Below are 67,662 nucleotides of genomic sequence, written 5' to 3'. Positions count from 1 at the left end.
ACACCATTCTGGTGTAATGCCTTTCGCCATGACTTGTCACAAGTGTATGATCAGGTAGTGGGGAGCAAACAAGGAGGAAAACATAGAAACATATAAACATAGAAAAGAGGTGCAGGAGTAGGCCATTCGGCCCTTCTAGCCTGCACCGCCATTCAATATGATCATGGCTGATCATCCAACTCAGTATCCTGTACCTGCCTTCTCTCCATACCCCCTGATCCCTTTAGCCACAAGGGCACATCTCTTAAATATAGCCAATGAACTGGCCTCAACTACCTTCTGTGGCAGAGAAATCCCCAGATTCACCACTCTCCGTGTAAAAAATGATTTTCTCATCTCGGTCCTAAAAGACTTCCCCCTTATCCTTAAACTGTGACCCCGTGTTATGGGCTTCCCCAACATCGGGAACAATCTTCCTGCATCTAGCCTGTCCAACCCCTTAAGAATGTTATAAGTTTCTATAAGATCCCCCCTCAATCTTCTAAATTCTAGCGAGTACAAGTCGAGTCCATCCAGTCGTTCTTCATATGAAAGTCCTGCCATCCCAAGAATCAGTCTGGTGAACCTTCTCTGTACTCCCTCTATGGCAAGAATATCTTTTCTCAGATTAGGAGGAAAGGTTACCCGGGAGCCGAGCAGCTGAAAGCTGGTGTGTAAGGGGCCAAAGTGCGAGGATGTGAGGAATGAAACCATTGGTATGGTTGTGCTTGACAGTTTTCCTCTAGGTTTAACTTATTCAAAGGCAAATAAATGTTTTACATACATAGCAGCATAGAAACATAGACAATAGGTGCAGGAGGAGGCCATTCTCCAGCACCGCCATTCATTGTGATCATGGCTGATCGTCCCCAATCAATAACCCGTGCCTGCCTTCTGCCCATATCCCTTGATTCCACTCGCCCCGAGAGCTCCGCCTAACTCTCTCTGTGGAATTCTGTGGAATTCTCTGCCACAGAAGGTAGTTGAGGCCAGTTCATTGGCTATATTTAAGAGGGGGTTAGATGTGACCCTTGTGGCTAAAGGGGTCAGGGCGTATGGAGGGAAGGCAGGTACGGGATACTGATTTGGATGATCAGCCATGATCATATTGAATGGCGGTGCAGGCTCGAAGGGCCCAATGGCCTACTCCTGCACCTATTTTCTATGTTGCTCTTAAATCCATTCAGTGATTTGCCCTCTGTAGCAGGGAATTCCACAAATTCACAACTCTCTGGGTAAAAAGGTTTTTTCTCACCTCAGTCTTAAATGACCTCCCCTTTATTCTAAGACTGTGCCCCCAGGTTTTGGACTCGCGTTTTTCCTGCATCCAGCTTGTCCAGTCCTTTTATAATTTTATATGTTTCTATCAGAATCCCCCTCATCCTTCTAAACTCGTGAATACAAGCCTAGTCTTTTCAATCTTTCCTCATTTGACAGTCCCGCTATCCCTGAGATCAATCTCGTGAATCTACGCTGCACTGCCTCAATCACAAGGATGTCCTTCCTCAAAACTGTACACAATACTCCAGATGTGGTCTTACCAGAGCCCTATACAACTGCAGAAGAATCTCTCTTGTCCTATACTGAAATCCTCTTGTTATGAAGGCCAACATTCCATTAGCTTTCTTCACTGCCTGCTGTTCCTGCACGCCAACTTTCAGTGACTGGTGTACAAGGACACCCAGGTCTCGCGGCACCTCCCCCTTACCCAACCTAACCACACTGAGATAATAATCTGCCCCTTGTTTTTGCCGCCAAAGTGGATAACCTCACATTTATCTATATTAAACTGCATCTGCCACGTATCTGCCATCTTTCTCACGCCTCGGGTTTCGTATCGCGTTACATCCGTCAATCTGCCCGTTTCATTCGGGATTTGACAAGGTTCTTCCTTGGCTAAGTTATTTCAACTCGGTACACCGGTCCCCTCCGACAAACCAGGATGGCCGAGTGGTTAAGGCGTTGGACTTAAGATCCAATGAACGTAAGTTCACGTGGGTTCGAACCCCACTCCTGGTAGCTGTCATTTCATCTTCGCTTTCATTTTTCTGAGGCAACTCGTCAAACAATGCGGCGAAGAATATGAATGCCCGGGTGCAAGAGGGAACCATTTCCAGGGGCTGAGCGATCACCTCTTTTCTTAAAGATTGTGGGTCAGAGAGGATGGCACCGCAAGTTCAAATCCACCGTGTATCTCGTCCACCTATAGACCACGGAAAGTTCAACCTGACGAAATGTCCCAACCAAAAACGTCTCCTGCCCATTCATTCCTCACATGCTCCCTGCCCCGATGAGCTACTCCAAGTACATTGTGTTTTGCTCAAGATTTCACCAGCAACCTTGCCTAGCGTGGGTCATGGGGAGATGATGATTCATCTGACATTCTGTCAATGTTCTGTGCTTACCATCAATTATTTTGTAACAGAGTTTTTGAAAGCCTTGAGCGTGGTCGGCTACGGTGTAAAGGATCAGGTGGAACTCAGCAGGATGGGCAGCATTTATAGACCCAGAAGGTATATGTCGACGTTTTGGGTTGAGGTCCAGAAATAGGATCGGAAAGCAAGGAGAGGGTGGGCAGTAAGAGGGAAGAGAGGTTCAGGTGAAGGTGGATGATAGGGGGAAAACTAGATGGAAATTTGCATGGATGAAGAACAGCGGGGTGTGCTGGCTTGAAATTGGCACATGTAATGTTAATTCCAATGTGTTGTATGCTGCAGAACACGGAATGTGAAATGTTGCTCTTCCAATTAGCGCTTGCCCTCTCTGTAGCAACGCAGAACGCCGAGGACAGGCCGGTCGCCGTATAACATTCAACCGAAAGATAGAGTCGGCCGCAGCGGTTGGCGCAAACTCTCCATAAAACGGTCGCTCAGTCTCTGCTCGCCTACTTGGGGGAGGGAGGGGGGAAGAAGAGAAAAGGATCAGAGATAGAGAGAGAAATAGAGCATAAGAACCTAAGACAAGAGAGAGAGAGATAGAGGGGAGGGAGTGGACGTAGCGCGAAGCAAAAGAGAGGGAGAGAGATCCGCGCGATCCGTGCCGCGCCGCGCGCCGCGGGAGCGCTGGCAGCGCGCGCGAGGCTGCGCGCGAGTCGCGGCCGCGGCCAATCGCGCGCGCGCTCGCGCTCGCGCGCGTGCGCGAGCGCGCGCGCGCGAGCGGCGGCGGCTGGTGCGGCGTCGGCACGCCCGCGCCGCGGCGATCGAGCGAGGCGAGGGAGCGGGGAGCGAGGGATCTAGGGGAGCGAGCGAGCGAGCGAGCGAGCGAGCGGAGCGAGCGAGCGAGCGAGCGAGCGAGTAGCGAGCGCGCGAGCTGTCGTCGCTAGCTAGCTAGCGCTCTCGCGCTGTATCGATCGAGCGAGCGATCGATAGAGCGAGCTATCTATCTAGCGAGCTCTGAGCGCGCGAGCGCGAGTCTATCTAGCTATCTTATCTATCTATCTATCGATCTAGCTATCTCTCTATCTCTCTCTATAGATCTAGCTCGTCCCTCTCTCTATCTATCTATCTATCTATCTATCTATCTATCTATCTATCTATCTATCTATCTATCTATCTATCTATCTATCTATCATCTATCTATATATCTATCTATCTATCTATCTATCTGACGGCGGTCCAGACTTTGACACGTCAACCTTGGGGAAATGTGTTTTGACATTCTACCCTATCTGCGCGCGCTATAATGTGGCAAACTTCCATCTTATCAGAGTCTAGGTGCACAAACGCAGACTTACTCGGCGGGACCAACGTTATTACGAGCAAAGAACACGTAGACCACATGGCAAACAGAGAAGAGTTAGTTGTTTTCAAGATCTCGCCGCCCGGCATCTGATATCGGACGCCAGATGCTGATGTCTTTAGGAGGCAATGTGACGTGCATGTGACGCCGGATTGGATGGGTTGTCATAACCCACGCAATGTGAGCCGGTTTACTTAAGACCAGCCCACCACGAGGTGGGGGGAGGGGGAGGGGGGTTGCAGTGACACTCTTCAGATAATGTAAAGTTTCTACTGACTGTTCAACACCATTCTGTGGGTTTTGAACATCGTTGAATGATTTTCACCGAGTACTGGTGTAATGCCTTTCGCCATGACTTGTCACAAGTGTATGATTTTCCTCTCAAAAGCACTTGAAAAGGTAATTTTAAGTCAACCTTCACCAAAATAGTATCTAGCAAACGTTCCAATCAGGTTTCAGTGCCCACCACAGCAGAGAGTCTGCCTTGTTGAAGGTACATAATGACCGACTGTTCACCGTTGACTTCAGCGACTGTGCAATCCTGCTCCTTCTCGACCTCAGTACAGCGTTTGATACCGTCGACCACACCATCCTAATTGACCGTCTCCGGCACGGAGTTGGTTTTGAAGGCACTGTTCCATCCATGGCCCCATTCTCTTCTCCCTGTATGTGCTCCGCTTAGGCCAAGTCATTCAAAGGCACGGTATTTCCTTCCATTGCTACGCAGACGATACACAACTCTATCTCCCCCTGAAACCCAACAACCGATCAAATCTACTTAACCTTGCCCGCTGCCTCGAGGATATAAAGTGTTGGATGGCCCAGAACTTCCTCCAACCAAACGAGAGTAAGTCTGAGGTCATTCTTCTCGGCCCCTCTGACTTAATCAAGACGATAACAGGCAGCCTTGGAAGCCTTACCCCACTACTCAAACCTCACGTCAAAAACCTTGGCGTGATATTTGACTCAGCATTGAAATTTGACAAACAAGTCAATGCCGTGGTAAAAGCTAGCTTCTTCCAGCTTCGGACAATAGCTAAAATAAAACAATTCCTCCAGTTTGATGACCTCGAAAAGATCATCCACGCATTTGCCTGCTCCCGCCTCGACAAGTCGACAAGTAGGAATAAAACCAAATAAACAAAATGTGACGTAAGTTGGAAGATGAATCTCTGCGCTTCGTGTTTGAGGGTCAGAGTCTAATTTGGGGTGAAGTGTTTTTGGAAGATGGAAGAGAGCGCCCTCTGGTGAAGGTTCGAGTGAAATGACGGGAGAGGGTTTTTGTTCGGATCAGCCGCTTCTATGCCGCAGCGTGGGCCTCATGGCGCAGAGATACACGGCGGAATCGGAGACAAGGACGCCGGAGATACTTAAAGGTATCGAGCGATTCCCTTTGTGGTAAGCAGCAGAAATCCTCTCTGGCAAATCACGAGCCTGATCTCCGAAGTCGGCATTAAATTTTTTCAGTAGATATTTCGGCGTTTGTCCACCGTTCTGAATGTACCAGAAAGCGGCCTGATTATCGTAAGATTTGGGGTAATTGCAATTAAGTATTACGGCCTGTCCTTCAACAACAGTGAGTTCAGGCGGATATTGAGAAATGGACTCTTCCCCGTAGCCTCCTGTATTAAAACAAAAGAAACAAACGATGAAGCTGAAAGCCCACAACAAATAACCAACAAATAACATCGATCTGTACAGCACAGGAACAGACCTCCTTTCACAATATCCGTGCCGAGTATAATGCTAAAATAAACTAATCTCACTTGCTTCAACATAATACCTATCCCTCCATTCCCTGTTTATCCATATTCTTGTTATTGAGGGAGTGCAGCGTAGGTTTACAAGGTTAATTCCCGGAATGGCGGGACTGTTATATGCTGAGAGAATGGAGCGGCTGGGCTTGTACACTCTGGAATTTAGAAGGATGAGAGGCAGTCTTATTGAAACATATAAGATTATGAAGGGTTTGGACACGATGGAGGCAGGAATCATGTTTCCGATGTTGGGGCAGTCCAGAACCAGGAGCCACCGTTTAAGAATAAGGGGTAAGATGTTTAGAATGGAGATGAGGAAACATTTTTATAACACAGGGAGTTGTGAGTCTGTGGCATTCCCTGCTTACTCCTGTTACTTTCAAAAGCGAGCTAGACATGGCTCTTAAAAATAGCGGAGTGGGGGAGAAGGCAGGAACGGGGTACTGATTGTGGATGATCAGCCATGGTCACATTGAACGGCGGTGCTGTCTTGAAGGGTCGAATGGCCTAATGCTGCACCTATTGTCCATTGTCTATTGTCATATGTCTACCTAATAAACTAGTAAACACCACTTTCGTCTATGCCTGCATTGGCACGCCCTTGCAGTGTGTGCCAGGCACCCGTTACCACTTTGCCCCGAACGTCTCCTTTAAACATTGCCACTTTCACCTTAAAGCTGCGCCCTCCAAACTTTGACACGTCAACCTTGGGGAAATGTGTTTTGACATTCTACCCTATCTGTGCGCGCTATAATGTGGCAAACTTCCATCTTAGCAGAGTCTAGGTGCACATACTGAGCGTTTAAACGCAGACTTACTCGGCAGGACGAACGTTATTACGAGCAAAGAACATGTAGACCACATGGCAAACGGAGAAGAGTTAGTTGTTTTCAAGATCTCACCGCCCCGCATCTGATTTCGGACGCCAGATGCTGATGTCTTTAGGAGGCAATGTGACGTGCATCTGACGCCGGATTGGATGGGTTGTCATAATCCACGCAATGTGAGCCCGTTTACTTAAGACCCGCCCACCACGAGGTAGGGGGGTGGGGGGAGGGGAGAGGGGCGTGCAGCGACACTCTTCAGATAATGTAACGTTTCTACCGACTGTTCAACACCATTCTGGTGTAATGCCTTTCGCCATTTGACTTGTCACAAGTGTATGATCCGGTGGTGGGGAGCAAACAAGGAGGAAAACATAGAAACATAGAAACATAGAAAAGAGGTGCAGGAGTAGGCCATTCGGCCCTTCGAGCCTGCACCGCCATTCAATATGATCATGGCTGATCATCCAACTCAGTATCCTGTACCTGCCTTCTCTCCATACCCCCTGATCCCTTTAGCCACAAGGGCACATCTCTTACATATAGCCAATGAACTGGCCTCAACTACATTCTGTGGCAGAGAATACCACAGATTCACCGGTCCCTTCCGACAAACCAGGATGGCCGAGCGGTTAAGGCGTTGGACTTAAGATCCAATGAACGTGAGTTCACGTGGGTTCGAACCCCACTCCTGGTAGCTGTCATTTCATCTTCGTTTCCATTTTTCTGAGGCAACTCGTCAAACAATGCGGCGAAGAATATGAATGCCCGGGTGCAAGAGGGAACCATCTCCAGGGGCTGACCGATCACCTCTTTTCTGAAAGATTGTGGGTCAGCGAGGATGGCACCGCAAGTTCAAATCCACCGTGTATCTCGTCCACCTATAGACCACGGAAAGGTCAATCCGAAGAAATGTCCCAACCAAAAACGTCTCCTGTCCATTCCCTCCTCACATGCGCCCTGCCCCGAAGAGCTACTCCAAGTACATTGTGTTTTGCTCAAGATTTCACCAGCAGCCTTGACTAGCGTAGGTCATGGGGAGATGATGATTCATCTGACATTCTGTCTATGTTCTGTGAATATTATCAATTATTTTGTAACAGAGTTTTTGAAATCCTTGAGCGTGGTCGGCTACGGTGTAAAGGATCAGGTGGAACTCAGCAGGATGGGCAGCATTTATAGACCCAGAAGGTATATGTCGACGTTTTGGGTTGAGGTCCAGAAACAGGATCGGAAAGCAAGGAGAGGGTGGGCAGTAAGAGGGAAGAGAGGTTCAGGTGAATGTGGATAATAGGGGGGGAAATAGATGGAAATTTGCATGGATGAAGAACAGCGGGGTGTGCTGGCTTGAAATTGGCACATTTAATGTCAATTCCAATGTGTTGTATGCTGCAGAACACGGAATGTGAAAAGTTGCTCTTCCAATTAGCGCTTGCCCTCTCTGTAGCAGCGCAGAACGCCGAGGACAGGGCGGTCGCCGTTAACATTTAACGGTAAGATAGAATCGGCCGCCACGGTTGGCGCAAACTCTCCATAAAACGGTCGCTCAGTCTCTGCTCGCCTTCTTGGGGGAGTTATTTTGTCAGCATTTGAATTTTGAAATAATTTAATTGCCACACAACCAAGGTCGGTGGTATTTGGGTTGCCAGCAGCGGTACAATAATAAAGAACACAACCACAATAAAAATTTTACACAAACATCCACCACAGCATTCATCACTGTGGTGGAAGGCACAGAGCTTGGCCAGTCCTCCTCCATTTTCCCCGTGGTCGAGACCACCACCCTCCACAGCCGTTGCTGCGGGCGTCCAGATGGTAAGGGACAAAGTCAAAGTCAAGGTGAGTCCAGGATCGGCTCTTCCCAACCAGAGACCGCGGCTTCAGGCTGGTGTAGGCCGCAGGCCGGCGGTCAAAGTTTTAAAGTACCTGCCGTGCCGCAGCCGGAAGCACCGCAGTCTGCAGGGCCGGCGGTCGAAGCTCCCCTCCTGGGGTGATGTTAAGTCCATGCCGCACCCGCGGTAGAAGACGGCCGCGGGCCGGCGGTGGAAGCTTCTTCCCCCGGGTCCTCCACGTGAGATCCCAGGCTGTAGACGCCGCACCAGCTGGAGTTCTGTAGACCGCTGCTTCAGGCTGCCGGCTGCCGCGGGCCAGCTTAACGCAACAAGCCAGAATGGAAGGCGCGCAGGTTATCCACCCTCCCTGGAAGCGCTATTTAGGTGGATTGTCGGCCTTCCTGCCTGCCTCTCTCTCTATCTCCATCTCATCCTCTCTCACTAGCTCTCTCGCTCTGTCTGTCTGTCTGTCTGTCTGTCTGTCTGTCTGTCTGTCTGTCTGTCTGTCTGTCTGTCTCTCTCTCTCTCTCTCTCTCTCTCTCTCTCTCTCTCTCTCTCCCTCTCTCTCCCCCTCTCTCTCTATCTCTCTCTCTCCCTCTCTCTCTCACTCTCTCTCTTCTTCTTCTTCTTCTTCTCTCTCTCTCTCTCTCTGTTTATTACCTGTCTGATTACCTAGTCTATCTACCTAATCTATCTATATATTATCTAGCGTCGATCTATCTATCTATCTATCTATCTATCTATCTATCTATCTATCTATCTATCTATCTATCTATCTATCTATCTATCTATCTATCTATCTATCTATCTATCTATCTATCTATCTATCTATCTATCTATCTATCTATCTATCTGTGAGTAATAGATAGATAGAACGTTTTTCACACAGAGAGTGGTGAATCTCTGGAACTCCCTGCCACAGAGGGTAGTCGAGGCCAGTTCATTGGCTATATTTAAGAGGGAGTTAGATGTGGCCCTTGTGGCTAAGGGGATCAGAGGGTATGGAGAGAAGGCAGATACGGGATACTGAGTTGGATGATCAGCCATGATCATATTGAATGGCGGTGCAGGCTCGAAGGGCCGAATGGCCTACTCCTGCACCTAATTTCTATGTTTCTATGTTTCTATGTCTATCAAGCAATCCATCTATCATCGATCAGATCTATTATGCTATCTATCGATCTAGCTATCGATTATCGATCTATCTACTATGAGCTAGCTATCTCTCTAGCTATCTATCTAGCATAGCATCTATCTACTATCTAATTATCTATCTATCTATCTATCTATCTATCTATCTATCTATCTATCTATCTATCTATCTATCTATCTATCTATCTATCTATCTATCTATCTATCTCTCTCTCTCTCTCTATCTCTCTCTATCTATCTATCTATCTATCTATCCATCGATCTATCTATCTATCTATCTATCTATCTATCATCTATCTATATATCTATCTATCCGTCTATCCATCTGGTGGCGGCGGGACAGTGTTGCAGCGGCCCCTACAGCCTGTCTGTCTTTTTTTTTTTTTCTGTCTAGTTAAATGTAGTTGTTTGTGTTTTTTTAATAGTGTTATTAACTGTGTATATGTGGGGGGGGGGAGGGAAACTTTTTAAAATCTCTTCCCTGTACGTGAGACCCGACCTTTTCCTTGTCGGGTCTCCGATGTCGTTGGGGCGAAGCACCGTGGAGCGGCCTCCAGCCTGAACGAACTGGGGGGCTCCAGTCACGGAGCCTGCGGAGCTGCGGACTAACCATCGTTCGGCTGGCCGGCATCGGGGCGGCCCGACCACGTAGCTCGGAGGCTCCAGCTGCAGCCGCAGGTCCGGTGGACTGGGACATCGGGAGCTCGCGGGTCCGGGTGGACAGACAGCTTTCCGGAGCTCCCGCAACGCGACTTCTCTAGCCCGTGTCGCGGGGTTGAAACGACCCGGAGCGGGGACGTACATCGCCCGGCGCGGTTTCATGGCCGTGGGACATTCCAGCGCCCGCCGGGGGCTCCAACATTGTGACATTTAGACCGGGAGCGGGGCCGTACATCGCCTGGCGCGGCCTAAAATGACCGTGGGACTCACCATCGCCCGCCTGGGGCTTCGACATCGGGAGAGAAATGGAGAACAGGGGAGAGAAAAAGACTTTGACTTCCATCACAGTGGGTTCACTGTGATGGATGTCTTTGTAAATTGAATTGTGTGTATGTCTGTAGGAAATTGTCTGTTTGTATGGCTGTGGAAACGGAGTTTCGTTTGGGCCTCACTGAGGTTCAAATGACATGTAATAAATATTGGTTGATTGATCTATCTATCTATCTATCTATCTATCTATCTATCTATCTATCTATCTATCTATCTATCTATCTATCTATCTAGCGAGCTAGCTAGCGATCGATCTATCTATCTATCTATCTATCTAGCTATCTATCTATCTATCTACCTATCTATCTATCTATCTATCTATCTATCTATCTATCTATCTATCTATCTATCTATCTATCTATCTATCTATCTATCTATCTATCTATCTATCTATCTATCTATCTATCTATCTGTCGGTTCCTGTGCTGCACTGCTTTATGTTCTGTTTAGCTAGTGATAAAATAAATTTAGATTGCACTGAAATGAATGGCAATGTTCCTTACCAGTTGCAGTCATTGCCAATTCGTCCGACCCAGGATCACCATTTGCTGCTGCCTGGGCCCATTTTAAAGGGACCACTTCATTCTCACTGGTGTGCCAGACGCTTCCGCCGCTAAATGCGCCCTCTAGTGGTCACTTTATGACAGCGCTGGGATAGGTGTTGTGTTTTTGTGCGGATCCACCATCCAACAGCAACAGTGTGGGGATCATGGCACACAGATACACGGCGGAATCCGACACAGGAGCCTGGGAAATAGTGAAACGAGCCAACTTGTTGCTTTTCTGCACAGCAGCCGTAAACCTGTCCGGACAATCGTCGGACGGATCTACTGTGCCGCTGGCATATATTTTCAGCAGGTATTTAGGACTTTCCTCGCCGTGTTGGCTGTACCAAACGATTGTTTCACCAGCTCTTGAATAGGTACAGTTCATAACTATGACTTGTCCTTCCTCGGCCGTTAATTCCGGCGGATCCTGAGTTACCCATTCTTCCCCGCTCGTTCCTGAAACAGAAAAACGGAATGTATGAACGGCCCAAAGGTGCATTCAACACACGGGAAACGTGCTGGCTGTTTGCTTCAAACGGAGACTCACCCGGAAGCCAGGCCAATATAATCAGGCTGAGGCAACAAGAAGTCATCGCGCCAGCTTTATAGTTCGGAACTTGAAGGCGTTCTGTTTTCGAGATGTTACATGAGGTGAATGATATGAGGAAGAAAAGTGTGATCCACTGTAGTCTGAAACTAAGGGGCGAACTGTCGCGACAGGATTGGCTGGGGCACGTAGAACGCCAATCAGAATGTGTCTCAGTTTCTATCCCTCCTCTAGATGTTGTACGACCGCTCTCTCTCTCTCTTTCTCTCTTTCATATTTCTCTCTCTCACGCTCGCTCTCTCTCTCTCGCTCTTACCCCCTCGCGCGCGCCCGCGCGCGCCCGCGCGCGCGCGCGCCAGCGATCCAGCGCGAGCGCGAGCGAGCGAGCGAGCGAGCGAGCGAGCGAGCGAGCGAGCGAGCGAGCGAGCGAGCGAGCGAGCGAGCGAGCGAGCGAGCGAGCGAGCGAGCGAGCGAGCGAGCGAGCGAGCGAGCGAGCGAGCGAGCGAGCGAGCGAGCGAGCGAGCGAGCGGGCGAGCGGGCGGGCGAGCGAGAGAGCGAGCAAGCGAGCGAGCGAGCGAGCGAGCGAGCGAGCGAGCGAGCGAGCGAGCGAGCGAGCGAGCGAGCGAGCGAGCGAGCGAGCGAGCGAGCGAGCGAGCGAGACAGCGAGCTAGCGAGCGAGCGAGCGAGCGAGCGAGCGAGCGAGCCAGCGAGCGAGCGAGCGAGCGAGCGAGCGAGCGAGCGAGCGAGCGAGCGAGCGAGCGAGCGAGCGAGCAAGCTAGCGAGCGATCGAGCCAGCGAGCGAGCGAGCGAGCGAGCGCGCGAGCCAGCGAGCGAGCGAGCTACCGAGCGAGCGAGCGAGCGAGCTAGCGAGCGAGCGAGCGAGCGAGCTAGCGATCTAGCGATCTAGCTAGCGAGCTATCTAGCTATGATCTATCGAGCTATCTATCGCGCTCGCTCTCTATCTATCTATCTATCTATCTATCGATCTATCTATCTATCTATCTATCTATCTATCTATCTATCTATCTATCTATCTATCTATCTATCTATCTATCTATCTATCTATCTATCTATCTATCTATCTATCTCTATCTGTCTGTCTGTCTATCTATCTATCTATCTATCTATCTATCTATCATCTATCTATCTATCTATCTATCTATCTATCTATCTATCTATCTATCTATCTATCTATCTATCTATCTATCTATCTATCTATCTATCATCTATCTATATATCTATCTATCTATCTATCTATCTATCTATCTGGTGGCGGCGCGATTCACTGTTGCAGCGGCCCCTACAGCCTGTCTGTCTTTTTTTTATTTTTAGTCTAGTTAAATGTAGTTGTTTGTGTTTTTTTTAACAGTGCTTTTTACTGTGTATATGTGGGCGGGGGTGGGGAGGGGGAAACTTTTTAAAAATCTCTTCCCTGAAGGGGACATGGTTTTACTCTTTTATTTAGCGTCTTCTAACGTTCTTAATGCGACCTGATCACGTAATATTAATATAAGGATTTGTTGATTCCTCGGGCATGCATCCCGATATCGCGAAGTCGCTCAAACATTCTTCCAAAGCGCTGCAATTTTTCTGTGTTTTCAAAAAGGTTTAATTCAGTTTAGAGACACAGCGCGGAAAAAACAGGCCCTTCTGCCCATCCAGTCCATGCAGACTATCGATCATGCGTTCGCACTCGCGAACGTTATCCCGCTTTGTCTTCCACTCCCCTCACACCAGGTGCAATGTATAGAGCCCAATAAACTAACAAACCCGCACTTCCTTGGGTTATGCGAGGAAACCGGAGCACCCGGCGGAAACTCACGCGATCACAGGGAGAACCTGCAAACTCCACGCAGACGATACAGCAGGTCAGAATCGAAACCGGGTCCCTGGCGCAGTGAGGCTGCAGCACTTCCAACTGCGCCACTGTGCCGCCCTGTTTTGTTGGCTGATTGTATTCCTACTGAGTTCAGAGGATTTCGAACCCTCCTTTCCAGAATCACTTGTTAAACGCATGTCGCGGAGTGATGAGGTGGGAACAGGAGCCTTGCGGAGCATTATGGGGAAAATCACGTCAGGGACTGCGAGGATAAAACATGGAATTTAGATGGAGAATGCAAAAAAAAAAGAAGTCTAGTCGACAAGTAGGAATAAAAACAAAAACAAAATGTAAAGTATGTTGGAAGATGAGGTTCTGCGCTTCGTGTTTGAGGATAATATTCTACTAGAAACATAGAAACATAGAAAATAGGTGCAGGAGGAGGCCATTCGGCCCTTCGAGCCAGCACCGCCATTCATTGTGATCATGGTTGATCGTCCCCTATCAATAACCCGTGCCTGCTTTCTCCCCAAATCCCTTGACTCCACTAGCCCCTAGAGCGCGATCTAACTCTCTCTTAAATCCATCCAGTGACTTGGCCTCCACTGCCCTCTGTGGCAGGGAATTCCATAAATTCACAACTATCTGGGTGAAAACTTTTTTTCCTCACCTCAGTCTTGAATGACCTCCCCTTTATTCTAAGGGGTGGAGTGATTTGGAAGATGGAAGAGAGCGCCCTCTGGTGGAGGTTTGAGTGAAATGACGGGAGAGAGTTTTTGTTCGGATCAGCCGCTTCTATGCCGCAGCGTGGGACTCATGGCGCAGAGATACACGGCGGAATCGGAGACAAGGACGCCGGAGATACTTAAAGGTATCGAGAGATTCCCTTTGTGGTAAGCAGCAGAAAACCTCTCTGGCAAATCGCGAGCCGGATCCCAGGAGTTTGTACTAAATAGTTTTAGTAGATATTTCGGCGCTTGCCCACCTTTCTGAATGTACCAGAAAGCGACCTGGTTACCGTAAGATTTGGGGTAATTGCAATTAAGTATTACGGCCTGTCCTTCAACAACAGTGAGTTCAGGCGGATATTGAGACATGGACTCTTCCCCGTAGCTTCCTGTAATAAAGCGAAAAACAAACATGCGATGAAGCTGAAAGCCCACAGCAAATAACCAACAAATAACATCGATCTCTACAACACAGGAACAGACCTACATTCATAATATCCGTTCCGAGTATAATGCTAAAATAAACTAATCTCAGTTGCTTGAACATAATACCTATCCCTCCATTCCCTGTTTATCCATATTCTTGCTATTGAGGGAGTGCAGCGTAGGTTTACGAGGTTAATTCCCGGAATGGCGGGACTGTCATATGCTGAGAGAATGGAGCGGCTGGGCTTGTACACTCAGGAATTTAGAAAGATGAGAGGCAGTCTTATTGAAACATATAAGATTATGAAGGGTTTGGACACGATAGAGGCAGGAAACATGTTTCCGATGTTGGGGCAGTCCAGAACCAGGAGCCACCGTTGAAGAATAAGGGGTAAGATATTTAGAACGGAGTTGAGGAAACACTTTTTCCACACAGGGAGTTGTGAGTTTGTGGAATTCTCTGCCTCAGAAGGGCGGTGGAGGCCAAGTCACTGGATGGATTTAAGAGAGAGTTAGATAGAGCGCTAGGGGCTAGTGGAGTCAAGGGATATGGGGAGAAAGCATGCACGGGTTATTGGTAGGGGCCGATCAAGGGGCTTGATCCCTTTCAAGAGAGAGCTAGATAGGGCTCTTGAAGATAGCGGAGTCAGGGTATATGGGGAGAAGGCAGGAACGGGGTACTGATTCTGGATGATCAGCCATGATCATATTGAATGGCAGTGCTGGCTTGAAGGGGCGAATGGCCTAATCTTGCCCATATTGTCTATTGTCATATGCCTACCTAATAATCTGGTAAACACCACTTTCATCTATGCCTGCATTGGCACGCCCTTGCAGTGTGTGCCAGGCACCCGTTACCACTTTGCCCAGAACGTCTCCTTTAAACATTGCCACTTTCACCTTAAAGCTGCGCCCTCCAGACTTTGACATATCAACCTTGGGGAAATGTGTTATAACATTCTACCCTATCCGTGCGTGCTATATTGTTGCAGACTTCTACCTTATCAGAGTCTAGGTGCACATACTGAACGTTTAAACGCAGACTTACTCGGCAGGACGAAGGTTATTACGAGCAAAGAACATGTAGACCACATGGCAAACGGAGAAGAGTTAGTTGTTTTCAAGATCTCGCCGCCCCGCATCTCATATCGGACGCTAGATGCTGATGTCTTTAGGGGGCAATGTGACGTGCATCTGACGCCGGATTGGATGGGTTGTCATAATCCACGCAATGTGAGCCCGTTTACTTAAGACCCGCCCACCACGAGGTAGGGGGGAGGGGGGGGGCGGGTACAGCGACACCCTTCAGATAATGTAAAGTTTAAGCCACCAGAGGGAGCACGAATATTCAACTTGCGCCGATAGAAGATATTTATGCCCCTGTCCCACATAGGAAACCTGAACGGAAACCGCTGGAGACTTTGCGCCCCACTCAAGGTTTCCGTGCGGTTCCCGGAGGTTGCAGGTGGTTGGCGGAGGTTGCAGGTAGTGGAAGCAAGTAGTGAGACTGACAAAAACCAGCTAGAACCTCCGGGAACTGCACGGAAACCTTGGGTGGGGCGCAAAGTCTCCAGAGGTTTCCGTTCAGGTTCCCTAAGTGGGACAGGGAGCATTAAGCATCAGACAAGGATGTCACTTCCTGTGATCGGGATCTACACATCTAATCAGCACATGTTGACTGTATTTTGTATTGTTAATGGTTTATTATAGTCGTCTGTACCGAGATACGATGGGAAACTTGATTTCGCGTCCTCCGCTGAACAAATGATACCGTATATTATACAACTATACTTAGTTTAGTGTAATTTCATGTCACGTGTCCCTAGCTGCAGTGGCGAGTGTTCTGCCTTGTTATCCAGTCAGCGGAAAGAATGTACATGATTACAATCGAGCTGGCAATGTACAGTGTACAGATGCAGGGTGAAGGATATAACGTGTAATGCAATGTAAACCCCAGCAAAAGTCCGATCAAAGATAATTTGAGGGGCTCTAGCGAGGTAAATGGCACAACTGGCCACATCTTCCCATCGCCACCCCTTTCTGCTTTCCTCAGAGACCGTTCCCTCCGCAACTCCTTGGTCAACTCGCCCCATCCCACCCAACCCACCCCTTTCCCAGGTACTTTCCCCTGCAACCACAGGAGATGCAACGCCTGTCCCTTTCTCTCTCTCTCCCCTCGGCTGCATCCAAGGACCCCGACAGTCCTTGCAGATGCGGCAGGGGTTCACTTCCACCTCCGACAACCACATCTGCTGTATCCGCTATTCCTGGTGTTAATCAGCGAGACCATGCGCAGGCTTTGCCATCGTTTCGCTGAACGCCTTCGCTCAGTCCGCCTCAACCTACCTGATCACCCGCTTGCTCGGCTCTTTCATTCCCCCGCCCATTCCCAATCTGACCTTTCTGTCCTGGGCCTCCTCCATTGTCGGAGTGAGGTCCAGCGCAAATTCAAGGAACACCACCTCATATTTCGCTTGGGTAGCTTACACCCCAGCGATATGAACATTGCCTTCTCTAACTCCAAATAGCCCTTGCTTTCACTCTGTCTCTATCCCCCCCCCCCCCCTCCTTCCCAGTTCTCCCACCAGTCTTACAGTCTCCGACTGCATTCTACCCCTGTCCCGCCCACTCCCCTGAAACGAAACGTCACCCATTCCTCCTCTCCAGAGATGCAGCCTAACCCGCTAAGTTACTCCAGCATTTTGCGTCTACCTTCGAGGTTAATGGCAACTCAGGACCGGTCTCTAGTTGGTGATATAGAATAGAATAGAATGCTATTTATTGTCATTCAAACCTAGGTTTGAACGAAATGTCATTTCTACAGTTTTTTTACATTACAAAACAATCCAAGACCCACACTTAACACAGTTTACATAAACATCCATCACAGTGAGTCTCCAACATCTCCTCACTGTGATGGAAGGCAAAGTCTTTATCTCTTCCCTTTGTTCCTTCTCCCGTGGTTCAGCAGTCCAACTGCAGTGTCGAGGCGAACTGGGGCTCCGATGTTAAAGCCCCCGGCGGGCGATGGTAAGTCCTGAGGCCGTTTGAGCCACGCCGGGCGATGTTAGGCCCCGGCTCCATGTCCTTTAAACCCCGCGGTTCCAGCGGTAGAAGTTCAGTTGCGTGTAGTTGAAAAAGGCAAAGGGAACAGGGTGAAGAATATAGTGTGAAACGCAGAGAGCAATGAAAGAGCCGAACGAGGTAGGTCGGAAGAACGAAAATATATCCTTGCCAAGTGAGAGAGGTATATTAATGAAATTTATAGCAGCGAAGAAGGTACTATTCTTGAAACTGGTGATGTCTGCTTTGAGCTTTTCTTTCTTCCGCCCGACGGGATAAGGGCGAAGAGGAAATGACCGGCGTGTAAATACATTTTGATTAGGTTATCTGTTTTCCCCCAGACAATGTGGAGTGCAGATTTAGACGATGGGAGTGGTAGAATCGTTGGGAGTCAATGGAAATGCGTGGAGCTGGAATAGACACCGACAGGACAAAGGTCAAAGGTGTCTTTCATAATCGGCGCACTTGTTCTCGCTAGAATTTAGAAGATTGAGGGGGGATCTTATAGAAACGTACACAATTCTTAAGGGGTTGGACAGGCTAGATGCAGGAAGATTGTTCCAGATGTTGGGGAAGTCCAGGACAAGGGGTCACAGTTTAAGGATAAAGGGAAGATCTTTTAAGACCGAGAGGAGAAAAAAAAATTCACACAGAGAGTGGTGAATCTCTGGAACTCTCTGCCACAGAAGGTAGTTGAGGCCAGTTCATTGGCTATATTTAAGAGGGAGTTAGATGTGGCCCTTCTGGCTAAAGGGTTCGGGGGTATAGAGAGAAGGCAGGGACGTGATACTGAGTTGGATGATCAGCCATGATCATATTGAGTGGCGGTGCAGGCTCGAAGGGCCGAATGGCCTACTCCTGCACCTATTGTCCATGTTTCTATGTTCGTAGAATCGTGGTTCCACTCGTACAGGAAGGTTTAAATCACGACTTCTATGGATGCCGGGAAACTGATATATCTGCTTACTTCCACATGACCAGCGAGAGCGCCCTCTGGTGATATCTCGTCGCATGTCCTCGGCAGGTTTTTGTCCGGGTCCGGTGCTTCTCTGAGTCAGTGTGGGCTCCATGGCACAGAGATACACGGCAGAATCTGAGAGGAGAGCCCCCGCGATGTTCAAAGTCACCGTCCTACTCTCTTTGAAAAAAGCGGCAGAAAACCTGTCTGTGAAATCTGGAGATCGTTGGTCGAACGTGTTTGATTTCGTCAGTATATATCTCGGCGCTTCCCCTGGATGCTGGACATACCAGAAGGCAGTTCTGCTATCGTAAGCTGCGGTAAACGTGCAATTCAGCTCGACGGCCTGCCCTTCGACTGCCGCCAGTTTCGCCGGTTTCTGGGACACGTCATCGCCCCCGCGGGCTCCTGTAAAAAAAAAGGCACAAAGTGAGCATTCGGGAGGTAAATCAAATCCTCGGCACGCAACGAAGATGCTTTTTTTTGGCGAGACCTACCGGAAAACACGAGAATCAGTATCAGCAGGACACACGTGGCGTTGTTCTGGAGGTGGGTGTTGAAGGTTGGTGGTAGACAGAAAATGCTGGAGAAACTCAGCGGGTGCAGCAGCAACTATTGAGCGAAGGAGATAGGCAACGTTTCGGGCCGAAACCCTTCTTCAGACTGATAGGGGGTTGGGGAGGCGGGGAGAAGAAAGGCAAAAGGAGGAGGAGGAGCCCGAGGGCTGAGGTATGAAGGGGAGGAGACAACACGGGTTAACAGAATTGTGAGAATTCAATGTTCATGCCCCCAGGATGCAGACTCCCCAAGCGGAATATGAGGAGCTGTTCCTCCAATTTGTGGTGGTGCTCGCTCTGGCTGTCTCTCCATTTTCTGGCTTTCGGTGACGCCCGCCTGCTTCCGAGTGAGACCATACACGGGTAAAGGGCGTTTTGCAGATGCAGCGATACATAGATACATAGATACATAGACTATAGCCTCCCGAGGAAATAAAAAAGTTTGCTCAATTATATCATTTCCTTATCCGGTGTGCGGTGTCCTCTTGATGTCATTGTGTGAAATATATTCCAATTAATAATCTCAGACCACAGGATTTATACATGCCCCAACAGAACAATAACATCTGCTTGAGGCGCGTAGAAAGAAGAAAGGGGCAATATTGGCCTTGGGTCTTCACCGAATCGTTGACCTCTTGCCTCAGGTGTTGCTGGATCCGCTGAGTTCTTCAGGCCGTTTAATATGTTTGTCCTCCAGATTCCAGACTCGACTTGAAACACGGGGGCCTGAGCCAGAGGAAGAGGATGTGCAGCCTGTGATTTTATACCTTGGAGGGCAGGAAGCCGGGGAGTGATCTTACAATGGTTTATAACACAATGAGGGGTATAGATGGGTTGATGCAGAGAGTCTTCAGTCCCAATGTAGGAGCAAAAATTACAAAAGGGGATTATGGTTATACTCTTTTATTTAACGTCTTCTAACGTTCTTAATGCGACCTGATCACGTAACGATCTAATATTAATATAAGGATTTGATGATTCCTCGGGCATGCATCCCGATAACGTGAAGTCGCTCAAACATTCTTCCAAAACTCAGCAGTTTTCATTGTTTTGAATAAGTTTTAATTTAGATTAGAGACACACCGCGGAAACAACAGGCCCTTCTGCCCATCGAGTCCATGCAGACCATCGATCACACGTTCGCACTAGCGAACGTTATCCCACTTTGTCTACCACTCCCCGCACACCAGGGGTAATGTATAGATCGCAATAAACTTACAAATCCGCGCGTCCTTGGGTCATGCGAGAAAACCTGAGCACCCGGCGGAAACCCACGCGATCACAGGGAGAACCAGCAAACACCACGCAGACGATACAGCAGCTCAGAATCGAAACGGGGTCCCGGGCGCAGTGAGGCTGCAGCACTAGCAGCTGCGCCACTGTGCCGCCCTGTTTTGTTGGTTGATTGTATTCCTACCGAGTTCAGAGGATTTCCAACCCTCCTTTCCAGAATCACTTGTTAAACGCATGTCGCGGAGGGATGAGGTGGCAACAGCAGCCTTGCGGATTATTATGGGGAGAAATCATGTCAGGGACTGCGAGGATAAAAGATGGAATTTAGAGGGGGAATGCAAAAACAAAAGGCCAGTCGACAAGTAGGAATAAAAACAAACAAATAAATGTAACGTGTATTGGAAGATGAAGCTCTGCGCTTCGTGTTTGAGGGTCAGATTCTATTAGAAACGTAGAAACATAGAAAATAGTTGCAGGAGGAGGCCATTCGGCCCTTCAAGCCAGCACCACCATTCATTGTGATCATGGCTGATCGTTCCCTATCAATAACCCGTGCCTCCCTTCTCCCCTTATCCTTTGACTCCACTAGCCCCTAGAGCTCTATCTAACTCTCTCTTAAATCCATCCAGTGACTTGTCCTCCACTGCCCCCTGTGGCAGGGAATTCCATAAATTCACAACTCTCTAGGTGAAAAAGTGTTTTCTCACCTCAGTCTTAAATGACCTCCCCTTTATTCTAAGGGGTGGAGTGTTTTTGGAAAATGGAAGAGAGCGCCCTCTGGTGAAGATTCGAGTGAAATGACGGGAGAGAGTTTTTGTTCGGATCAGCCGCTTCTATGCCGCAGCGTGGGCCTCATGGCGCAGAGATACACGGCGGAATCGGAGACAAGGACGCCGGAGATACTTAAAGGTATCGAGCGATTCCCTTTGTGGTAAGCAGCAGAAAACCTCTCTGGCAAATCGAGAGCCTCATCACCGGAGTCGGCATTAAATTTTTTCAGTAGATATTTCGGCGCTTGCCCACCGTTCTGAATGTACCAGAAAGCGACCCGATTATCGTAAGATTTGGGATAGTTGCAATTAAATATTACGGCCTGTCCTTCAACAACAGTGAGTTCAGGCGGATATTGAGACATGGACTCTTCCCCGTAGCTTCCTGTAATAAAGCAAAAAAGAAACATGCGATGAAGCTGAAAGCCCACAACAAATAACCAACAAATAACATCGATCTGTACAGCACAGGAACAGACCTCCTTTCACAATATCCGTGCCGAGTATAATGCTAAAATAAACTAATCTCACTTGCTTGAACATAATACCTATCCCTCCATTCCCTGTTTATCCATATTCTTGCTATTGAGGGAGTGCAGCGTAGGTTTACAATGTTAATTCCCGGAATGGCGGGACTGTTATATGCTGAGAGAATGGAGCGGCTGGGCATTTAGAAGGATGAGAGGCAGTCTTATTGAAACATATAAGATTATGAAGGGTTTGGACACGATGGAGGCAGGAAACATGTTTCCGATGTTGGGGGAGTCCAGAACCAGGAGCCACCGTTTAAGAATAAGGGGTAAGATATTTAGAACGGAGATGAGGAAACATTTTTATCACACAGGGAGTTGTGAGTCTGTGGCATTCCCTGCTTACTCCGGTTACTTTCAAAAGCGAGCTAGACATGGCTCTTAAAGATAGCGGAGTGGGGGAGAAGGCAGGCACGGGGTACTGATTGTGGATGATCAGCCATGGTCACATTGAACGGCGGTGCTGTCTTAAAGGGGCGAATGGCCTAATGCTGCACCTATTGTCTATTGTCTATTGTCATATGTCTACCTAATAATCTAGTAAACACCACTTTAGTCTATGCCTGCATTGGCACGCCCTTGCAGTGTGTGCCAGGCACCCGTCACCACTGTGCCCAGAACGTCTCCTTTAAACATTGCCACTTTCACCTTAAAGCTGCGCCCTCCAGACTTTGACACGTCAACCTTGGGAAAATGTGTTTTGACAATCTATCCTATCTGTGCGTGCTATAATGTGGCAAACTTCCATCTTATCTGAGTCTAGTTGCACATACTGAGCGTTTAAACGCAGACTTACTCGGCAGGACGAAGGTTATTACGAGCAAAGAACATGTAGACCACATGGCAAACGGAGAAGAGTTAGTTGTTTTCAAGATCTCGCCGCCCCGCATCTCATATCGGACGCTAGATGCTGATGCCTTTAGGAGGCAATGTGACCTGCATCTGACGCCGGATTGGATGGGTTGTCATAATCCACGCAATGTGAGCCCGTTTCCTTAAGACCCGCCCACCATGAGGTAGGGGGGTGGGGGGAGGGGAGAGGGGGGTGCAGCGACACTCTTCAGATAATGTAACGTTTCTACCGACTGTTCAACACCATTCTGGTGTAATGCCTTTCGCCATGACTTGTCACAAGTGTATGATCAGGTGGTGGGGAGCAAACAAGGAGGAAAACATAGAAACATAGAAACATAGAAAATAGGTGCAGGAGTAGGCCATTCGGCCCTTCGAGCCTGCACCGCCATTCAATATGATCATGGCTGATCATCCAACTCAGTATCCTGTACCTGCCTTCTCTCCATACTCCCTGATCCCTTTAGCCACAAGGGCACATCTCTTAAATATAGCCAATGAACTGGCCTCAACTACCTTCTGTGGCAGAGAATTCCCCAGATTCACCACTCCCCATGTAAAAAATGATTTTCTCATCTCGGTCCTAAAAGACTTCCCCCTTATCCTTAAACTGTGACCCCATGTTATGGACTTCCCCAACATCGGGAACAATCTTCCTGCATCTAGCCTGTCCAACCTCTTAAGAATGTTATAAGTTTCTATAAGATCCCTCCTCAATCTTCTAAATTCTAGCGAGTACAAGTCGAGTCTATCCAGTCGTTCTTCATATGAAAGTCCTGCCATCCCAAGCATCAGTCTGGTGAACCCTCTCTGCACTCCCTCTATGGCAAGAATGTATATCTCAGATTAGGAGGAAAAGTTACCCGGGAGCCTAGCAGCTGAAAGCTGGTGTGTAAGGGGCCAAAGTGCGAGGATGTCAGGAATGAAACCATTGGTATGGTTGTGCTTGACAGTTTTCCTCTAGGTTTAACTTATTCAAAGGCAAATCAATGTTTTAAATACATAGCAGCATAGAAACATAGACAATAGGTGCAAGAGGAGGGCATTCTCCAGCACCGCCATTCATTGTGATCATGGCTGATCGTCCCCAATCAATACCCCGTGCCTGCCTTCTGCCCATATCCCTTGATTCCACTCGCCCCGAGAGCTCCGCCTAACTCTCTCTGTGGAATTCTGTGGAATTTTCTGCCACAGAAGGTAGTTGAGGCCAGTTCATTGGCTATATTTAACAGGGAGTTAGATGTGACCATTGTGGCTAAAGGGGTCAGGGCGTATGGAGGGAAGGCAGGTACGGGATACTGAGTTGGATGATGAGCCATGATCATATTGAATGGCGGTGCAGGCTCGAATGGCCCAATGGCCTACTCCTGCACCTATTTTCTATGTTTCTCTTAAATCCATTCAGTGATTTGCCCTCTGTGGCAGGGAATTCCACAAATTCACAACTCTCTGGGTGAAAAGGCTTTTTCTCACCTCAGTCTTAAATGACCTCCCCTTTATTCTAAGACTGTGGCCCCAGGTTCTGGACTCGCATTTTTCCTGCATCCAGCTTGTCCAGTCCTTTTATAATTTTATATGTTTCTATCAGATACCCCCTCATCCTTCTAAACTCGTGAATACAAGCCTAGTCTTTTCAATCTTTCCTCATTTGACAGCCCCGCTATCCCAGGGATCAATCTCGTGAATCTACGCTGCACTGCCTCAATCACAAGGATGTCCTTCCTCAAAACTGTACACAATACTCCAGATGTGGTCTTACCAGAGCCCTATACAACTGCAGAAGAATCTCTCTTGTCCTATACTGAAATCCTCTTGTTATGAAGGCCAACATTCCATTAGCTTTCTTCACTGCCTGCTGTACCTGCACGCCAACTTTCAGTGACTGGTGTACAAGGACACCCAGGTCTCGCGGCACCTCCCCCTTACCCAACCTAACCACACTGAGATAATAATCTGCCCCTTGTTTTTGCCGCCAAAGTGGATAACCTCACATGTATCTATATTATACTGCATCTGCCACGCATCTGCCATCTTTCTCACGCCTCGGATTTCGTATCGCGTTACATCCGTCAATCTGCCCGTTTCATTCGGGATTTGACAAGATTCTTCCTTGGCTAAGTTATTTCAACTCGGTACACCGATCCCCTCCGACAAACCAGGATGGCCGAGCGGTTAAGGCGTTGGACTTAAGATCCAATGAACGTAAGTTCACGTGGGTTCGAACCCCACTCCTGGTAGCTATCATTTCATCTTCGCTTCCATTTTTCTGAGGCAACTCGTCAAACAATGCGGCGAAGAATATGAATGCCCGGGTGCAAGAGGGAACCATCTCCAGGGGCTGAGCGATCACCTCTTTTTTTAAAGATTATGGGTCAGCGAGGATGGCACCGCAAGTTCAAATCCACCGTGTATCTCGTCCACCTATAGACCACGGAAAGTTCAACCTGAAGAAATGTCCCAACCAAAAACGTCTCCTGTCCATTCCCCCCTCACATGCTCCCTGCCCCGATGAGCTACTCCAAGTACATTGTGTTTTGCTCAAGATTTCACCAGCGGCCTTGCCTAGCGTGGGTCATGGGGAGATGATGATTTATCTGACATTCTGTCAATGTTCTGTGCATATTATCAATTATTTTGTAACAGACTTTTTGAAAGCCTTGAGCGTGGTCGGCTACGGTGTAAAGGATCAGGTGGAATTCAGCAGGATGGGCAGCATTTATAGAACCAGGAGGTATATGTCGACGTTTTGGGTTGAGGTCCAGAAACAGGATCGGAAAGCAATGAGAGGGTGGGCAGTAAGAGGGAAGAGAGGTTCAGGTGAAGGTGGATGATAGGGGGAAAACTAGATGGAAATTTGCATGGATGAAGAACAGCGGGGTGTGCTGGCTTGAAATTGGCACATTTAATGTCAATTCCAATTTGTTGTATGCTGCAGAACACGGAATGTGAAAAGTTGCTCTTCCAATTAGCGCTTGCCCTCTCTGTAGCAACGCAGAACGCCGAGGACAAGCCGGTCGCCGTATAACATTTAACGGTAAAATAGAGTCGGCCGCAGCGGTTGGCGCCAACTCCCCATAAAACGGTCGCTCAGTCTCTACTCGCCTTCTTGGGGGAGTTATTTTGTCAGCATCTAATGCAACAAGCCAGAATGGAAGGCGCGCAGGTTATCCTCCCTCCCTGGAAGCGCTATTTAGGTGGATTGTCGGCCTACCTGCCTGCCTCTCTCTCTATCTCCATCACATCCTCTCTCACTAGTTCTCTCGCTCTTTCTGTCTGACTGTCTGTCTGTCTGTCTCTCTCTCTCTCTCTCTCTCTCTCTCTCTCTCTCTCATCTTCTCTCTCTCTCTCTCTCTCCTTCCGCGCGCGCTCCGCGCGCGCGCGCGCGGCCGCTCGCGCCCTGCGCGCGCGCGCGCCTCGGCGCGGCGTGCTCGCGCTCGGCGCGGGGACGAGCGGTTAGCGACAGCGAGCGAGCGAGCGAGCGAACGAGCGAGCGAGCGATGCAGCGAGGAGCGAGCGAGCGAGCGAGCGAGCGCGAGCGAGCGAGCGAGCGAGGACGAGCGAGACGAGCGAGCGAGCGAGCGAGCCAGCGAGCGGCGAGCGAGCGAGCGAGCTAGGACTACCTATCTGGAAGAGGCGAGCGAGCGAGCAGGATCGATGCAACGAGCGATGAGCGAGCTATCGAGGAGCTAGCAGGAGCTAGCTATACGAGCGGTGAGCGAGCGATCTATCGAGCGATCTATCGAGCTAGCGAATCGATCTATCTATCTAAGAGCTATATATAGATATATATATATCTAGATCTATCGATCTCGCTATCTATCTATCTATCTATCTATCTATCTATCTATCTATCTATCTATCTATCTATCTATCTATCTATCTATCTATCTATCTATCTATCTATCTATCTATCTATCTGTTCCTGTGCTGCACTGCTTTATGTTCTGTTTAGCTAGTGATAAAATAAATTTAGATTGCACTGAAATGAATGGCAATGTTCCTTACCAGTTGCAGTCATTGCCAATTCGTCCGACCCAGGATCACCATTTGCTGCTGCCTGAACCCATTTTAAAGGGACCACTTCATTCTCACTGGTGTGCCAGACGCTTCCGCTTCCGCCGCTAAATGCGCCCTCTAGTGGTCACTTTATGACAGCGCTGGGATGGGTGTTGTGTTTTTGTGCGGATCCACCATCCAACAGCAACAGTGTGGGGATCATGGCACACAGGTACACGGCGGAATCCGACACAGGAGCCTGGGAAATAGTGAAACGAGCCAACTTGTTGCTTTTCTGCACAGCAGCCGTAAACCTGCCCGGACAATCGTCGGACGGACCTACTTTGCCGCTGGCATATATTTTCAGCAGGTATTTAGGACTTTCCTCGCCGTGTTGGCTGTACCAAACTATGGTGTCACCAGCTCTTGAGTAGGTACAGTTCATAACTATGACTTGTCCTTCCTCGGCCGTTAATTCAGGCGGATCCTGAGTTACCCATTCTTCCCCGCTCGTTCCTGAAACAGAAACACGGAATGTATGAACGGCCCAAAGGTGCATTCAACTCACGGGAAACGTGCTGGCTGTTTGCTTCAAACGGAAACTCACCCGGAAGCCAGGCCAATATAATCAGGCTGAGGCAATAAGAAATCATCGCGCCAGCTTTATAGTTCGGAAGTTGAATGCGTTCTGTTTTCGAGATGTTACATGAGGTGAATGATATGAGGAAGAAAAGGGTGATCCACCGTAGTCTGAAACTAAGGGGCGAACCGCCGCGACAGGATTGGCTGGGGCACGTAGAAAGCCAATCAGAATGTGTCACAGTTTATATCCCTCCTCTAGGGGTTGTACGTCCGCTCTCTCTCTCTCTTTCTCTCATTTATATTTATCTCTCTCACGCTCGCTCTCTCTCGCTCTTTCCCCCTCTCTCTCTCCCTCTCTCTCCCTCTCGCTCTCTCTCCATCTATCCATCTCTATCTATTTATCTATCTATCTATCTATCTATCTATCTATCTATCTATCTATCTATCTATCTATCTATCTATCTATCTATCTATCTATCTATCTATCTATCTATCTATCTATCTATCTGTCTGTCTGTCTATCTATCTATCTATCTATCTATCTATCTATCTATCTATCTATCTATCTATCTATCTATCTATCTATCTATCTATCTATCTATCTATCTATCTATCTATCTATCTATCTATCTATCTCTCTCTGTCTATCTATCTATCTATCTATCTATCTATCTATCTATCTATCTATCTATCTATCTATCTATCTATCTATCTATCTATCTATCTATCTATCTATCTATCTATCTATCTATCTATCTATCTATCTATCTATCTATCTATCTATCTATCTATCTATCTATCTATCTATCTACCTGTCTGTCTGTCTGTCTGTCTGTCTGTCTGTCTGTCTGTCTGTCTGTCTGTCTGTCTGTCTGTCTGTCTGTCTATCTATCTATCTATCTATCTATCTATCTATCTATCTATCTATCTATCTATCTATCTATCTATCATCTATCTATATATCTATCTATCTAGTGGTGGCGCGATTCACTGTTAGAGCGGCCCCTACAGCCTGTCTGCCTTTTTTTTATTTTTAGTCTAGTTAAATGTAGTTGTTTGTGTTTTTTTAACAGTGCTTTTAACTGTGTATATGTGGGCGGGGGGGGGGAGGGGGAAACTTTTTTAAATCTCTTCCCTGAAGGGGACATGGTTTTACTATTTTATTTAACGTCTTCTAACGTTCTCAATGCGACACGATCACGTAACGATCTAATATTAATATAAGGATTTGATGATTCCTCGGGCATGCATCCCGATATCGCGAGGTCTCTCAAACATTCTTCCAAAGCGCTGCAATTTTTCTGTGTTTTGAAAAAGGTTTAATTCAGTTTAGAGACACAGCGCGGAAAAAACAGGCCCTTCTGCCCATCGAGTCTATGCAGACCATCGACCATGCGTTCGCACTCGCGAACGTTATCCCACTTTGTCTTCCACTCCCCACACACCAGGTGCAATGTATAGAGCCCAATAAACTTACAAACCCGCACGTCCTTGGGTTATGCGAGGAAACCGGAGCACCCGGCGGAAATCCACGCGATCACAGGGAGAACCTGCAAACTCCACACAGACGATACAGCAGGTCAGAATCGAAACCGGGTCCTTGGCGCAGTGAGGCTGCAGCACTAGCAGCTGCGCCACTGTGCCGCCCTGTTTTGTTGGTTGATTGTATTCCTACTGAGTTCAGAGGATTTCGAACCCTCCTTTCCAGAATCACTTGTTAAACGCAAGTCGCGGAGCGATGAGGTGGGAACAGGAGCCTTGCGGAGCATTATGGGGGGAAATCACGTCAGGGGCTGCGAGGATAAAAGATGGAATTTAGATGGAGAATGCAAAAAAAGAAGTCTAGTCGACAAGTAGGAATAAAAACAAAAACAATAAAATGTAAAGTATGTTGGAAGATGAGGTTCTGCGCTTCGTGTTTGAGGATAATATTCTACTAGAAACATAGAAACATAGACAATAGTTGCAGGAGGAGGCCATTCGGCCCTTCGAGCCAGCACCGCCATTCATTGTGATCATGGCTGATCGTCCCCTACCAATAACCCGTGCCTGTTTTACTCCCCATATCCCTTGACTCCACTAGCCCCTAGCGCTCTATCTAACTCTCTCTTAAATCCATCCAGTGACTTGGCCTCCACTGCCCTCTGTGGCAGGGAATTCCATAAATTCACAACTCTCTGGGTGAAAACGATTTTTTCTCACCTCAGTCTTGAATGACCACCCGTTTATTCTAAGTGGTGGAGTGATTTGGAAGATGGAAGAGAGCCCCCTCTGGTGGAGGTTTGAGTGAAATGACGGGAGAGGGTTTTTGTTCGGATCAGCCGCTTCTGTGCCGCAGCGTGGGCCTCATGGCGCAGAGATACACGGCGGAATCGGAGACAAGGACCTCGGAGATACCTAAAGGTATCGAGAGATTCCCTTTGTGGTAAGCAGCAGAAAACCTCTCTGGCAAATCACGAGCCGGATCCCAGGAGTTTGTACTAAATAGTTTTAGTAGATATTTCGGCGCTTGCCCACCGTTCTGAATGTACCAGAAAGCGACCTGATTACCGTAAGATTTGGGGTAATTGCAATTAAGTATTACGGCCTTTCCTTCAAAAACAGTGAGTTCAGGTGGATATTGAGACATGGACTCTTCCCCGTAGCTTCCTGTAATAAAGCGAAAAACAAACATGCGATGAAGCTGAAAGCCCACAACAAATAACCAACAAATAACATCGATCTGTACAGCACAGGAACAGACATTCCTTCACAATATCCGTTCCGAGTATAATGCTAAAATAAACTAATCTCACTTGCTTGAACATAATACCTATCCCTCCATTCCCTGTTTATCCATATTCTTGCTATTGAGGCAGTGCAGCGTAGGTTTACGAGGTTAATTCCCGGAATGGCGGGACTGTCATATGCTGAGAGAATGGAGCGTCTGGGCTTGTACACTCAGGAATTTAGAAGGATGAGAGGCAGTCTTATTGAAACATATAAGATTATGAAGGGTTTGGACACGATAGAGGCAGGAAACATGTTTCCGATGTTGGGGCAGTCCAGAACCAGGGGCCACCGTTGAAGAATAAGGGGTAAGATATTTAGAACGGAGGTGAGGAAACACTTTTTCCACACAGGGAGTTGTGAGTTTGTGGAATTCTCTGCCTCAGAGGGCGGTGGAGGCCAAGTCACTGGATGGATTTAAGAGAGAGTTAGATAGAGCGCTAGGGGCTAGTGGAGTCAAGGGATATGGGGTGAAAGCAGGCACGGGTTATTGGTAGGGGCCGATCAAGGGGCTTGATTCCTTTCAAGAGAGAGCTAGATAGGGCTCTTGAAGATAGCGGAGTCAGGGGATATGGGGAGAAGGCAGGAACGGGGTACTGATTCTGGATGATCAGCCATAATCACATTGAACGGCGGTGCTGTCTTGAAGGGGCGCATGGCCTAATGCTGCACCTATTGTCTATTGTCTATTGTCATATGCCCACCTAATAATCTGGTAAACACCACCTTCATCTATGCCTGCATTGGCACGCCCGTGCAGTGCGTGCCAGGCGCCCGTTACCACTTTGCCCCGAACGTCTCCTTTAAACATTGCCACTTTCACCTTAAAGCTGCGCCCTCCAGACATTCTACCCTATCTGTGCTTGCTATAATGTTGCAGACTTCTATCTTCTATCTTATCAGAGTCTAGGTGCACAAACTGAGCGTTTAAACGCAGACTTACTCGGCAGGAAGAACGTTATTACAAGCAAAGAACATGTAGACCACATGGCAAACGGAGAAGAGTTAGTTGTTTTCAAGATCTCGCCGCCCCACATCCGATATCGGACGCCAGATGCTGATGTCTTTAGGAGGCAATGTGACGTGCATCTGACGCCGGATTGGATAGGTTGTCATAATCCACGCAATGTGAGCCCGTTTACTTAAGACCCGCCCACCACGAGGAGGGGGGAGGGGGGTCGGGGTGCAGCGACACTCTACAGATAATGTAAAGGTCACGCCACCAGAGGGAGCACGAGTATTCCCCCTGCGCCGATAGAAGAAAGTTATGCCCCTTTCCTTTTAGGAAACCTGAACTGAAACCTCTGGAGACTTTGTGCCCCACCCAAGGTTTCCGTGCGGTTCCGTGAGGTTGCAGGTGGTTGCCGGAGGTTGCAGGTAGTGGAAGCAGGTAGAGAGACTGACAAAAACCTCCGGGAACCGCACGGAAACCTTGGGTGGGGCGCAAAGTCTCCAGAGGTTTCCGTTCAGGTTCCCTAAGTGGGACAGCGAGCATTAAGCATCGGCCAAGGAAGTCCCTTTCTGTGATCGGGATCTACACCTCTAATCAGCACATGTTGACTGCATTTTGTATTGTTAATGGTTTATTATAGTCGTCTGTACCGAGATACGATGGGAAACTTCATTTCGCGTTCTCCGCTGAACAAATGATACCGTATATTATACAACTATACTTAGTTTAGTGTAATTTCATGTCACGTGACCCTAGCTGCAGCGGCGAGTGTTCTGCCTTGTTATCCAGTCAGCGGAAAGAATGTACATGATTACAATTGAGCTGGCAATGTACAGTGTACAGATGCAGGGTGAAGGATATAACGTGTAATGCAATGTAAACCCCAGCAAAAGTCCGATCAAAGATAATTTGAGGGGCTCTAGCGAGGTAAATGGCACAACTGGCCACATCTTCCCATCGCCACCCCTTTCTGCTTTCCTCAGAGACAGTTCCCTCCGCAACTCCCTAGTCAACTCGCCCCAACCCACCCCTTCCCCAGGTACTTTCCCCTGCAACCACAGGAGATCCAACGCCTGTCCCTTTCTCTCTCTCCCCTCGACTGCATCCAAGGACCCCGACAGTCCTTGCAGATGCGGCAGGAGTTCACTTCCACCTCCGACAACCACTTCTGTCGTATCCGCTATTACTGGTGTTAATCGGCGAGATCATGCGCAGGCTTTGCCATCGTTTCGCTGAACACCTTCGCTCAGTCCGCCTCAACCTACCTGATCTCCCGCTTGCTCGGCACTTTCATTCCCCCGCCCATTCCCAATCTGACCTTTCTGTCCTGGGCCTCCTCCATTGTCAGAGTGAGGTCCAGCGCAAATTGAAGGAACAGCACCTCATATTTCGCTTGGGTAGTTTACGCCCCAGCGATACGAAAAGTGACTTCTCTTACTCCAAATAGACCTTGCTTTCACTCTGTCTCTATCCCCCCCCCCCCCTTCCAAGTTCTCCCACCAGTCTGAAAGTCTCCGTCTACATTCTATCCCTGTCCCGCCCACTCCCCTGACATCAGCCTGAAGAAGGGACTCGACCCAAAACGTCACCCATTCCTTCTCTCCAGAGATGCAGCCTAACGCGCTATGTTACTCCAGCATTTTGCGTCTATCTTCGAGGTTAATGGCAGCTCAGGACCGCTCTCTAGTTGGTGATATCATAGCTCAGTTGCGTGTAGTTGAAAAAGGCTAAGGAAACAGAGTGAAGAATATACGGTGAAACGCAGAGAGAGATGAAAGGGCCGAATGAGGTAGTTTGGAAGATCGAAAATAAATCCTTGCCAAGTGAGGGAGGTATATTAATGAAATTTATAGCAGCTAAGAAGAAACTATTCTTGAAACTCACCAGTTTCTACTTTGAGGTTTTGTTTCTTCCGCCTGGCGGGTGAAGGGCGAAGAGAAAATGACCGGCGTGTAAATACATTTTGATTAGGTTATCTGTTTTCCCCCAGACAATGTGGAGTGCAGATATAGTGGATGGGAGTGGTAGAATCGTTGGGAGTCAATGGAAATGCGTGGAGCTGGAATAGACAGCGACAGGACAAAGGTCAAAGGTGTCTTTCATAATCGGCGCACTTGTTCTCGCTAGAATTTAGAAGATTGAGGGGGGATCTTATAGAAACGGACAAAATTCTTAAGGGGTTGGACAGGCTAGATGCAGGAAGATTGTTCCCGATGTTGGGGAAGTCCAGGACAAGGGGTCACAGTTTAAGGATAATGGGGAAATACTTTAAGACCGAGATGAGAAAAACATTTTGTACACAGAGAGTGGTGAATCTCTGGAATTCTCTGCCACAGAAGGTAGTTGAGGCCACAGTTCATTGGCTATATTTAAGAGGGAGTTAGATGTGGCCCTTGTGGCTAAAGGGATCAGGGGGTATGGAGAGAAGGCAGGTACAGGATACTGAGTTGGATGATCAGCCATGATCACATTGAATGGCGGTGCAGGCTCGAAGGGCCGAATGGCCTACTCCTGCACCTATTTTCTATGTTTCTATGTTTCAATCACAACTTCTTTGGATGCCGGGAAACTGGTATATCTGCTTACTTCCACATGACCAGCGAGAGCGCCCTCTGGTGACATCTCGTCGGGATGTCATCGGCAGGTTTTTGACCGGGTCCGCTGCTTCTCTGAGTCAGTGTGGGCTCCATGGCACAGAGATACACGGCAGAATCTGAGAGGAGAGCCCCCGCGATTTTCAAGGTCACCGTCCTACTGTCTTTGAAAAAAACGGCAGAAAACCTGTCTGGGAAATCAGGAGATCGTTGGTCGAACGTGTTTAATATCTTCAGTATATATCTCGGTGCTTCCCCTGGACGCTGGACGTACCAGAAGGCAGTTCTGCTATCGTAAGCTGCGGTAAACGTGCAATTCAGCTCGACGGTCTGCCCTTCGTCTGTCGCAAGTTTCGGCGGTTTCTGGGACACGTCATCGCCCCCGCGGGCTCCTGTAAAAAAAAGCACAAAGTTGTGAGCATTCGGGAGGTAAATCAAATCCTCGGCAGCAACGAAGATGCTTTTTTTTGGCTCGACCCACCGGAAAAAACAAGAATCAGTATCAGCAGGACACACATGGCGTTGTTCTGGAGGCGGATGTTGAAGGTTGGTGGTAGACAGAAAATGCTGCTGAAACTCAGCGGGTGCAGCAGCAACTATTGAGCGAAGGAGATAGGCAACGTTTCGGGCCGAAACACTTCTTCAGACTGATAGGGGGTTGGGGAGGCGGGGAGAAGAAAGGCAAAAGGAGGAGGAGGAGCCCGAGGGCTGAGGTATGAAGGGGTGGAGACAACACGGGTTAACAGAATTGTGAGAATTCAATGTTCATGCCCTCAGGATGCAGACTCCCCAAGCGGGATATGAGGAGCTGTTCCTCCAATTTGCGGTGGTGCTCGCTCTGGCTGTCTCTCCATTTTCTGGCTTTCGGTGACGCCGCCTGCTTCCGAGCGAGACCATACACGGGTAAAGGGCGTTTTGCAGATGCAGCGACACATAGATACATAAATACATAGACTATAGCCTCCCGAGGAAATACAGAGTTGGCTCAGTTATATCATTTCCTTTTCCGGTGTGCGGTGTCCTCTTGATGTCATTGTGTGAAATATATTCCAATTAATAATCTCAGACCACAGGGTTTATACTTGCCCCAACAGAACAATAACATCTGCTTCAGGCGCGTAGAAAGAAGAAAGGGGCAATATTGGCCTTGGGTCTTCACCGAATCGTTTACCTCTTGCCTCAGGTGTTGCTGGACCCGCTGGGTTCTTCAGGCCGTTTAATATGTTTGTCCTCCAGATTCCAGACTCGACTTCAAACACGTGGGCCTGAGCAGCCTGTGATTTTATACCTTAGAGGGCAGGAAGCCGGGGAGTGATCTTACAATGGTTTATAACACAATGAGGGGGACAGATGGGGTGATGTAGAGAGTCTTCAGTCCCAATGTAGGAGCAGAAAGAACAAAAGGGGATATGGTTTTACTCTTTTATTTAACGTCTTCAAACGTTCTTAATGCGACCTGATCACGTAACGATCTAATATTAATATAAGGATTTGATGATTCCTCGGGCATGCATCCCGATAACGTGAAGTCGCTCAAACATTCTTCCAAAACTCAGCAGTTTTTCATTGTTTTGAATAAGATTTAATTTAGATTAGAGACACAGCGCGGAAACAACAGGCCCTTCTGCCCATCGAGTCCATGCAGACCATCGATCACACGTTCGCACTAGCGAACGTTATCCCACTTTGTCTACCACTCCCCACACACCAGGGGCAATTTATAGAGCCCAATAAACTTACAAACCCTCACGTCCTTGGGTCATTCGAGAAAACCGGAGCACCCGGCGGAAACCCACGCGATCACAGGGAGAACCTGCAAACACCACGCAGACGATACAGCAGCTCAGAATCGAAACCGGGTCCCGGGCGCAGTGAGGCTGCAACACTTCCAGCTGCGCCACTGTGCCGCCCTGTTTTGTTGGTTGATTGTATTCCTACTGCGTTCAGAGGATTTCCAACCCTCCTTTCCAGAATCACTTGTTAAACGCATGTCGCGGAGGGATGAGGTGGCAACAGCAGCCTTGCGGAGCATTATGGGGAGAAATCATGTCAGGGACTGCGAGGATAAAAGATGGAATTTAGAGGGGGAATGCAAAAAAAAAAGGCCAGTCGACAAGTAGGAATAAAAACAAACAAAAAAATGTAACGTGTATTGGAAGATGAAACTCTGCGCTTCGTGTTTGAGGGTCAGATTCTATTAGAAACGTAGAAACATAGAAAATAGTTGCAGGAGGAGGCCATTCGGCCCTTCGAGCCAGCACCGCCATTCATTGTGATCATGGCTGATCGTTCCCTATCAATAACCCGTGCCTGTCTTCTCCCCTTATCCTTTGACTCCACTAGCCCCTAGAGCTCTATCTAACTCTCTCTTAAATCCATCCAGTGACTTGGCCTCCACTGCCCCCTGTGGCAGGAAATTCCATAAATTCACAACTCTCTGGGTGAAAAAGTGTTTTCTCACCTCAGTCTTAAATGACCTCCCCTTTATTCTAAGGGGTGGAGTGTTTTTGGAAGATGGAAGAGAGCGCCCTCTGGTGAAGTTTCGAGTGAAATGACGGGAGAGAGTTTTTGTTCGGATCAGCCGCTTCTATGCCGCAGTGTGGGCGTCATGGCGCAGAGATACACGGCGGAATCGGAGACAAGGACGCCGGAGATACTTAAAGGTATCGAGAGATTCCCTTTGTGGTAAGCAGCAGAAAACCTCTCTGGCAAATCACGAGCCTCATCTCCGGAGTCGGCATTAAATTTTTTCAGTAGATATTTCGGCGCTTGCCCACCGTTCTGAATGTACCAGAAAGCGACCTGATTACCGTAAGATTTGGGGTAATTGCAATTAAGTATTACGGCCTGTCCTTCAACAACAGTGAGTTCAGGCGGATATTGAGACATGGACTCTTCCCCGTAGCTTCCTGTAATAAAGCAAAAGAAACAAGCGATGAAGCTGAAAGCCCACAACAAATAACCAACAAATAACATTGATCTGTACAGCACAGGAACAGACCTTCCTCCACAATATCCGCGCCGAGCATAATGCTAAAATAAACTAATCTCACTTGCTTGAACATAATATCTATCCCTCCATTCCCTGTTTATCCATATTCTTGCTATTGAGGGAGTGCAGCGTAGGTTTACAAGGGTAATTCCCGGAATGGCGGGACTGTCATATGCTGAGAGAATGGAGCGGCTGGGCTTGTACTCTCTGGAATTTAGAAGGATGAGAGGGTATCTTATTGAAACATATAAGAATATGAAGGGTTTGGACACGCTAAAGGCAGGAAACATGTTCCCGATGTTGGGGGAGTCCAGAACCAGGGGCCACATTTTAAGAATAAGGAATAAGCCATTTAGAACGAGATGAGGAAATAGTTTTTCACACAGAGAGTTGTGAGTCTGTGGAATTCTCTGCCTCAGAGGGCGGTGGAGGCCGGTTCTCTGGTTACATTCAAGAGAGAGCTAGATAGGGCTATTGAAGACAGCGGAGTCAGGGGATATGGGGAGAAGGCTGGCACGGGGTACTGATTGAGAATAATCAGCCATGATCACATTGAACGGCAGTGTTCTCTTGAAGGGGCGAATGGCCTAACCCTGCACCTATTGTCAGTGTGTGCCAGGCATCCGTTACCACATTGCCCCGAACGTCTCCTTTAAACATTGCCACTTTCACCTTAAAGCTGCGCCCTCCAGACTTTGACACGTCAACCTTGGGAAAATGTGTTTTGACATTCTACCCTATCTGTGCGCGCTATAATGTTGCAAACTTCTATCTTATCAGAGTCTAGGTGCACATACTGAGCGTTTAAGCGCAGACTTACTCGGCAGGACGAAGGTTATTACGAGCAAAGAACATGTAGTCCACATGGCAAACGGAAAATAGTTAGTTGTTTTCAAGATCTCGCCGCCCCGCATCTGATTTCGGACGCTAGATGCTGATGTCTTTAGGAGGCAATGTCACGTGCATCTGCCGCCGGATTGGATGGGCTGTCATAATCCACGCAATGTGAGCCCGTTTACTTAAGACCCGCCCACCACGAGGAGGGGGGAGGGAGGGGGGTGCAGCGAAACTTTTCAGATAATGTAAAGGTTACGCCACCAGAGGAAGCACGAGTATTCCCCCTGCGCTGATAGAAGAAAGTTATGCCCCTTTCCTTTTAGGAAACCTGAACGGAAACGTCTGGAGACTTTGCGCCCCACCCAAGGTTTCCGTGCGGTTCCCGGAGGTTGCAGGTGGTTGCCGGAGGTTGCAGGTAGTGGAAGCAGGTAGGGAGACTGACAAAAACCTCCGGGAACCGCACGGAAACCTTGGGTGGGGCGCAAAGTCTCCAGAGGTTTCCGTTCAGGTTCCCTAAGTGGGACAGGGAGCATTAAGCATCGGACAAGGAAGTCCCTTTCTGTGATCGGGATCCACACCTCTAATCAGCACATGTTGACTGTATTTTGTATTGTTAATGGTTTATTATAGTCGTCTGTACCGAGATACGATGGGAAACTTCATTTCGCGTCATCCGCTGAACAAATGTTACCGTATATTATACAACTATACTTAGTTTAGTGTAATTTCATGCCACGTGTCCCTAGCTGCAGTGGCGAGTGTTCTGCCTTGTTATCCAGTCAGCGGAAAGAATGTACATGATTACAATTGAGCCGGCAATGTACAGTGTACAGATGCAGGGTGAAGGATATAACGTGTAATGCAATGTAAACCCCGGCAAAAGTCCGATCAAAGATAACTTGAGGGGCTCTAGCGAGGTAAATGGCACAACTGGCCACATCTTCCCATCGCCACCCCTTTCTGCTTTCCTCAGAGACCGTTCCCTCCGCAACCCCCCTGGTCAACTCTCCCCATCCCACCCAAACCACCCCTTCTCCAGCTATTTTCCCCTGCAACCGCAGGAGATACAACGCCTGTCTCTTTCTCTCTCTCTCCCCTCGACTGCATCCAAGGACCCCGACAGTCCTTGCAGATGCGGCAGGGGTTCACTTCCCGCTCCAACATCCACTCCTGCTGTATCCGCTGTTCCTGGTGTTAATCAGCGAGACCATGCGCAGGCTTTGCCATCGTTTCGCTGAACGCCTTCGCTCAGTCCGCCTCAACCTACCTGATCACCCGCTTGCTCGGTTCTTTCATTCCCCCGCCCATTCCCAATCTGACCTTTCTGTCCTGGGCCTCCTCCATTGTCAGAGTGAGGTCCAGCGCAAATTCAAGGAACACCACCTCATATTTCGCTTGGGTAGCTTACACCCCAGCGATATGAACATTTCCTTCTCTAACTACAAATAGCCCTTGCTTTCACTCTGTCTCTATCCCCCCCCCCCTCCTTCCCAGTTCTCCCTCCAGTCTTACAGTCTCCGACTGCATTCTACCCCTGTCCCACCCACTCCCCTGACATCAGTATGAAGAAGGGACTCGTCCCGAAACGTCACCCATTCCTCCTCTCCAGAGATGCAGCCTAACCCGCTAAGTTACTCCAGCATTTTGCGTCTACCTTCGAGGTTAATGGCAGCTCAGGACCGGTCTCTAGTTGGTGATATAGAATAGAATAGAATGCTATTTATTGTCATTCAAACCTAGGTTTGAACGAAATGTCATTTCTACAGTTTTTTTACATTACAAAACAATCCAAGACCCACACTTAACACAGTTTACATAAACATCCATCACAGTGAGTCTCCAACATCTCCTCACTGTGATGGAAGGCAAAGTCTTTATCTCTTCCCTTTGTTCCTTCTCCCGTGGTTCAGCAGTCCAGCTGCAGTGTCGAGGCGAACTGGGGCTCCGATGTTAAAGCCCCCGGCGGGTGATGGTTAGTCCTGAGGCCGTTTGAGCCACGCCGGGCGATGTTAGGCCCCGGCTCCATGTCCTTTAAACCCCGCGGTTCCAGCGGTAGAAGTTCAGTTGCGTGTAGTTGAAAAAGGCAAAGGAAACAGAGTGAAGAATATAGTGTGAAACGCAGAGAGCAATGAAAGGGCCGAACGAGGTAGGTCGGAAGAACGAAAATATATCCTTGCCAAGTGAGAGAGGTGTATTAATGAAATTTATAGCAGCGAAGAAGATACTATTCTTGAAACTGGTGGTGTCTGCTTTGAGCTTTTCTTTCTTCCGCCCGACGGGATAAGGGCGAAGAGGAAATGACCGGCGTGTAAATACATTTTGATTAGGTTATCTGTTTTCCCCCAGACAATGTGGAGTGCAGATATAGACGATGGGAGTGGTAGAATCGTTGGGAGTCAATGGAAATGCGTGGAGCTGGAATAGACACCGACAGGACAAAGGTCAAAGGTGTCTTTCATAATCGGCGCACTTGTTCTCGCTAGAATTTAGAAGATTGAGGGGGGATCTTATAGAAACGTACACAATTCTTAAGGGGTTGGACAGGCTAGATGCAGGAAGATTGTTCCCGATGTTGGGGAAGTCCAGGACAAGGGGTCACAGTTTAAGGATAAAGGGAAGATCTTTTAGGACCGAGATGAGAGAAAAAAATTCACACAGAGAGTGGTGAATCTCTGGAACTCTCTGCCACAGAAGGTAGTTGAGGCCAGTTCATTGGCTATATTTAAGAGGGAGTTAGATGTGGCCCTTCTGGCTAAAGGGTTCGGGGGTATAGAGAGAAGGCAGGTACGTGATACTGAGTTGGATGGTCAGCCATGATCATATTGAATGGCGGTGCAGGCTCGAAGGGCCGAATGGCCTATTCCTGCACCTATTGTCCATGTTTCTATGTTCGTAGAATCGTGGTTCCACTCGTACAGGAAGGTTTAAATCACGACTTCTATGGATGCCGGGAAACTGATATATCTGCTTACTTCCACATGACCAGCGAGAGCGCCCTCTGGTGACATCTCGTCGCATGTCCTCGGCAGGTTTTTGTCCGGGTCCGCTGCTTCTCTGAGTCAGTGTGGGCTCCATGGCACAGAGATACACGGCAGAATCTGAGAGGAGAGCCCCCGCGATGTTCAAAGTCACCGTCCTACTCTCTTTGAAAAAAGCGGCAGAAAACCTGTCTGTGAAATCTGGAGATCGTTGGTCGAACGTGTTTGATTTCGTCAGTATATATCTCGGCGCTTCCCCTGGATGCTGGACATACCAGAAGGCAGTTTTCCTATCGTAAGCTGCGGTAAACGTGCAATTCAGCTCGACGGTCTGCCCTTCGACTGCCGCCAGTTTCGCCGGTTTCTGGGACACGTCATCGCCCCCGCGGGCTCCTGTAAAACAAAAGCACAAAGTCGTGAGCATTCGGGAGGTAAATCAAATCCTCGGCACGCAACGAAGATGCTTTTTGGCGAGACCTACCGGAAAACACAAGAATCAGTATCAGCAGGACACACATGGCGTTGTTCTGGAGGCGGATGTTGAAGGTTGGTGGTAGACAAAAAATGCTGGAGAAACTCAGCGGGTGCAGCAGCAACTATTGAGCGAAGGAGATAGGCAACGTTTCGGGCCGAAACCCTTCCTCAGACTGATAGGGGGTTGGGGAGGCGGGGAGAAGAAATGCAAAAGGAGGAGGAGGAGCCCGAGGGCTGAGGTAGGAAGGGGAGGAGACAGCAAGGGTTAACAGAATTGTGAGAATTCAATGTTCATGCCACCAGGATGCAGACTCCCCAAGCAGAATATGATGTGCTGTTCCTCCAATTTGCGGTGGTGCTAGCTCTGGCTGTCTCTCCATTTTCTGGCTTTCGGTGACGCCCGCCTGCTTCAGAGTGAGACCATACACGGGTAAAGGGCGTTTTGCAGATGCAGCGACACATAGATACATAGACACATAGACTATAGCCTCCCGAGGAAATAAAGAGTTGGCTCAATTATATCATTTCCTTATCCGGTGTGCGGTGTCCTCTTGATGTCATTGTGTGAAATATATTCCAATTAATAATCTCAGATCACAGGGTTTATACATGCCCCAACAGAACAATAACATCTGCTTGAGGCGCGTGGTAAGAAGAAAGGGGCAATATTGGCCTTGGGTCTTCACCGAATCGTTGAGCTCAGGTGTTGCTGGACCCGCTGTGTTCTTCAGGCCGTTTAATATGTTTGTCCTCCAGATTCCGGACTCGACTTGAAACACGGGGGCCTGAGCCAGAGGAAGAGGATGTGCAGCCTGTGATTTTATACATTGGAGGGCAGGAAGCCGGGGAGTGATCTTACACTGGTTTATAACACAATGAGGGGAATAGATGGGGTGATGCAGAGAGTCTTCACTCCCAATGTAGGAGCAAAAAAGGACAAAATGGGACATGGTTTTACTCGTTTATTTAACGTCTTCTAACTTTCTTAATGCGACCTGATCACGTAACGATCTAATATTAATATCAGGATTTGATGATTCTTCGGGCATGCATTCCGATAACGCGAAGTCTCTCAAACATAAATGTAAGGTTATCCACGTTGGTAGCAAAAACAGGGAGACAGATTACCATCTAAATGGCGTCAAGTTCAGAAAAGGGGAAGTACAACGGGATCTGGGGGTCCTTGTTCATCAGTCTGTGAAAGTAAGCATGCAGGTACAGCAGCCAGTGAAGAAAGCGAATGGCATGTTGGCCTTTATAACAAGAGGATTCGAATATAGGAGCAAAGAGGTCCTTCTGTAGTTGTACAGAGCCCTAGTGCGACCACACCTGGAGTAGTGTGTGCAGTTTTGGTCCCCTAATTTGAGGAAGGACATTCTTGTTATTGAGGGAGTGCAGCGTAGGTTTACAAGGTTAATTCCCGGGATGGCGGGACTGTCATATGCTGAGAGAATGGAGCGGCTGGGCTTGTACACTCTGGAGTTTAGAAGGATGAGACGAGATCTCATTGAAACATATAAGATTGTTAAGGGCTTGGACACGCTAGAGGCAGGAAACATGTTCCCGATGTTGGGGGAGTCCAGAACCAGGGGCCACAATTTTAGAATAAGGATTAAGTAATTTAGACGGAGACGAGGAAACACTATTTCTCACAAACAATGATGAGTCTGTGGAATTCTCTGCCTCAGAGGGTTGTGGACGCAGGTTCTCTGGATGTTTTCAAGAGAGAGCTAGATAGGGCTCTTAATAATAGCGGAGTGAGGGGATATGGGGAGAAGGCAGTGATTGGGGATGATCACCCATGATCACATTGTATGGCGGTTCTGGCTAGAAGGGCCGAATGGTCTACTCCTGCACCTGTTGTCCATTGTCGATATTGTCTTCCAAAGCTCAGCAATTTTCTGTGTTTTGAATAGGGTTCAATTTAGTTTAGAGACACAGCGCGGAAAAAAACAGGCCCTTCTGTCCATCGAGTCCATGCAGCCCATCGATTACGCCTTCGCACTAGCGAACGTTATCCCGCTTTGTCTTCCACTCCCCACACATCAGGGGCAATGTATAGAGCCCAATACACTTACAAACCCTCACATCCTTGGGTTATGCGAGGAAACCGGAGCACCCGGCGGAAAGCCACGCGATCACAGGGAGAACCTGCAAACTCCACGCAGACGATACAGCAGCTCAGAATCGAACCCAGGTCCCTGGCGCAGTGAGGCTGCAGCACTTCCAGCTGCGCCACTGTGCCGCCCTGTTTTGTTCGTTGATTGTATTCCTACTGAGTTGAGAGGATTTCGAACCCTCCTTTCCAGAATCACTTGTTAAACGCATGTCGCGGAGCGATGAGGTGGCAACAGGAGCCTTGCGGAGCATTGTGGTGGGGGGAATCACGACAGGAGCCGCGAGCATAAAAGATGGAATTTAGATGGGGAATGTAAAAAAAAAAGGCCAGTCGACAAGTAGGAATATAAACAAACAGAAAAAATGTGACGTAAGTTGGAAGATGAATCTCTGCGCTTCGTGTTTGAGCGTCAGATTCTATTAGAAACATAGAAACATAGAAAATAGGTGCAGGAGGAGGTCATTCGGCCCTTCGAGCCAGCACCGCCATTCATTGTGATCATGGCTGACCGTCCCCTATCAATAACCCGCGCCTGCCTTCTCCCCATATCCCTTGACTCCACCAGCCCCTAGAGCTCTATCTAACTCTCTCTTAAATCCATCCAGCGACTTGGCCTCCACTTCCCCCTGTGGCATGGAATTCCGTAAATTCACAACTCTCTGGGTGAAAAAGTTTTTTCTCACAGTCTTAAATGACCTCCCCTTTATTCTAAGGGGTGGAGTGTTTTTGGAAGATGGGAGAGTGCGCCCTCTGGTGGAGATTCGGGTGAAATGACGGGAGAGAGTTTTTGTTCGGATCTGCCGCTTCTATGCAGCAGCGTGGGCCTCATGGCGCAGAGATACACGGCGGAATCGGAGACAAGGACGCCGGAGATACTTAAAGGGATCGAGCGATTCCCTTTGTGGTAAGCAGCAGAAAACCTCTCTGGCAAATCGCGAGCCTCATCTCCGGTGTCGGCATTAATTTTTTTCAGTAGATATTTCGGCGCTTGCCCACCTTTCTGAATGTACCAGAAAGCGACATCATTATTGTAAGATTTGGGATAATTGCAATTAAGTATTACGGCCTGTCCTTCAACAACAGTGAGTTCAGGCGGGTATTGAGACATGGACTCTTCCCCGTAGCTTCCTGTAATAAAGCAAAATAAACATGCGATGAAGCTGAAAGCCCACAACAAATAACCAACAAATAACATCGATCTGTACAGCACAGGAACAGACCTTCCTTCACAATATCCGTGCCGAGTATAATGCTAAAATAAACTAATCTCACTTGCTTGAACATAATGCCTATCCCTCCATTCCCTGTTTATCCCCATTCTTGCTATTGAGGGAGTGCAGCGTAGGTTTACAAGGTTAATTCCAGGAATGGCGGGACTGTCATATGCTGAGAGAATGGAGCGGCTGGGCTTGTATACTCTAGAATTTAGAAGGATGAGAGGTAATCTAACTGAAACATATAAGATTATTAAGGGTTTGGACACGCTAGAGGGAGGAATCATGTTCCCGATGTTGGGGGAGTCCAGAACCAGGGGCCACAGTTTAAGAATAAGGGGTAAGCCATTTAGAACGGAGGTGCCCTTGCAGTGTGTGCCAGGCACCCGTTACCCCTTTGCCCAGAACGTCTCCTTTAAACATTGCCACTTTCACCTTCATGCTGCGCCCTCCAGACTTTGACACGTTAGTTAGTTGTTAGTTGTTTTCAAGATCTCGCCGCCCCACATCTCATATTGGACGCCAAATGCTGATGTCTTTAGGAGGCAATGTGACGTGCATCTGACGTCGGATTGGATGGGTTGTCATAATCCACGCAATGTGAGCCCGTTTACTTAAGACCCGCCCACCACGAGGTAGGGGGAGGGGGGGGGGGGTACAGCGACACCCTTCAGATAATGTAAAGCTTGAGCCACCAGAGGGAGCACCAGTATTCAACTTGCGCCGATAGAAGACATTTATGCCCTGTCCCACATAGGAAACCTGAACGGAAACCGCTAGAGACTTTGCGCCGCACCCAAGGTTTCCGTGCAGTTCCCGGAGGTTGCAGGTGGTTGGCGGAGGTTGCAGGTCGTGGAAGCAGGTAGGGAGACTGACAAAAACCTCCGGGAACCTCCGGGAACCGCACGGACACCTTTGGTGGGGCGCAAAGTCTCCAGAGGTTTCCGTTCAGGTTCCCTAAGTGGGACAGGGAGCATTAAGCATCGGACAAGGAAGTCCCTTTCTGTGATCGGGATCTACACCTCTAATCAGCACATGTTGACTGTATTTTATATTGTTAATGGTTTATTATAGTCGTCTGTACCGAGATACGATGGGAAACTTGATTTCGCGTCCTCCGCTGAACAAATGACACCGTATATTACACAACTATACTTAGTTTAGTGTAATTTCATGTCACGTGTCCCTAGCTGCAGTGGCGAGTGTTCTGCCTTGTTATCCAGTCAGCGGAAAGAATGTACATGATTACAATAGAGCTGGCAATGTACAGTGTACAGATGCAGGGTGAAGGGTACAACGTTTAATGCAATGTAAACCCCAGCAAAAGTCCGATCAAAGATAATTTGAGGGGCTCTAGCGAGGTAAATGGCACAACTGGCCACATCTTCCCATCGCCACCCCTTTCTGCTTTCCTCAGAGACCGTTCCCTCCGCAACTCCTTGGTCAACTCGCCCCATCCCACCCAACCCACCCCTTCCCCAGGTACTTTCCCCTGCAACCACAGGAGATGCAACGCCTGTCCCTTTCTCTCTCTCTCCCCTCGGCTGCATCCAAGGACCCCGACAGTCCTTGCAGATGCGGCAGGGGTTCACTTCCACCTCCGACAACCACATCTGCTGTATCCGCTATTCCTGGTGTTAATCGGCGAGACCATGCGCAGGCTTTGCCATCGTTTCGCTGAACGCCTTCGCTCAGTCCGCCTCAACCTACCTGATCACCCGCTTGCTCGGCTCTTTCATTCCCCCGCCCATTCCCAATCTGACCTTTCTGTCCTGGGCCTCCTCCATTGTCAGAGTGAGGTCCAGCGCAAATTCAAGGAACACCACCTCATATTTCGCTTGGGTAGCTTACACCCCAGCGATATGAACATTGCCTTCTCTAACTCCAAATAGCCCTTGCTTTCACTCTGTCTCTATCCCCCCCCCCCCCTCCTTCCCAGTTCTCCCACCAGTCTTACAGTCTCCGACTGCATTCTACCCCTGTCCCACCCACTCCCCTGACATCAGTCTGAAGAAGGGACTCGGCCCGAAACGTCACCCATTCCTCCTCTCCAGAGATGCAGCCTATCCCGCTAAGTTACTCCAGCATTTTGCGTCTACCTTCGAGGTTAATGGCAGCTCAGGACCGGTCTCTAGTTGGTGATATAGAATAGAATAGAATGCTATTTATTGTCATTCAAACCTAGGTTTGAACGAAATGTCATTTCTACAGTTTTTTTACATTACAAAACAATCCAAGACCCACACTTAACACAGTTTACATAAACATCCATCACAGTGAGTCTCCAACATCTCCTCACTGTGATGGAAGGCAAAGACTTTATCTCTTCCCTTTGTTCCTTCTCCCGTGGTTCAGCAGTCCAACTGCAGTGTCGAGGCGAACTGGGGCTCCGATGTTAAAGCCCCCGGCGGGCGATGGTAAGGTCTGAGGCCGTTTGAGCCACGCCGGGCGATGTTATGCCCCGGCTCCATGTCCTTTAAACCCCGCGGTTCCAGCGGTAGAAGTTCAGTTGCGTGTAGTTGAAAAAGGCAAAGGAAACAGAGTGAAGAATATAGTGTGAAACGCAGAGAGCAATGAAAGGGCCGAACGAGGTAGGTCGGAAGAACGAAAATATATCCTTGCCAAGTGAGAGAGGTATATTAATGAAATTTATAACAGCGAAGAAGATACTATTCTTGAAACTGGTGGTGTCTGCTTTGAGCTTTTCTTTCTTCCGCCCGACGGGATAAGGGCGAAGAGGAAATGACCGGCGTGTTAATACATTTTGATTAGGTTATCTGTTTTCCCCCAGACAATGTGGAGTGCAGATATAGACGATGGGAGTGGTAGAATCGTTGGGAATCAATGGAAATGCGTGGAGCTGGAATAGACACCGACAGGACAAAGGTCAAAGGTGTCTTTCATAATCGGCGCACTTGTTCTCGCTAGAATTTAGAAGATTGAGGGGGGATCTTGTAGAAACGTACACAATTCTTAAGGGGTTGGACAGGCTAGATGCAGGAAGATTGTTCCCGATGTTGGGGAAGTCCAGGACAAGGGGTCACAGTTTAAGGATAAAGGGAAGATCTTTTAGGACCGAGATGAGAAAAATAAATTCACACAGAGAGTGGTGAATCTCTGGAACTCTCTGCCACAGAAGGTAGTTGAGGCCAGTTCATTGGCTATATTTAAGAGGGAGTTAGATGTGGCCCTTCTGGCTAAATGGTTCGGGGGTATAGAGAGAAGGCAGGTACGTGATACTGAGTTGGATGATCAGCCATGATCATATTGAATGGCGGTGCAGGCCCGAAGGGCCGAATGGCCTACTCCTGCGCCTATTTTCTATGTTTCTATGTTCCAATCACAAATTCTTAGGATGCCGGAAACTGATATATCTGCTTACTTCCACATGACCAGCGAGAGCGCCCTCTGGTGACATCTCGTCGCATGTCCTCGGCAGGTTTTTGTCCGGGTGCGCTGCTTCTCTGAGTCAGTGTGGGCTCCAAGGCACAGAGATACACGGCAGAATCTGAGAGGAGAGCCCCCGCGATGTTCAAGGTCACCGTCCTACTGTCTTTGAAAAAAACGGCAGAAAACCTGTCTGGGAAATCAGGAGATCGTTGGTCGAACGTGTTTAATTTCTTCAGTATATATCTCGGCGCTTGCCCTGGACGCTGGACGTACCAGAAGGCAGTTTGGCCGTCGTAAGCTGCGGTAAACGTGCAATTCAGCTCGACGGTCTGCCCTTCGTCTGCCGCCAGTTTCGGCGGTTTCTGGGACACGTCATCGCCCCCGCGGGCTCCTGTAAAAAAAAGCACAAAGTTGTGAGCATTCGGGAGGTAAATCAAATCCTCGGCACGCAACGAAGATGCTTTTTATTGGCTAGACCCACCGGAAAACACAAGAATCAGTATCAGCAGGACACACATGGCGTTGTTCTGGAAGCGGATGTTGAAGGTTGGTGGTAGACATAAAATGCTGCAGAAACTCAGCGGGTGCAGCAGCAACTATTGAGCGAAGGAGATAGGCAACGTTTCGGGCCGAAACCCTGCTTCAGACTGATAGGGTGTTGTGGGAGGCGGGGAGAAGAAAGGCAAAAGGAGGAGGAGGAGCCCGAGGGCTGAGGTATGAAGGGGAGGAGACGGCAAGGGTTAACAGAATTGTAAGAATTCAATGTTCATGCCACCAGGATGCAGACTCCCCAAGCGGAATATGAGGAGCTGTTCCTCCAATTTGCGGTGGTGCTCGCTCTGGCTGTCTCTCCATTTTCTGGCTTTCGGTGACGCCCGCCTACATCCGAGCGAGACCATACACGGGTAAAGGGCGTTTTTCAGATGCAGCGACACATAGATACATAGATACATAGACTATAGCCTCCCGAGGAAATACAGAGTTGGCTCAATTATATCATTTCCTTATCCGGTGTGCGGTGTCCTCTTGATGTCATTGTGTGAAATATATTCCAATTAATAATCTCAGACCACAGGGTTTATACATGCCCCAACAGAACAATAACATCTGCTTGAGGCGCGTGGAAAGAAGAAAGGGGCAATATTGGCCTTGGGTCTTCACCGAATCGTTGACCTCTTGCCTCAGGTGTTGCTGGACCCGCTGAGTTCTTCAGGCCGTTTAATATGTTTGCCCTCCAGATTCCGGACTCGACTTCAAACACGGGGGCCTGAGCCCGAGGACAAAGTTGTGCAGCCTGTGATTTTATACATTGGAGGGCAGGAAGCCGGAGAGTGATCTTACACTGGTTTATAACACAATGAGGGGAATAGATGGGGTGATGCAGAGAGTCTTCACTCCCAATGTAGGAGTAAAAAAGGACAAAGGGGGACATGGTTATACTCGTTTATTTAACGTCTTCTAACTTTCTTAATGCGACCTGATCACGTAACGATCTAATATTTATATAAGGATTTGATGATTCTTGAGGCATGCATTCCGATAACGCGAAGTCTCTCAAACATAAATGTAAGGTTATCCACTTTGGTAGTAAAAACAGGGAGGCAGATTACCATCTAAATGGCGTCAAGTTCGGAAAAGGGGAAGTACAACGGGATCTGGGGGTCCTTGTTCATCGGTCTGTGAAAGTAAGCATGCATGTACAGCAGACAGTGAAGAAAGCGAATGGCATGTTGGCCTTTATAACAAGAGGATTCGTATATAGGAGCAAAGGGGTCCTTCTGTAGTTGTACAGAGCCCTAGTGAGACCACACCTGGAGTAGTGTGTGCAGTTTTGGTCCCCTAATTTGAGGAAGGACATTCTTGTTATTGAGGGAGTGCAGCGTATGTTTACAAGGTTAATTCCCGGGATGGCGGGACTGTCATATGCTGAGAGAATGGAGCCGCTGGGCTTGTACACTCTGGAGTTTAGAAGGATGAGAGGAGATCTCATTGAAACATATAAGATTGTTAAGGGCTTGGACACGCTAGAGGCAGGAAACATGTTCCCGATGTTGGGGGAGAGCAGAACCAGGAGCCACAGTTTAAGAATAAGGATTAAGTCATTTAGACGGAGACGAGGAAACACTATTTCTCACAAACAGTGATGAGTCTGTGGAATTCTCTGCCTCAGAGGGTTTTGGACGCAGGTTCTCTGGATGCTTTCAAGAGACAGCTAGATAGGGCTCTTAATAATAGCGGAGTGAGGGGATATGGGGAGAAGGCAGGAACGGGGTACTGATTGGGGATGATCACCCATGATCACATTGTATGGCGGTTCTGGCTAGAAGGGCAGAATGGTCTACTCCTACACCTGTTGTCCATTGTCGATATTGTCTTCCAAAGCTCAGCAAATTTCGAACCCTCCTTTCCAGAATCACTTGTTAAACGCATGTCGCGGAGTGATGAGGTGGCAACAGGAACCTTGCGGAGCATTATGGGGGGAAATCACGCCAGGAGCCGCGAGGATAAAAGATGCAATTTAGATGGGGAATGTAAAAAAAAAAAGGCCAGTCGACAAGTAGGAATATAAACAAACAGAAAAAATGTGACGTAAGTTGGAAGATGAATCTCTGCGCTTCGTGTTTGAGGGTCAGATTCTATTAGAAACATAGAAACATAGAAAATAGGTGCAGCAGGAGGTCATTCGGCCCTTCGAGCCAGCACCGCCATTCATTGTGATCATGGCTGACCGTCCCCAATCAATAACCCGTGCCTGCCTTCTACCCATATCCCTTGACTCCACCAGCCCCTAGAGCTCTATCTAACTCTCTCTTAAATCCCTCCAGCGACTTGGCCTCCACTTCCTCCTGTGGCAGGGAATTCCGTAAATTCACAACCCTCTGGGTGAAAACGTTTTTTCTCACCTCAGTCTTAAATTACCTCCCCTTTATTCTAAGGGATGGAGAGTTTTTGGAAGATGGAAGAGAGCGCCCTCTGGTGAAGATTCGAGTGAAATGACGGGAGAGAGTTTTTGTTCGGATCAGCCGCTTCTATGCCGCAGTGTGGGACTCATGGCGCAGAGATACGCGGCGGAATCGGAGACAAGGACGCCGGTGATACTTAAAGGTATCGAGAGATTCCCTTTGTGGTAAGCAGCAGAAAACCTCTCTGGCAAATCGCGAGCCTCATCTCCGTAGTCGGCATTAATTTTTTTCAGTAGATATTTCGGTGCTTGCCCACCGTTCTGAATGTACCAGAAAGCGACCTGATGATTGTAAGATTTGGGGTAATTGCAATTAAGTATTACGGCCTGTCCTTCAACAACAGTGAGTTCAGGCGGATATTGAGACATGGACTCTTCCCCGTAGCTTCCTGTAATAAAGCAAAAGAAACATGCGATGAAGCTGAAAGCCCACAACAAATAACCAACAAATAACATCGATCTGTACAGCACAGGAACAGACCTTCATTCACAATATCCGTGCCGAGCATAATGCTAAAATAAACTAATCTCACTTGCTTGAACATAATACCTATCCCTCCATTCCCTGTTTATTCCCATTCTTGCTATTGAGGGAGTGCAGCGTAGGGTTACAAGGTTAATTCCCGGAATGGCGGGACTGTCATATGCTGAGAGATTGGAGCGGCTGGGCTTGTACTCTCTGGAATTTAGAAGGATGAGAGGATCTTATTGACACATATAAGAATATGAAGGGTTTGGACACGCTAAAGGCAGGAAACATGTTCCCGATGTTGGGGGTGTCCAGAACCAGGGGCCACCGTTTAAGAATAAGGATTAAGCCATTTAGAACGAGATGAGGAAATACTTTTTCACACAGAGAGTTGTGAGTCTGTGGATTTCTCTGCCTCAGAGGGCGGTGATAGATGATAGAGCTATTGAAGACAGCGGAGTCAGGGGATATGGGGAGAAGGCTGGAACGGGGTACTGATTGAGAATAATCAGCCATGATCACATTGAACGGCGGTGCTCTCTTGAAAGGGCGAATGGCCTAATCCTGCACCTATTGTCAGTGTGTGCCAGGCATCCGTTACCACTTTGCCCCGAACGTCTCCTTTAAACATTGCCACTTTCACCTTAAAGCTGCGCCCTCCAGACTTTGACACGTCAACCTTGGGAAAATGTGTTTTAACATTCTACCCTATCTGTGCGCGCGATAATGTTGCAAACTTCTATCTTATCAGAGTCTAGGTGCACATACTGAGCGTTTAAACGCAGACTTACTCGACAGGACGAAGGTTACTACGAGCAAAGAACATGTAGACAACATGGCAAACGGAGAAGACTTAGTTGTTTTCAAGATCTCGCCGCCCCGCATCTCATATCGGACGCTAGATGCTGATGTCTTTAGGGGGCAATGTGACGTGCATCTGACGCCGGATTGGATGGGCTGTCATAATCCACGCAATGTGAACCCGTTGACTTAAGACCCGCCCACCACGAGGAGGGGGGGCGGGGGGGCGGGGTGCAGCTCCATACACTCTTCAGATAATGTAAAGGTTACGCCACCAGAGGGAGCACGAGTATTCAACTTGCGCCGATAGAAGAAAGTTATGCCCCTGTACCACTTTAGGAAACCTGAACGGAAACCGCTGGAGACTTTGCGCCCCACCCAAGGTTTCCGTGCGGTTCCAGGAGGTTGCAGGTGGTTGGCGGAGGTTGCAGGTAGTGGAAGCAAGTAGTGAGACTGACAAAAACCAGCGGGAACCTCCGGGAACTGCACGGAAACCTTGGGTGGGGCGCAAAGTCTCCAGAGGTTTCCGTTCAGGTTCCCTAAGTGGGACAGGGAGCATTAAGCATCAGACAAGGATGTCACTTCCTGTGATCGGGATCTACACATCTAATCAGCACATGTTGACTGTATTTTGTATTGTTATTGGTTTATTATAGTCGTCGGTACCGAGATACGATGGGAAGCTTGATTTCGCGTAATCCGCTGAACAAATGATACCGTATATTACACAACTATACTTAGTTTAGTGTAATTTCATGTCACGTGTCGCTAGCTGCAGTGGCGAGTGTTCTGCCTTGTTATCCAGTCAGCGGAAAGAATGTACATGATTACAATTGAGCTGGCAATGTACAGTGTACAGATGCAGGGTGAAGGATATAACGTGTAATGCAATGCAAACCCCAGCAAAAGTCCGATCAAAGATAATTTGAGGGGCTCTAGCGAGGTAAATGGCACAACTGGCCACATCTTCCCATCGCCACCCCTTTCTGCTTTCCTCAGAGACCGTTCCCTCCGCAACGCCCTGGTCAACTCGCCCCATCCCACCCAACCAACCCCTTCCCCAGGTACTTTCCCCTGCAACCACAGGAGATGCAACGCCTGTCCCTTTCTCTCTCTCTCTCCCCTCGGCTGCATCCAAGGACCCCGACAGTCCTTGCAGATGCGGCAGGGGTTCACTTCCACCTCCGACAACCACATCTGCTGTATCCGCTATTCCTGGTGTTAATCAGCGAGACCATGCGCAGGCTTTGCCATCGTTTCGCTGAACGCCTTCGCTCAGTCCGCCTCAACCTACCTGATCACCCGCTTGCTCGGTTCTTTCATTCCCCCGCCCATTCCCAATCTGACCTTTCTGCCCTGGGCCTCCTCCATTGTCAGAGTGAGGTCCAGCGCAAATTCAAGGAACACCACCTCATATTTCGCTTGGGTAGCTTACACCCCAGCGATATGAACATTTCCTTCTCTAACTACAAATAGCCCTTGCTTTCACTCTGTCTCTACCCCCCCCCCTCCTTCCCAGTTCTCCCACCAGTCTTACAGTCTCCGACTGCATTCTACCCCTGTCCCACCCACTCCCCTGACATCAGTATGAAGAAGGGACTCGGCCCGAAACGTCACCCATTCCTCCTCTCCAGAGATGCAGCCTAACCCGCTAAGTTACTCCAGCATTTTGCGTCTACCTTCGAGGTTAATGGCAGCTCAGGACCGGTCTCTAGTTGGTGATATAGAATAGAATAGAATGCTATTTATTGTCATTCAAACCTAGGTTTGAACGAAATGTCATTTCTACAGTTTTTTTACATTACAAAACAATCCAAGACCCACACTTAACACAGTTTACATAAACATCCATCACAGTGAGTCTCCAACATCTCCTCACTGTGATGGAAGGCAAAGTCTTTATCTCTTCCCTTTGTTCCTTCTCCCGTGGTTCAGCAGTCCAACTGCAGTGTCGAGGCGAACTGGGGCTCCGATGTTAAAGCCCCCGGCGGGCGATGGTAAGTCCTGAGGCCGTTTGAGCCACGCCGGGCGATGTTAGGCCCCGGCTCCATGTCCTTTAAACCCCGCGGTTCCAGCGGTAGAAGTTCAGTTGCGTGTAGTTGAAAAAGGCAAAGGAAACAGAGTGAAGAATATAGTGTGAAACGCAGAGAGCAATGAAAGGGCCGAACGAGGTAGGTCGGAAGAACGAAAATATATCCTTGCCAAGTGAGAGAGGTATATTAATGAAATTTATAGCAGCGAAGAAGATACTATTCTTGAAACTGGTGGTGTCTGCTTTGAGCTTTTCTTTCTTCCGCCCGACGGTTTAAGGGCGAAGAGGAAATGACCGGCGTGTAAATACATTTTGATTAGGTTATCTGTTTTCCCCCAGACAATGTGGAGTGCAGATATAGACGATGGGAGTGGTAGAATCGTTGGGAGTCAATGGAATTGCGTGGAACTGGAATAGACACCGACAGGACAAAGGTCAAAGGTGTCTTTCATAATCGGCGCACTTGTTCTCGCTAGAATTTAGAAGATTGAGGGGGGATCTTGTAGAAACGTACACAATTCTTAAGGGGTTGGACAGGCTAGATGCAGGAAGATTGTTCCCGATGTTGGGGAAGTCCAGGACAAGGGGTCACAGTTTAAGGATAAAGGGAAGATCTTTTAGGACCGAGATGAGAAAAAAAAATTCACACAGAGAGTGGTGAATCTCTGGAACTCTCTGCCACAGAAGGTAGTTGAGGCCAGTTCATTGGCTATATTTAAGAGGGAGTTAGATGTGGCCCTTCTGGCTAAAGGGTTCGGGGTATAGAGAGAAGGCAGGTACGTGATACTGAGTTGGATGATCAGCCATGATCATATTGAATGGCGGTGCAGGCTCGAAGGGCCGAATGGCCTACTCCTGCACCTATTGTCCATGTTTCTATGTTCGTAGAATCGTGGTTCCACTCGTACAGGAAGGTTTAAATCACGACTTCTATGGATGCCGGGAAACTGATATATCTGCTTACTTCCACATGACCAGCGAGAGCGCCCTCTGGTGACATCTCGTCGCATGTCCTCGGCAGGTTTTTGTCCGGGTCCGCTGCTTCTCTGAGTCAGTGTGGGCTCCATGGCACAGAGATACACGGCAGAATCTGAGAGGAGAGCCCCCGCGATGCTCAAAGTCACCGTCCTACTCTCTTTGAAAAAAGCGGCAGAATACTTGTCTGTGAAATCTGGAGATCGTTGGTCGAACGTGTTTGATTTCGTCAGTATATATCTCGGCGCTTCCCCTGGATGCTGGACATACCAGAAGGCAGTTCTGCCATCGTAAGCTGCGGTAAACGTGCAATTCAGCTCGACGGTCTGCCCTTCGTCTGCCGCCAGTTTCGGCGGTTTCTGGGACACGTCATCGCCCCCGCGGGCTCCTGTAAAAAAAAGCACAAAGTCGTGAGCATTCGGGAGGTAAATCAAATTCTCGGCACGCAACGAAGATGCTTTTTTTTGGCGAGACCTACCGGAAAACACAAGAATCAGTATCAGCAGGACACACATGGCGTTGTTCTGGAGGTGGATGTTGAAGGTTGGTGGTAGACAAAAAATGCTGGAGAAACTCAGCGGGTGCAGCAGCAACTATTGAGCGAAGGAGATAGGCAACGTTTCGGGCCGAAACCCTTCTTCAGACTGATAGGGGGTTGGGGAGGCGGGGAGAAGAAAGGCAAAAGGAGGAGGAGGAGCCCGAGGGCTGAGGTATGAAGGGGAGGAGACAACACGGGTTAACAGAATTGTGACAATTCAATGTTCATGCCCCCAGGATGCAGACTCCCCAAGCGGAATATGAGGTGCTGTTCCTCCAATTTGTGGTGGTGCTCGCTCTGGCTGTCTCTCCATTTTCTGGCTTTCGGTGACGCCCGCCTGCTTCCGAATGAGACCATACACGGGTAAAGGGCGTTTTGCAGATGCAGCGATACATAGATACATAGATACATAGACTATAGCCTCCCGAGGAAATAAAAAAGTTGGCTCAATTATATCATTTCCTTACCTGGTGTGCGGTGTCCTCTTGATGTCATTGTGTGAAATATATTCCAATTAATAATCTCAGACCTCAGGGTTTATACTTGCCCCAACAGAACAATAGCATCTGCTTGAGGCGCGTAGAAAGAAGAAAGGGGCAATATTGGCCTTGGGTCTTCACCGAATCGTTGACCTCTTGCCTCCGGTGTTGCTGGATCCGCTGAGTTCTTCAGGCCGTTTAATATGTTTGTCCTCCAGATTCCAGACTCGACTTGAAACACGGGGGCCTGAGCCAGAGGAAGAGGATGTGCAGCCTGTGATTTTATACCTTGGAGGGCAGGACGCCGGGGAGTGATCTTACAATGGTTTATGACACAATGAGGGGTATAGATGGGTTGATGCAGAGAGTCTTCAGTCCCAATGTAGGAGCAAAAAGTACAAAAGGGGATTATGGTTATACTCTTTTATTTAACGTCTTCTAACGTTCTTAATGCGACCTGATCACGTAACGATCTAATATTAATATAAGGATTTGATGATTCCTCGGGCATGCATCGCTCAAACATTCTTCCAAAACTCAGCAGTTTTCATTGTTTTGCATAAGATTTAATTTAGATTAGAGACACAGCGCGGAAACAACAGGCCATTCTGCCCATCGAGTCCATGCAGACCATCGATCACACGTTCGCACTAGCGAACGTTATCCCACTTTGTCTACCACTCCCCACACACCAGGGGTAATGTATAGATCCCAATAAACTTACAAATCCGCACGTCCTTGGGTCATGCGAGAAAACCGGAGCACCCGCCGGAAACCCACGCGATCACAGGGAGAACCTGCAAACACCACGCAGACGATACAGCAGCTCAGAATCGAAACAGGGTCCCGGGCGCAGTGAGGCTGCAACACTAGCAGCTGCGCCACTGTGCCGCCCTGTTTTGTTGGTTCATTGTATTCCTACTGAGTTCAGAGGATTTCCAACCCTCCTTTACAGAATCACTTGTTAAACGCATGTCGCGGAGTGATGAGGTGGCAACAGCAGCCTTGCGGAGCATTATGGGGGGAAATCATGTCAGGGACTGCGAGGATAAAAGATGGAATTTAGAGGGGGAATGCTAAAAAAAAAGGCCAGTCGACAAGTAGGAATAAAAACAAACAAAAAAATGTAACGTGTATTGGAATATGAAGCTCTGCGCTTCGTGTTTGAGGGTCAGATTCTATTAGAAACGTAGAAACATAGACAATAGTTGCAGGAGGAGGCCATTCGGCCCTTCGAGCCAGCACCGCCATTCATTGTGATCATGGCTGATCGTTCCCTATCAATAACCCGTGCCTGCCTTCTCCCCTTATCCTTTGACTCCACTAGCCCATAGAGCTCTATCTAACTCTCTCTTAAATCCATCCAGTGACTTGGCATCCACAGCCCCCTGTGGCAGGGAATTCCATAAATTCACAACTCTCTGGGTGAAAAAGTTTTTTCTCACCTCAGTCTTGAATGACCACCCCTTTATTCTCAGGGGTGGAGTGTTTTTGGAAGATGGAAGAGAGCGCCCTCTGGTGTAGATTCGAGTGAAATGACGGGAGAGAGTTTTTGTTCGGATCAGCCGCTTCTATGCCGCAGCGTGGGCCTCATGGCGCAGAGATACACGGCGGAATCGGAGACAAGGACGCCGGAGATACTTAAAGGTATCGAGCGATTCCCTTTGTGGTAAGCAGCAGAAAACCTCTCTGGCAAATCGCGAGCCTCATCTCCGGAGTCGGCATTAAATTTTTTCAGTAGATATTTCGGCGCTTGCCCACCGTTCTGAATGTACCAGAAAGCGACCTCATTAATGTTGGATTTAGGGTAATTGCAATTAAGTATTATGGCCTGTCCTTCAACAACAGTGAGTTCAGGCGGATATTGAGACATGGACTCTTCCCCGTAGCTTCCTGTAATAAAGCGAAAAGAAACATGCGATGATGCTGAAAGCCCACAACAAATAACCAGCAAATAACATCGATCTGTACAGCACAGGAACAGACCTTCCTCCACAATATCCGTGCCGAGTATAATGTAGCAATGTTACAAAATTTTGAGATTTTAAAAATCAAGTCTGTAAGTTATCCCATCAGATAAAGCATAAAAATAAGTTTAATTTGACATCTAATTCACTTTCATATCTCAAGTATTTAAAATGTTATGGCCATTTTCATACTCGGAAATGAGCATCTTGTTCCCTATTGATTTTCTATGGACATAACAAAAAAGTTGTGATCGTGAACAGTCAAAAGCCCATAACTTTCTTAAAAATTAAGAGAACTGAATGAAATTTTCAGTTATCATAGATTGAAGCATTCTGAAACAAATATAAAATAATCTTACTTGGATGACCTGAAATTAAAGCATATAATTAGTTAGTTACCTAATTGTAGCTAATTTCAGACTTCAATTACTAGATCTAAACATCTATCCATTTCTTAATAAATGATTAACATTTTTAAATAGCCTAAATGTCCAAATAATATTCACAAATAATTCACAATAAAACATGATTTTTAAATCTCATTTACATTAATTTATAGGCCAAATGGAAGGAATTCAGTGTTCAATTGCTGTAAATAAATGCCCATTTAAATCAGCTTTCCAGTGGGTCCCTGTGGAACGCGCTGGTTTAGAACGTTCACATTGCGGTAGATTTATGCCTCAAATGCCGAGAAAAATACTGCGCGATATAATGGGCCCAAATTGAGCTACTCGCAATATTAAATTTTGTATAAAAGGATCTTTAGAAGCCCTTTTGAATGTAAAAATATACAACCTACCTTCTGCTATTTTCTTTATGAGACCCTGCGGTTGCTGACGGTCGCGGGTTTAAAGATTGATTTTTAAACTACTATAACTATTATTCAAGGCCTTTAAACCTAATAATAGCTTTTGCGACGGGGTCTATCAGCGATATTTCGTTAATAATTAACTAGGCTGAACATTTTCGATTGGAACAGCTTAGAGAAAATCGCGTTTTAAACCCGCCCCCTCTAAACGGCGCCAAAATCGCGCACAACCTCAGCGGCAGATATTCAGCGACGCTTCAGGTAGGCTTTGCAACATACCTATATAATGCTAAAATAAACTAAACTCACTTGCTTGAACAGAATACCTATCCCTCCATTCCCTGTTTATCCATATTCTTGCTATTGAGGGAGTGCAGCGTAGGTTTACAAGGTTAATTCCCGGAATGGCGGGACTGTTATATGCTGAGAGAATGGAGCGGCTGGGCTTGTGCTCTCTGGAATTTAGAAGGATGAGAAGTAATCTAACTGAAACATATAAGATTATTAAGGGTTTGGACACGATGGAGGCAGGAAACATGTTCCCGATGTTGGGGGAGTCCAGAACCAGGGGCCACAGTTTAAGAATAAGGGGTAAGCTATTTAGAACGGAGATGAGGAAACACTTTTTCCACACAGGGAGTTGTGAGTTTGTGGAATTCTCTGCCTCAGAGGGCGGTGGAGGCCGGTTCTCTGGTTCCTTTCAAGAGAGAGCTAGATAGGGCTCTTGAAGATAGCGGAGTCAGGGGATATGGGGAGAAGGCAGGAACGGGGTACTGATTGAGAATGATCAGCAATGATCACATTGAATGGCGGTGCTGGCTTGAAGGGGCGAATTGCCTAATCCTGCACCTAACCTACCTAATAATCTGGTAAACACCACTTTCATCTATGCCTGCATTTGCACGCCATTGCAGTGTGTGCCAGGCACCCGTTGCCCCTTTGCCCCTTTAAACATCACCTTTAAACATTGCCACTTTCACCTTAATGCTGCGCCCTCCAGACTTTGACACGTCAACCTTGGGAACATGTGTTTTGACATTCTACCCTATCTGTGCGCGCTATCATGTGGCAAACTTCCATCTTATCAGAGTCTAGGTGCACAAACGCAGACTTACTCGGCAGGAACAACGTTATTACGAGCAAAGAACACGTAGACCACATGGCAAACGGAGAAGAGTTCGTTGTTTTCAAGATCTCGCCGCCCCGCATCTGATATCGGACGACAGATGCTGATGTCTTTAGGAGGTAATGTGACGTGCATGTGACGCCGGATTGGATGGGTTGTTATAACCCACGCAATATGAGCCTGTTTACTTAAGACAAGCCCACCACGAGGTGGGGGAGGGGGGAGGGGGGTTGCAGTGACACTCTTCAGATAACGTAAAGTTTATACTGACTGTTCAACACCATTCTGTGGGTTTTGAACATCGTTGAATGATTTTCACCGAGTACTGGTGTAATGCCTTTCGCCATGACTTGTCACAAGTGTATGATTTTCCTCTCAAAAGCACTTGAAAAGGTAATTTTAAGTCAACCTTCACCAAAATAGTATCTAGCAAACTTTCCAATCCGGTTTCAGTGCCCACCACAGCACAGAGTCTGCCTTGTTGAAGGTACATAATGTCGGACTGCTCACCGTTGACTCCAGCGACTGTGCAATCCTGCTCCTTCTCGACCTCAGCACAGCGTTTGATACCGTCGACCACACCATCCTAATTGACCGTCTCCGGCACGGGGTTGGTATTGATGTAACTGTTCCATCCTTGGCCCCATTCTCTTCTCCCTGTATATGCTCCGCTTATGCCAAGTCATTCAAAGGCACGGCATTTCCTTTCATTGCTACGCAGACGATACACAACTCTATCTCCTCCTGAAACCCAACAACCGATCAAATCTACTTAACCTTGCCCGCTGCCTCAAGGATATAAAGTGTTGGATGGCCCAGAACTTCCTCCAACCAAACGAGAGTAAGTCTGAGGTCATTCTTCTCGGCCCCTCTGACTTAATCAAGACGATAGCAGGCAGCCTTGTAAGCCTTACCCCACTACTCAAATCTCACGTCAAATACCTTGGCGTGATATTTGACTCAGCATTGAAATTTGACAAACAAGTCAGTGCCGTGGTAAAAGCTAGCTTCTTCCACCTTCGGACAATAGCTAAAATAAAACAAAACAATTCCCCCAGTTTGATGACCTCGAAAAGATCATCCACGCATTTACCTCCTCCCGCCTCGACAAGTCGACAAGTAGGAATAAAAACAAATAAACAAAATGTGACGTAAGTTTGAAGATGAATCTCTGCGCTTCGTGTTTGAGGGTCAGATTCTGTTTTGGGGTGAAGTGTTTTTGGAAGATGGAAGAGAGCGCCCTCTGGTGAAGATTCGAGTGAAATGACGGGAGAGAGTTTTTGTTCGGATCAGCCGCTCTATGCCGCAGTGTGGGCCTCATGGCGCAGAGATACACGGCGGAATCGGAGACAAGGACGCCGGAGATACTTAATGGTATCGAGCGATTCCCTTTGTGGTAAGCAGCAGAAAACCTCTCTGGCAAATCACGAGCCTCGTCTCCGAAGTCGGCATTCAATTTTTTCAGTAGATATTTCGGCGTTTGTCCACCGTTCTGAATGTACCAGAAAGCGGCCTGATTATCGTAAGATTTGGGGTAATTGCAATTAAGTATTACGGCCTGTCCTTCAACAACAGTGAGTTCAGGCGGATATTGAGAAATGGACTCTTCCCCGTAGCTTCCTGTATTAAAACAAAAGAAACAAACGATGAAGCTGAAAGCCCACAACAAATAACCAACAAATAACATCGATCTCTACAGCACAGGAACAGACCTCCCTTCACAATATCCGTGCCGAGCACAATGCTAAAATAAACTAATCTCACTTGCTTCAACATAATACCTATCCCTCCATTCCCTGTTTATCCATATTCTTGCTATTGAGGGAATGCAGCGTACGTTTACACTGTTAATTCCCGGAATGGCGGGACTGTCATATCCTGAGAGAATGGAGCGGCTGGGCTTGTACACTCTGGAATTTAGAAGGATGAGAGGCAGTCTTATTGAAACATATACGATTATGAAGGGTTTGGACACGATGGAGGCAGGAAACATGTTTCCGATGTTGGGGCAGTCCAGAACCAGGAGCCACCGTTGAAGAATCAGGGGTGTGATATTTAGAACGGAGATGAGGAAACACTTTTATCACACAGGGAATTGTGATTCTGTGGCATTCCCTGCCACAGAGGGCGGTGGAGGCCGGTTCTCCGGTTACTTTCAAAAGTGAGCTAGACATGGCTCTTAAAGATAGCGGAGTGGGGGAGAGGGCAGGAACGGGCTACTGATTGTGGATGATCAGCCATGGTCACATTGAAAGGCGGTGATGTCTTGAAGGGGCGAATGGCCTAATGCTGCACCTATTGTCCATTGTCTATTGCCATATGTCTACCTAATAATCTAGTAAACACCACTTTCGTCTATGCCTGCATTGGCACGCCCTTGCAGTGTGTTCCAGGCACCCGTTACCACTTTGCCCCGAACGTCTCCTTTAAACATTGCCACTTTCACCTTAAAGCTGCGCCCTCCAAACTTTGACACGTCAACCTTGGGGAAATGTGTTTTGACATTCTACCCTATCTGTGCGCGCTATAATGTGGCAAACTTCCATCTTAGCAGAGTCTAGGTGCACATACTGAGCGTTTAAACGCAGACTTACTCGGCAGGACGAACGTTATTACGAGCAAAGAACATGTAGACCACATGGCAAACGGAGAAGAGTTAGTTGTTTTCAAGATCTCGCCGCCCCGCATCTGAATTCGGACGCTAGATGCTGATGTCTTTAGGAGGCAATGTGACGTGCATCTGACGCCGGATTGGATGGGTTGTCATAATCCACGCAATGTGAGCCCGTTTACTTAAGACCCGCCCACCACGAGGTAGGGGGGTGGGGGGAGGGGAGAGGGGGGTGCAGCGACACTCTTCAGATAATGTAACGTTTCTACCGACTGTTCAACACCATTCTGGTGTAATGCCTTTCGCCATTTGACTTGTCACAAGTGTATGATCAGGTGGTGGGGAGCAAACAAGGAGGAAAACATAGAAACATAGAAACATAGAAAAGAGGTGCAGGAGTAGGCCATTCGGCCCTTCGAGCCTGCACCGCCATTCAATATGATCAAGGCTGATCATCCAACTCAGTATCCTGTACCTGCCTTCTCTCCATACCCCCTGATCCCTTTAGCCACAAGGGCACATCTCTTACATATAGCCAATGAACTGGCCTCAACTACCTTCTGTGGCAGAGAATACCACAGATTCACCGGTCCCTTCCGACAAACCAGGATGGCCGAGCGGTTAAGGCGTTGGACTTAAGATCCAATGAACGTGAGTTCACGTGGGTTCGAACCCCACTCCTGGTAGCTGTCATTTCATCTTCGTTTCCATTTTTCTGAGGCAACTCGTCAAACAATGCGGCGAAGAATATGAATGCCCGGGTGCAAGAGGAAACCATCTCCAGGGGCTGAGCGATCACCTCTTTTCTGAAAGATTGTGGGTCAGCGAAGATGGCACCGCAAGTTCAAATCCACCGTGTATCTCGTCCACCTATAGACCACGGAGAGGTCAATCCGAAGAAATGTCCCAACCAAAAACGTCTCCTGTCCATTCCCTCCTCACATGCGCCCTGCCCCGAAGAGCTACTCCAAGTACATTGTGTTTTGCTCAAGATTTCACCAGCAGCCTTGACTAGCGTAGGTCATGGGGAGATGATGATTCATCTGACATTCTGTCTATGTTCTGTGAATATTATCAATTATTTTGTAACAGAGTTTTTGAAATCCTTGAGCGTGGTCGGCTACGGTGTAAAGGATCAGGTGGAACTCAGCAGGTTGGGCAGCATTTATAGACCCAGAAGGTATATGTCGACGTTTAGGGTTGAGGTCCAGAAACAGGATCGGAAAGCAAGGAGAGGGTGGGCAGTAAGAGGGAAGAGAGGTTCAGGTGAAGGTGGATGATAGGGGGGAAAATAGATGGAAATTTGCATGGATGAAGAACAGCGGGGTGTGCTGGCTTGAAATTGGCACATTTAATGTCAATTCCAATGTGTTGGATGCTGCAGAACACGGAATGTGAAAAGTTGCTCTTCCAATTAGCGCTTGCCCTCTCTGTAGCAACGCAGAACGCCGAGGACAGGCCGGTCGCCGTATAACATTTAACGGTAAGATAGAATCGGCCGCCACGGTTGGCGCAAACTCTCCATAAAACGGTCGCTCAGTCTCTGCTCGCCTTCTTGGGGGAGTTATTTTGTCAGCATTTGAATTTTGAAATAATTTAATTGCCACACAACCAAGGTCGGTGGTATTTGGGTTGCCAGCAGCGGTACAATAATAAAGAACACAACCACAATAAAAATGTTACACAAACATCCACCACAGCATTCATCACTGTGGTGGAAGGCACAGAGCTTGGCCAGTCCTCCTCCATTTTCCCCGTGGTCGGGACCACCACCCTCCACAGCCGTTGCTGCGGGCGTCCAGATGGTAAGGGACAAAGTCAAAGTCAAGGTGAGTCCAGGATCGGCTCTTCCCAACCAGAGACCGCGGCTTCAGGTTGGTGTAGGCCGCAGGCCGGCGGTCAAAGTTTTAAAGTACCGCAGCCGGAAGCACCGCAGTCTGCAGGGCCGGCGGTCGAAGCTCCCCTCCTGGGGTGATGGTAAGTCCATACCGCACCCGCGGTAGAAGACGGCCGCGGGCCGGCGGTGGAAGCTTCTTCCCCCGGGTCCTCCACGTGAGATCCCGGGCTGTAGACGCCGCACCAGCTGGAGTTCTGCAGACCGCTGCTTCAGGCTGCCGGCTGCCGCGGGCCAGCGTAACGCAACAAGCCAGAATGGAAGGCGCGCAGGTTATCCACCCTCCCTGGAAGCGCTATTTAGGTGGATTGTCGGCCTTCCTGCCTGCCTCTCTCTCTATCTCCATCTCATCCTCTCTCACTAGCTCTCTCGCTCTTTCTGTCTGCTGTCTGTCTGTCTGTCTGTCTGTCTGTCTGTCTGTCTGTCTGTCTGTCTGTCTGTCTGTCTGTCTGTCTGTCTGTCTGTCTGTCTGTCTGTCTGTCTCTCTCTCTCTCTCTCTCTCTCTCTCTCTCTCCTCTCCCTCTCTCTCGCCCTCGCCCTCTCTCTCCCTCTTTCTCCCTCTCTCTCTCTCTCTCTCTCTCTCTTCTTCTTCTTCTACTTCTTCTCTCTCTCTCTCTCTCTGTTTATCTATCTGTCTATCTATCTATCTATCTATCTATCTATCTATCTATCTATCTATCTATCTGTCTATCTATCTATCTATCTCTATCTATCTATCTATCTATCTATCTATCTATCTATCTATCTATCTATCTATCTATCTATCTATCTATCTATCTATCTATCTATCTATCTATCTATCTATCTATCTATCTATCTATCTATCTATCTGTTAGCAATAGATAGATAGAACTTTTTTCACACAGAGAGTGGTGAATCTCTGGAACTCCCTGCCACAGAGGGTAGTCGAGGCCAGTTCATTGGCTATATTTAAGAGGGAGTTAGATGTGGCCCTTGTGGCTAAGGGGATCAGAGGGTATGGAGAGAAGGCAGATACGGGATACTGAGTTGGATGATCAGCCATGATCATATTGAATGGCGGTGCAGGCTCGAAGGGCCGAATGGCCTACTCCTGCACCTAATTTCTATGTTTCTATGTTTCTATGTCTATCAATCAATCTATCTATCTATCTATCTATCTATCTATCTATCTATCTATCTATCTATCTATCTATCTATCTATCTATCTATCTATCTATCTATCTATCTATCTATCTATCTATCTATCTATCTATCTATCTATCTATCTATCCATCTATCTATCTATCTATCTATCTATCTATCTATCTATCTATCTATCTATCCATCCATCCATCCATCTATCTATCTATCTATCTATCTATCTATCTATCTATCTATCTATCTATCTATCTATCTATATATCTATCTATCTGTCTGTCTATCTGTCTGTCTGTCTGTCTGTCTGTCTGTCTGTCTGTCTGTCTGTCTGTCTGTCTGTCTGTCTGTCTGTCTGTGTCTGTCTATCTATCTTTCTATCTATCTATCTATCTATCTATCTATCTATCTATCTATCTATCTATCTATCTATCTATCTATCTATCTATCTATCTATCTATCTATCTGTCTATCTATCTATCTATCTATCTATCTATCTATCTATCTATCTATCTATCTATCTATCTATCTATCTATCTATCTATCTATCTATCTATCTATCTATCTATCTATCTATCTATCTATCTATCGGTTCCTGTGCTGCACTGCTTTATGTTCTGTTTAGCTAGTGATAAAATAAATTTAGATTGCACTGAAATGAATGGCAATGTTCCTTACCAGTTGCAGTCATTGCCAATTCGTCCGACCCAGGATCACCATTTGCTGCTGCCTGGGCCCATTTTAAAGGGACCACTTCATTCTCACTGGTGTGCCAGACGCTTCCGCTTCCGCCGCTAAATGTGCCCTCTAGTGGTCACTTTATGACAGCGCTGGGATGGATGTTGTGTTTTTGTGCGGATCCACCATCCAACAGCAACAGTGTGGGCATCATGGCACACAGGTACACGGCGGAATCCGACACAGGAGCCAGGGAAATAGTGAAACGAGCCAACTTGTTGCTTTTCTGCACAGCAGCCGTAAACCTGTCCGGACAATCGTCGGACGGGACTACTGTGCCGCTGCCATATATTTTCAGCAGGTATTTAGGACTTTCATCGCCGTGTTGGCTGTACCAAACGATTGTTACACCAGCTCTTGAGTAGGTACAGTTCATAACTATGACTTGTCCTTCCTCGGCCGTTAATTCAGGCGGATCCTGAGTTACCCATTCTTCCCCGCTCGTTCCTGAAACAGAAAGACGGAATGTATGAACGGCCCAAAGGTGCATTCAACACACGGGAAGCGTGCTGGCTGTTTGCTTCAAACGGAGACTCACCCGGAAGCCAGGCCAATATAATCAGGCTGAGGCAACAAGAAGTCATCGCGCCAGCTTTATAGTTCGGAACTTGAAGGCGTTCTGTTTTCGAGATGTTACATGAGGTGAATGATATGAGGAAGAAAAGTGCGATCCACTGTAGTCTGAAACTAAGGGGCGAACTGTCGCGACAGGATTGGCTGGGGCACGTAGAACGCCAATCAGAATGTGTCTCAGTTTCTATCCCTCCTCTAGGGGTTGTACGACCGCTCTCTCTCTCTCTTTCTCTCATTTATATTTCTCTCTCTCACGCTCGCTCTCTCTCTCTCGCTCTTTACCCCTCTCTCTCTCTCTCCCTCTCTCTCCCTCTCGCTCTTTCTCCATCTATCCATCTCTATCTATCTCTCTAGCAATCTATCTATCGATCGATCTATCTATCTATCTATCTATCTATCTATCTATCTATCTATCTATCTATCTATCTATCTATCTATCTATCTATCTATCTATCTATCTATCTATCTATCTATCTATCTATCTATCTATCTATCTATCTATCTATCTATCTATCTATCTCTATCTATCTATCTATCTATCTATCTATCTATCTATCTGTCTGTCTGTTCCTGTGCTGCACTGGTTTATGTTCTGTATAACTTGAAATAAAAGAAATTTGGATTGCACTGAAATGAATGGCAATGTTCCTTCCCTTTTGAATGCATTGCCAATTCGTCGGACCCAGGATCACCATTTGCTGCTGCCTGAACCCATTTTAAAGAGACCACTTCATTCTCACTGGTACACAAAATTGCTGGGGAAACTCAGCGGGTGCAGCAGCATCTATGGAGCGAAGGAAATAGGCGACGTTTCGGGCCGAAACCCTTCTTCAGACTGATGGGGGGTGGGGGGGGGAAGAAAGAAGGAAATGGGGAGGGGGAGGAGGAGCCCGAGGGCGGGCGGATGGGACGGTGGGAGGAGACAGCTAGAGGGTTAAGGAAGGGGAGGAGACAGCAAGGGCTAGCCAAATTGGGAGAATTCAATGTTAATGCCATAAGGACGCAAGGTCCCCAGACGTAATATGAGGTGCTGTTCCTCCAATTTCCGCTGTTGCTCACTCTGGCAATGGAGGAGACCCAGGACAGAGAGGTCGGATTGGGAATGGGAGGGGGAGTTGAAGTGCTGAGCCACCGGGAGGTCAGGTAGGTTATTGCGGACTGAGCGGAGGTGTTCGGCGAAACGATCGCCCAACCTACGCTTGGTCTCACCGATGTAAATCAGGCTGAGCGGAGGTGTTCTGCGAAACGATCGCCCAACCTACGCTGGAGGAACAGCACCTCATATTCCGTCTGGGGACCTTGCGTCCTTATGTCATTAACATTGAATTCTCCCAATTTGGCTAGCCCGTGCTGTCTCCTCCCCTTCCTTAACC

The 67,662-nt window shown here is 48.0% G+C and overlaps 2 long non-coding RNA genes, 4 other non-coding genes and 1 gene segment (V, D, J or C); 5 read left to right on the top strand and 2 right to left on the bottom strand.

Moving 5' to 3' along the window:
- The first annotated feature begins 1,915 nt into the window (after positions 1-1,915).
- trnal-uaa lies at positions 1,916-1,998 on the top strand. The gene has a single exon. It is a non-coding gene; the product is annotated as a tRNA-Leu (tRNA).
- Positions 1,999-5,007: 3,009 nt separating this feature from the next.
- LOC116981486 lies at positions 5,008-10,788 on the bottom strand. The segment is given in 2 exon segments: positions 5,008-5,339; positions 10,776-10,788. Coding segments are annotated over 2 exon segments (345 nt in total).
- Positions 6,913-6,995, top strand: trnal-uaa. Its single transcript has one exon. It is a non-coding gene; the product is annotated as a tRNA-Leu (tRNA).
- Positions 10,789-24,457: 13,669 nt separating the features above from the next.
- Positions 24,458-24,540, top strand: trnal-uaa. Its single transcript has one exon. It is a non-coding gene; the product is annotated as a tRNA-Leu (tRNA).
- A 7,406-nt stretch (positions 24,541-31,946) lies between these two features.
- LOC116981631 lies at positions 31,947-45,759 on the top strand. The gene is made up of 3 exons (XR_004414269.1): positions 31,947-31,999; positions 39,944-39,947; positions 45,657-45,759. It is a non-coding gene; the product is annotated as an uncharacterized LOC116981631 (long non-coding RNA).
- LOC116981630 lies at positions 32,483-42,634 on the bottom strand. Its single transcript, XR_004414268.1, has 3 exons — positions 42,491-42,634; positions 33,358-33,360; positions 32,483-32,492 (listed from the first exon to the last, which is right to left on the bottom strand). It is a non-coding gene; the product is annotated as an uncharacterized LOC116981630 (long non-coding RNA).
- A 16,812-nt stretch (positions 45,760-62,571) lies between the features above and the next one.
- On the top strand, positions 62,572-62,654 carry trnal-uaa. Its single transcript has one exon. It is a non-coding gene; the product is annotated as a tRNA-Leu (tRNA).
- Positions 62,655-67,662: the final 5,008 nt, after the last annotated feature.

This window comes from Amblyraja radiata, chromosome 15, assembly GCF_010909765.2.
Source record: "Amblyraja radiata isolate CabotCenter1 chromosome 15, sAmbRad1.1.pri, whole genome shotgun sequence".
Taxonomy (NCBI): Eukaryota; Metazoa; Chordata; class Chondrichthyes; order Rajiformes; family Rajidae; genus Amblyraja; species Amblyraja radiata.
The sequence above is the reverse complement of the archived record's forward strand: the minus strand, read 5'-3'. Positions and strand labels throughout refer to the sequence as shown.